Consider the following 72,089-nt stretch of genomic DNA (forward strand, 5'->3'; position numbering starts at 1 on the left):
GGGCTTCACCAGACTTCCATGGGAGTCCAGAAGCCCTGAAGAATTGTGGTACATCAGTAACAATAAGTAAGTTGGGAGAAAGGGCAGATCTTGAGGGAAAGATCTGTTCAATTTGGAATCTGTTGAGTTGGATCTAGTGGTACAACATCCAAGCAGAGATTTCTAGAAAGCAGTAAGAGATGTTATGCTGGAGTTCAGGGAGCAAAAGGGGAAGAGGATTGGATGTGTGGATCTGAGAGTCAGCTACGTAAAAATGATAGAATCCATGGGAGCTGAGATCACCATGGGAGAGAATGTAACAAGAGTGACTGTTTATATTAATTTCCTAGCTATACTTCATCCTTTACTTATTCAAGAATAGTTACCTGCAGAAGAGAAACTCCTGAATTGGTATATACCAAGAGCCCTCTTATTTCAGAGGACTCATGCTGACTTTGCATGCAGGGTCTCAAGATGACTTATGTATTTCAGGGACCTCTTACATATCCTAACTAATTCACTACAGCCAAGTATCCTAGTTGGACTAGATGGCCTCTGAGGTTCCTCCTTATTCTCCAATTCTGGCGAAGTCATGTAATGTCTAATATGCCCCAAGACTACCAATTATGGAGGAATTATCTGCACTGGGGGAAGCAGATTCCACATCAGGCATTCTCCACACTGATGAATGGATTAAAAAAAAAAAAGCAATCAATGTCACTGATAATAAGCTGATGCATGTACTCTTCTAGTAACCGTCTTTTATCGAAGATGTCCTGGTAAGTATATCTTATGCCCCCCCTTTTTGTGGGGCAATGAGGGTTAAGTGACTTGCCCAGGGTCACACAGCTAGTAAGTGTCAAGTGTCTGAGGCCGGATTCGAACTCAGGTCCTCCTGAATCCAGGGCTGGTGCCACTGTGCTACCTAGCTGCCCCTTATGCCCCCTTTAACAAATGAGTACATGGGGTTCTTGACAGAGATGGTGAATAATTTAAGTTTGTGATGAAACAGGCTTCACATTGGTCATTCCCCATTTGCCTAGATTCTGGCAATATAGAAAGTGCTGCCTTGCATATATGACCCTTTCCTCTACCATTAATAGCCATGTACTTGAAATGTTTTTGTGGGAGCTGGGGTGCATTGCATCAAGCCCCGGTCTTCTGCCTTTGTTACTAATGACTCATCTTTTTGAATTTCCATTTGGAGTTAGGATTGGCTAGGAAAGAAAGAGAAAGTGATGGGGGGGGAGTGTAGGGGGAGAGAGACAGAGAGACAGAGAAAGAGAGAATTTCTTAAGTAGTTTTGAATGAAAGTGGATGTTCATTGATGGGCTTGCAAAACATACTTAAAAAGACAGCTATTTTTCCCCCATCTAGCTTCTAACATTTATCATTTATTGGTTTGTCCTCCTATTAGAATACACAAGAGAACAGAGATTATGCCTTATCTAAACTTTTCCTCTTCTCTAGCATATAGTGACTGCTATTGATGATTGATAGGAAGTGGAGATTAGCCAAATTGCAATATGGCAATGGGCACCATTATCTGTTTGTATGTAACCAGGCAAACATTAATTTTGTTTGGTTTCACTTTAATGCACCAGAGCCATAGTCATGTCAAGATCTCTGATTTTAGATATTTAGAGTATGTATCAAAATCAACACAAGGCAACCTTTACTTTCCCCCATGTGGGGGAAGTGGGCTACAGGGTGTGTGGGTTAGGACTTCCCAATACCACTTTCCCACACATATGAGTTGTAACCCCAGTTCCAAACCCAATGCCACTACCTCCAGTCCCTACAAATAGCTGACTAGCCACAGTGCCCCACCACTTCCCCAAGGTCAGAGAGAAGTCAAGCTAGGTGTCTCCTCTTATTTCAAAACCTTGGGTGCCTCCCATGTGAGCTAAGGAAGAGATATCAGGGTAGGGATAAGGGCAGCAGGCAATACCAAATCTGAGAGAGGGGCCTCAGCTATTCACCACCCTGTCTGTCCTAACTGTGGTTCAGTCCAGAATCTCCCTCCATGCTATGCTGGAGCCAACTCATAACAGTTCTTAAGAATCAGAGCCAATTGTTCAATTTTCAGTTTGAGTATTTACACCTCAGAAATTGGCAAATGCTACAAATCAAGACTAATTTGTAGTTTTGATGGTTTTTTTTGGCGGGGCAATGAGAGTTAAGTGACTTGTCCAGGATCACACAGCTAGTAAGTGTCAAGTGTCTGAGGCCACATTTGAACTCAGGTCCTCTTGAATCCAGGGCCAGTGCTTTATCCAGTGCACCACCTAGCTGCCCCCTAGTTTTGATTTTTTAAAGAAGATTTAAGAAAGTGATGAAGAAAATGTAAATAATGCAGATTAAATTTTAAATTGAGGCCCTCATTTTGAAGACCTGGTTATTAAAATTTGACCAGCATACTCCTGGGTACACTAAGGCTGTAGAACTCCGTATCTGGGTTTGAGGGGAACTATTGCAATAAACTGTCATTTCCTTTCACCTGAGGGTCCTAGACCTTTTCCCCTACAATTGTGACATCCCCAAAGGATGGGAGGAGACAGATGCAAGGGGCTACTGTGAAGGGATGAAGATTGCATAAGATCCATGTTCTCCATCCCCTGAATCATGTGCTTTCTTATTCCACCTCCTCCATTCATGCACAGGGTGGTGGCAAGATCATGAAGACAGATGACTTAGTCCAGCTTGGGCCTCTTCACCATCCCTAGGTACCTAGGCGGGGTGGGGGGGGGGGAGGTGAGAAGCATATTGGACCTCCCTCATCTACCCACCTGCACCCACTATATTGGGGTCCTTGGACCAATTATGCATGGATTAACACTTAAAACTCAAAATTATTTAAAATGGGAAACTACCAGATGGTCCCTAGGGGATTAGCTATCCCACATTTCCACTCTCATTCTCACACCATTGTCACTCCCTACCTCCTACCGTGAGGTTCCATCTTGGTTTTTTGGCCTAAGTGCAAAAATAATAATTATGGTTTCTCTAACACACCATCTGGAGCTAAAACACACACACACACACACACACATATTTTGTATTTCAGACATCTCACAGGGAGTCTGGTAAATAAAACCAACCCCCAAAATTTCATAATGACTTTTTGTTGTTGTTCTTGTTTCAGTCATGTCTGATTCTTGGTGACCCCATTTGGAGTTTTCTTGACAAAGATGCTGAAGTGGGGTTTGCCATTTCCTTCTCCAGTTCATTTTACAGATGAGGAAACAAATTACTTGGAAGGGTTTTATAAATATTAACAGTTTTCTGAGTAGCCAGGACTGGTCACATATTTAACATGTTCTATAGCAGAGGTGTCAAATATGCTGCTTAGTGCTGCTTGAACGAGATTAAAATGTAATTGGGAAATATTTAACAAAATAAATTAAAATACAATATAACATAGATAATGTTAGCATGTGGTTTCCTAAGACAATATGCAGCCAGCAGGGATTCTTATTTACAATTTTGTGGGCCTGTGTCTATTTGACACCACTGCTCAAAAGCAATTTTTAAAAGATATTTAACTAATATTAGACTTCTGTTTAAAATATAAACCAATTAACCAGTGAATATTTTTTGGATAGCAATTTGGCAAAATATACATTTAAAAAATTTTTTTTTTTGGTGAGGCAATTGGGGTTAAGTGACTTGCCCAGAGTCACACAGCTAGTTAAGTGTTAAGTGTCTGAGGCCGCATTTGAACTCGGGTCCTCCTGACTCCAGGGCCGGTACTCTATCCACTACACCACCTAGCTGCCCCCAAAATATACATTTTATAGTATATTCCCTGAAGCCAAGTTGCTTACTGCTGCAAATATGGCCATTCAACACCAACTGTATCCCCATGCCTGATTCAGTTCTGGGCTTTAATCATTCATTTGCAGTGTTCAAGATATATGGGGCAGCTAGGTGATGCAGTGGATAGAGTATTAGCCTTGGAGTCAGGAGGACCTGAGTTCAAATTTGGCCTCAGACATTTAATACTTACTAGCTGTGTGACCCTGGGCAAGTCACTTAGCCTCATTGCCTCAAACATCTGGGGCCATTTCTGGCCATCCTGATGTATATCTTGCCACTGGATCCAGATGGGTCTGGAGCAAAATGAGATTAGTGACCTTGCAAAGCCCTCCCTCACTTAAAGCCAATTCACTGCAAGTCATGACATCACCTCCTGATGTCATGGTCCTCTTTGAGAAAAAAGAACAACCACCGAGATATATGCAGTCTGATGGACGAGATCCATGGTTTGTACATTTGGCTTCCCATTATAATAATAGGCATCCTTTGTCAACTTGGTTTTTCCTGTGTGGATAGTTATACTTATTTACAAGGTATCACAATGTTCTAGAGCTTGATGCAATCCGTATATTATATGCAAATGAGAGCATCTATAGGATCTGACTATAAGGAATCTGTAGATCTCTAGGCATCCTAGAGGTGAGAGGGGGCCACTGAAATGTATTAAAAGGGGATGACATGGTCAAATTTGTGCTTTAGGAAGATCACATGGATAGTTGAATGGAGGACAGACTAGAGTGGGAGGCTTGAGTCTGGGAGAAAAACCAGTAGGCTATTGCAGCAGTCCAGGCATGAGATGATGAGAGCCTGCATCAGAGTGGTGGTAGTGTCAGAGGAGTGAAGAGGACATATACAAGATATTATATAGATCTTATTGTACACTATTGTATGCAACTGATAAGACTTGCAATAGACTGCATATGGGAAGGGGTAGTGAGAGTGAGCAATAAAGGACAACACCTAGGTCTAAAGCCTGGATCACTAGGAGGATGGTGATGCCCTTGACAGGAATAGGAAAGTTAAGAAGGGAGGGATTAGGGGCAGCTAGGTGGCGCAGTGGATAGAGCACCGGCCCTGGAGTCAGGAGGACCTGAGTTCAAATCTGACCCCAGACACTTAACACTTACTAGCCGTGTGACCCTGGGCAAGTTACTTAACCCCAATTGCCTCACTATTTAAAAAAAAAAAGGAGGGATTAGTGGAGGGAGATAACAAGTTCAATTTTGGACATGTTGAGCTTAAGATATCTATAGCATATTTACTTCTAGATGCCTAACAAGCAGTTCTGGGAGTCAAGAGAGAAGTTGGGGCTGAACATGTAGATCAGAGAATCATTTGCATAGAGATAATAATGTAATCCATAGGAGCTGGAGATAACCAAGAGAATGAGGATGGAAATGGAGGCACATTTTAGATGGCCTTGTCAAAGCTAAATCATGAAAGGGAGAGATATACAATGTTGGCAGGGACGGATACATCAAGTGAGGGGTTTTTGTGGATGTGGAAGGTATAGGCATTTTATAAAGTAGGCACAGCAAGGAAGATGCCAGTAGACAGAGGGAGAGAGTGGAGGCTATGTGAGAGGATGATAGAAGGGGCAATCTACAAGAGAAGATTGGATGGAATGTCCACATCGAGGCAATCTTCCTTGGCAAGAAGGGTGACTTCATGTAAGATGGGGTGGCAAAAGCATCTGAATGATATGCAGGGAGAAAGGGAAGCTCTCTGAGAATGGGCTCATTTTCTTCAGTGAAGGTATGAGGCAAGGTTCTCAGGTGACAGTGAGGGAAGAGGGAGCCAAGGGAGGCCTGAGGGATGAAAAGATTGAGAAATGTCTGGAATACATCTCCTACAGGAAGCCAACCCCTCTTATTTCCTATTTACCCTGTATATTGCTTGCTTTTTATCTATTTCTTTGCATGTTGTCTCCCCCATTAGATTGTAAATTCCTTGAGGGAAAGAATTGTCTTCTGCCTCTTTCTGTATCCTCAGTGTTTGGTATAGTACCTGATACATAGTAGGTGCTTAATAAATGTTGATTGGATAGTGAATCAACTAGGGAGGTGTAAAAGGACTCCCTTGCAGCAGTGAAAGCTCAGTTGAGATTATAGAACATAAACCTATAGTGGCACAGCATGTGATTTCAGTCATGTCCAACTCTACATGACCCTATTTGGGATTTTTCTTGGCAAAGACACTGGAGTGGTTTGCTATTTTCTTCTCCAGCTCATTTTACAGATGAGGGACTGAGGCAAACAAGGTTAAGTGACTTGCTCAGGGTCACACAGCTATTAAGGCTTTGTCAGAACTTGTTAGCATAAATTCCAAATATGTCACTTATGGTATAACGTGTAATCACATAACATCTTTCTTGGTGACCATTTCCTCATCATCTACCATCTACAGCAATGTGGGTGCAAACCTTTTATATAAATATTTCGAGTTTTTCCCCATCCCTTGGATATAAGCGATTTAACAGTAGTACTAATCAGTTTATAGACTACAAACTGATTTAAAATATCTAGATATTCTTTAGTAGCTTAAGCAAATGAAAATCAAGATAGATATTGGTAAGAGTAAGTGCAAATGCTATATTTGTCAACTTGTCTACTCCATCACTTACCTAGAGTTCATCAATCTGACTTCCAGTTGTGGTTAGGTATAGCTACTAATCAGCTTAAAGGTTAAATATCAAAAATAGTAACTTCTGAGCTGAAAGGGACCAATCAGAGCTAGGGAGAAATAGGAAAGTCACCTTCTTAAAACAATATGGTGGAAATCCCTGATAGTAGCAAACAACTGGGAGGACTAGAGGTAAGAGAGGCATCATCTGAGATGGCAAAGACGCATTTCAATAGATGGCTTCCTATGTTAGGAACCTGTTACTTAGTAACGGGGCTATTTTAAATAGGGTATATATAACAGCAAGTGACTATGCTATCTGACTGGTTTCTTTCCCTCTATTCCATGCTTATTGTATAAGTATCACTCGGATTATGTTAATTTGTGTTAGGAGACATGGTGTATAAATATCTGTGGATTCTGAGGCTCAGGGTCTTTGGATCCTAGACCTGAGACCATCTTTATTGTGAGACAGGATCCCTCTTTCAATAAACCTATTTTCTTTGGCTTGGATACTTTGGTTTTTCTTCATCTAACTCTGCAACTTAGAAATTTTCACAACAATATGAATTTTTCTTCTAGAAAGAGCTTAAGATAATTCCTGCCCCCAAGAGACTTAAAATCAACCAAGCTGGGAAGACAAGGGATACACAGGTAAAGTTAAACAGTAATTAAACTATCTGCTTTGCTTTTTCAGGAAAGACTCATGATGTTTCAAAAGGAAATTCTGCCTTGTCTCCTTGTTTGGGGCAACAAAGAATCTGTATTACTTAGAAATTTAATTCCACAACTAGTAACAAATGTTTCAAGTTTGCAAACTATAGAAATGCTAACACAATAGTGCTGTATTCTAATCTTGGAAAACAGAACACCCTGAAGAGCAATCTGGCCCACAATTCTGGGAAACTTTTGTGGTTATTTTTCAATCATGAATTCTGCAGCTGACATGTTAAAAGGCTGAAAAGAAGACAACTTTTAAAGTAAAATAGCATGGCTGAACTAAAACTGATGACAATTTATTTACATCAAATGACAATGAACATTAACTGAAACTAGTACTAGTATTTCCATAAAACAGCCCTTTCTGTGGAATGTTTTATTTAACAGATCATTTTTAAAGTTTAGAACTCCCAAGCATTGGGATAATTCATAATGAAACAGTTTTTATAACAGGTTTTTTTTCCCCTTTTATCTACCGGTTTCATTTTTGGAAAACACTTTTCAAACTCAATTGAGTCAGTGAATTGTAATTAGAATTTTACTCAACATGTTTAGCTGTGCATAAGCAAATACATCTTACAATATAAAGGTAACAGGCTTTTACACTTAGCAGGCCTTTAGGTCATATACTAGCCCCAAACGATACAGAATTTCAAGGATTTAAAGTTCATTAGGTACACAATATTTAGATCTAAATTTTAGGCTTGTTTCATTTCTAACACTTACCAGGGATTTGTAACTACATGAAATAAAAATACAATGAAAAACTGTATAGAGATTGGCAATAAAGAGTTAAGAGCACTTCATAGGCAAGGGACCTGGGTTATAACTTGAAGGCCATATGTTACATTACTCACTGTAGCTTTGGAAGGTTAACCCACAAAACTAAACATAGTTTGGCACAAAGACATTGCCTGTTTAGGACTTGTTAAAAATATGCACAGCAGAAATGATTAAACACTGTGAATGTGGAGAGAGGAAAAAAGGGAAACAGAATAATTCAATTAAAACTGTTTGCTAGCAGTCCATAGGAGCTCCATCTTATCTCTATTTCATGAACAATTATATCACAGGATTCTTCTCCACTATGAGCCAAGACTTTTGCTTTTCCAAATAGGACATTTCCAAAATTACACATTAAGCAAAGTCCAATAGTACATTATAGAAGATATATATTTGAGAGGTTTAAGGAAAAAACAACTTTTAGGCAATTTTGAAAATAGTTTATTACAAAATATGATACAGTCTTTATAGATCATGTCCCAATCTCCCATAACTCACACACCTTGAAGATTGTAAAATATCTATGCAAATGCCCATACAAATCTAAACTGTACAGTCCTTTCAGTCCTTTCAATTTATAGAGCAGTTTGTCAGGCAGTATCATAGTGGAGCAGAAACAGGCAAGTCACTCTGTGGACATCTGGCATTCTTGCAGGTAGCATGATTCAAATGGTTTTCTCCAGTGGATCCAAACAATACAACAGTTATTGAGAATCCGTCATATTTTAGTGATCAAAACCATACTGGGGTGAGGAAGGATAATCCAGCTCAACATATAAGTTTTAGACTTGTTACTTCTTATTTCTGGGCTTTAACTCTTCTGCCGCATTACGCAGAAAAATGTAATTTTTCTTTTGGGGATTATAAAATTCGTGTCCCTAAAAGGGAGGAAATATCAATTTTTATATTAGAAAAAAAGCTAAGAACTCATTTCTTAAAACAAACAAGGAAGCATCCAGTTTAATTTAGTAAGAATTCAAAATAGCCTACATGAATAGTTCATTGTGGTTTTCTTTCCTAGATGGAGGTGTAATACATTTAATTAAGACAAAGGCCTGATCCACTCTCTTCAGTTAGAAAATCTTCAAAACACCTCAAATTCCATCTTAAATTTTCTTGGTGTTATGAAATAAGGTCAAACAGTAACTTGATTTATCCAGGTAATAATATAACATTTATGCTAGAATTTATAAACTACATTTTAAAAACTGTATATACTGAAAAACCTAATCCTTCTTAGACAAAGTTGGAACATGAATCCTTACCTTTGACCAGTCATAGCTAGAAGCATATGCAAATATGTTTCCGTTGTGATTGAAACAACAAGCTGAAATGGGCTGATCTAATTGTTCTGAAGTTTTTAGTTTTGTCCTTGCATCTTTGTCCCAAAAACTGAATCTACCATCAGATCCTACAGTTGCAAGGGTTCCATGAACAGGATGAAATGCTATCCCATTCACCTGCAAAGAATTTTGTATGTTATAAGAAATAGAAAGCACAATCATAGTGAACAGAGACATTTTAAATATATGTGGCACATACCCTTAGGCTTAAATGGGAAAGACAAGGGGAAATTTTAAAATCAATATTTAAAAGTACTATTAGAAGACCATTATGATTCTAGTGTTAGCCACCCTGGGAATGAAAGGCAAAAATGCAATCATACCTGCTATGAAGAAACTACATTCTGTTGGGGTACCCACCTAAGTTTTTTATTTTTTTGGTGAGGCAATTGGGGTTAAGTGACTTGCCTAGGGTCACACAGCTAGTAAGTGTTAAGTGTCTGAGGCCAGATTTGAACTCAGGTCCTACTGACTCCAGGGCTGGTGCTCTATCCACTGTGCCACCTAGCTGCCCCAGGGGTACCCACATAAGTAAGTAAAAACATGCACAAAACAAACACAAGGTAATTTTAGGGGTTGGGGGAGGCTCCAGCAGGTAAGAGGATCAGAAAAGGCCTCCTGAAGGAGCTGGTGCTTGATCTGAGCTTTAGAAGAAAACTGGGATGAAGTATAAGGAAGTGCGTTGCAGGCATAGGAGATGCTTGAGCAAAGCCATGGAAGAAGGAATGCTGTGCCTAAAAAATAGGTCAGCATGCACAGAAGGGTATGTGTGTGTGTGTGTGGGGTGGGTTAATGTGCAATAAATCTGGAAAATTCAGCTAGAGCCAGACTCTGAAGGACCTTTAAATGACTAACAGTGAAACTGTGTTGTATCCTGTAGGCAACAGGGAAATCGAGCAACATGGTCAAAATGTGCTTTAGGAATATCAGTGTGGCAAGTGTGGAGAAAATCACCTGGAGAAGGGAGAATCTGGAAATCAGAACAATTAGGAGGCTATTCTACTAGTCTAGCTAGATTGTGGCCAGACTTGGAATGGATGGTGACCATGGAAGGCAAGAGATATTGTGGAGGTAGAATCAGTAAGACTTCGTAACAGACTGGGTATGGTGGGAAAAGAAGATAAAAGAGTAGAGAATCTATCCAAAGTTGCAAACTTGGGTGAATGGAAAAATGGTGGTACTCTCGATCAAAAAACGTTTATTGAGTGTGCCTGGCCCTATGCTAGGTATCAGGAACACAAATTTTTAAAAAAATGAAATATCAATAAAAATAGGAAAATTAAGAAAGGTAAGGGTATGGTGGGCATAATGAATGGAGCTAAGATCTGGGAGGCATTTACATAGAAAGACTAATTAAAAGCAGGGGTTCTGATGAGGTTACCTAGAGAAGAACCTGCAAGGCAGAGAGGAGGGGGGATGATAGGGATGATGACCCAAAGGAGACTAAGAGTAGTCAAACAGGTAGAAGGAGAATCTTGAGAGAAGAGTATCACAAAAACCCAGAGAGGATAAATATTTAGAAAAAGACAGTGGCAAATACTGCAGGGATGTCAAGGACAAAAATTGAGAAAAGACCATCAGATTTGTCAATTAAGAGATCATTGGTGTCTTTGGAGAGAGAGAGAGAGAGCAGTCTTGGGGGAATGCTAGGTCAGAAGTCACATTGCAAAGGGTTAGGATGTAAGAGGAAAAATGGAGGCCACAGATACCTTTTTTTCCTTGGCTGTGAAAGAGAGCTTGAAGGAGATGATACTGTCACTTGAAGGTTCTTTAAGAATGGGAGAGACCTACTGGGGGAGCATGTTTGTAAGCAGCAGGGAAAGAGCAAATAAAGAGAAAATAGAGAGTGATGACTGCAGGGTCAGTCTGCCAGAAGAAACAGGAGATGAGATCAACCAAGTGTAAGGGTTGGCTTTGGCAAGAAGGACAGTCTCTTCCTCAGAAGTAAAGGAAAAGAAAATGGTGATGTCAAGGATTTTTTTCAGCTGTGGAGTAAGAAAGAAGAGGGAGCTCAAGGCAAATTACCTTTATTTTCTCTGTCAGGTATGAAATGAAGTTCTCTGCTAAGAGGGAGGTGGAATAGTATGAAAGGCTTAAGAAGAAAAAGTGAGTAATGGCTTCTGGGGAGTGGGATGTAGGAAAGATTACAAAGATCGTCTCATGGCAGTGAAAGCCCAATTGAAATTAGACAACATAAATTTATAGTGTTCCGAGACAACGAATCACTTGGAGCTACTATGAATGAATGACTAAGAGTTATAGGAGCAAATCTATATAAAAAGTTGAAAACTCTTTTAACTGTAGAAAATAGCAACTTCTTTCTGTTCTAAGCATAAAAGTCAATTGTGAACAATATCCAAGAAGCAGCTAGAAATGATTTAAACTTAAATTACTCAGACTGGCTTTTACTGACTAAAAACATATTTAAACATGCACGAACAGGAAGGAAAAGAATTACTATGTATGTAACACTATACTTTTATAATAAAAAGAAAGAAAACTGAAAAAAAAAGGCCATTTTAAATACAGAAGAAATCAAGCATTTGTACATGTTCTTCAATTACACAGTGTTTTTTAACTTGTCTTTAGGGAGATGTGTACAGAAACTATAGTTTTTAGTTGTACTTTAAAAAAATTATAGTCACTCAAATACTTACAGCATAGATATCTTGAGGAGCTGAAGTATTAGTTCCATTAGAACGATGACATTTAAAGGTGAAGTTATCTTTGGCACTGAAAGAGAATGTTATTGCAACTTAAAAAAAAACAACTTTAAAAAAACCTCAAAAAAAATTAAATGAAATTGATGCAAATTATACTTACGGATTTGGTGGATTTATATAATGAATAGCAACTCTTCCTTCAATACTTCCCAGAGCAAAACCAGTAGGCTTATTCTGTTTGTCTTTAAAAATGGCAACACAGCGATGCTAAAGACATAATGAATCAAATAAGGTCAATTATTTAATTCTACTTAGAATCATAACATGGAAACTAAGGAACCTGGAATACATATTTAAAATTTGTTTTTACTGATGCATTTTGTTTCTACATAATTACTTATCTCAACATACATCTCTACTCTCTCCCAGAGAGCCACTTTTTATAACAAAGAATTTTTTTTTTACAAAGAATTTTTAAAAGAAAAAAAAAGTTCAGCAAAACCACAGTATTTCATATCCATAGACCTTCACTTAAGCAAAGAAAGGGGGGAGATGCCATAGCATAGCTCTTTCTTGAGGGCAACCTTGGCCACTCTAATTTTAGTTTTGATTTTCTTCCCATTTATATCATTGTAATTATTCTGCTTACTTTGTTTCAGCTCAGTTTAAGTCTTCTCCATCCCCTCTGTACTTAGCTATTCTGAGAGCACAGTACTATCACACTATATTTATGTATAGCTTCTCTATCCATTCCCCCAACAGAAGGGCATCTACTTTATTTCCAATCCACTGCTACCACTACCAAAAACGTGCTGGGCATATTTTGGTGTATATGGGGTGTTTCTTTTTTATTGCTGGCTTCATTGGGATATTATTTTTCACAAAATCATGTTATTTATATTAAGATATGATGGGTTTATTATTGTTTTTTCATGAATCCATGTCTTTCGGTCACTTTATCTACTGGGTAATCTAACTCGTGTTATATATTTGTGTCTATTTCCTAAAAATTGTGGATATCAAACTTTTCTCATTAATATTTGATACAACTATTATCTTCTAATTATTCACACAAATTTAAAAAAATGTTCTTTTGTGTTTTATCACCTCTTTTACCTCTTATTTAGTTAAATATTCTTCCCCTTGCTATGGCTGTAAAAGGGATCTGATCTCACTTTAATTTTTTATGGACACATATATAGATCACTTAATCATTTTGGTTTTGTTTTTTTTGTTTTTGTTTTTTGCAGGGCAATGAGGGTTAAGTGACTTGCCCAGGGTCACACAGCTAGTAAGTGTCAAGTGTCTGAGGCCAGATTTGAACTCAGGTACTCCTGAATCCAGGGCCAGTGCTTTACCACTGCGCCATCTAACTGCCCCTCCACTTAATCATTTTGAATTTATTATAGCAAATGGTTCGAGTTCTTCATCTAAACCTGATTTCTGCCAAGTTATTTTCTAGCTTTCTCAGCAGTTCTTATCAAAAAGCCCTTACCCTGAGCAATTTAATCAAACATTGGGATGTTGTTTTTGATTGCTTCTGTTTCTTATCTAACCTGTTTCCATTATATCAAATAGTTTAGGTGACTTTGCATCTAATACAGTTCGGTAATGCTATGGCCCCTTCATTTATACTTTTTCTCACTAGTTCCACTGAGAGTCTAGATAAGATGCTTGGTCCATAACAACCTCATGTGATAGATAATACGAGTATCAGTATCTAGACAGATGAATTAAAAGAGGCTCAGAAAAATGAAATGACTGACTTACCAGTCACTTAAACAGTAAGTGGCAGAACCAGGACTCAAAGTGGGGTCTTACTCCAAGGAAACAATTGCATACTTCTACACTGGGTATATACTAAAGTAGTAACTCACCCCCTTTTAATGAGTATTTTAGGATTTAGAGCTAGAAAGGTTGTCTGAGATCATCCAATCCAACTCCCTCATTGTGGAGATGAAGAAACTGAATCCCAGACAGTTTTATGCTGACCTAAGCTAAATAGACTATTTTAATTTTTCTTTCATTTGCTATTGTAGCATCCTATCATATCATAAGCTGCTTAAGAGGAAACTGTGGTTAAAACTCTTTGGGAAACAAATATTTCTTCAATATTTTAAGGATCCACAATTTCACACACTTCAACCCTAAAGGAGACTGTCTACATGTGAGCATCTCCAAACTTAGACAAACTTGTACTCACACAAAAGACATATACTTCACCTCCAGAGACAGAATGGTAGAATTTGTGAGACTTTATGCTCTTGTAGCACAGTGTGGGAATTGTTTTTTTCCAAATATGAATTTAAAATTTTGGGGAAAAAAAAGAAAAATGTCCATACAAGGATCTAAATCATATTTAATCATCTCATTTTTTTCAATATTATCTTGTAATTCAAACAATAAAATTTTGGTTACCTAAAAAAATTATGTTTTCCCTTCTAACAGATTTATGTAACCACAATATGCTCAGACCTGAATGGAAAACATTAAATTACATTGTTAGGTAACTTAATAACAATTTAGATAAAACTTCTCTGACTTTCACCAGAGGTAAAACTCTCTTGTATATTATTTACAAGCATTGTACCTTTCATATAGGAGATTGTAAGTATTCATGGATTTGATGTATTGTTGCCTACCTGATGTTTAAGAGGAGATTCTATTCTCCTGAATTCAGAAGGCTGATTCTCTAACTGATAAACTATCAGTCCTCTCTCAGCAGTAGCTACAGCTGCCATGGGGTAGACCTAAGGAAAAGGTGAAAACACGCAGTCAATATTAGGATTTAAACACATTTTCTTGAAAGTCATTTACTTTAAAATGAAGGAATGTTTCCTATAGCCAACTGTTAGTAGTGATGCTATTCGGTTATAAAAGTACAAATATGGATACTATTATTATTTTATGTGAGAATTTAATCATTCTCACTTATTCTACATATTCAACTATAACCTGAAGGGTAAATATTTGGGAGTTCTTGTGCCTAAAAGTAATAGTCATTCACAGGGGCTTTACCTCACCATGATATAGCCTTCAAATTTATTATTAAATGTTATGGTTTGGATATTATTTAAGTAAAGAAATTAGAAATTTAGCATAAAATATCTTACCACATCAGCACAATAACATCTTTCAGGCAGTTGCAATGTCATCATAGGACTTGGTGACCGTGTGTCCCAAAACTAGAAAAAAATGAATCATGTGCCTTTGGTTAATCAGAACTAATGGCCAAATCATATAAATCTTGCCATATCTATTAAACTAGAGGGACAATGCCTTGCCAGTGTATTATACCTTTAAAGTTTTATCCCAGCTTCCTGTCATCACGCAACTATAGTTTGGTGCTTTGATCCAATGCACAGTTTTCACAGGGGCGTCATGCTTTTTATAAAAAAACAAACAAAAAAGAATTGATTAGAAGAAGAGATAAGGTCAGTGATAACTACTAAATATCTTTGAGATTCAGTAAAAACGTTTTCCATTGAACATTCAGCTTAATGCTAACATAAAGAACAATGAAGCTCACACATTCAGGCTTTAGCAACGCCCTCCCTTAAACTCCATTGATCCATGATAATTTTCATGAAAAAATAAAGGATTTAGAGCAGAGGACCAACTAGTCCTCATTCGACAGACAAGGAAGCCGAGGCCTAGAAAGATGGGTAGTAAATACCAGAACTAAGATCCAAATTCATTTCTTTCTCAAATTCAATGAGAACTGAATTTATACTACACTATTCTGTCACAATGATGATCTCAAGGTTTTGTCAATGGCTCTCCACATCTATCTATATTCTCCCCCTTAGTGATCTCATCCATTCTTTTGTTTTGTTTTGTTTTTTTGGTGAGGCAATTGGAGTTAAGTGACTTGCCCAGGGTCACACAGCTAGTAAGTATTAAGTGTCTGAGGCCGGATTTGAACTCGGGTCCTCCTGAATCCAGGGCCAGTGCTCTATCCACTGCGCCACCTAGCTGCCCCCGATTTCATCCATTTTGGTGATTTTAATCACAATCTCCTAAAACTATACACCTCCATCTGACTTTTCCCCAGAGCTATAATACCATAGTTTTGATTACCTGCTGGACATCTTCGCTTGGATGTTTAAACAAAACCCCAAACTTGTCATCAATTTTCCTTCCTACCTGCCATCAAATGCTATTTCTGTTGATGGTACCAGTGCTTTCCCAGTCACTCTGGTCCATAACCTCTGAGTAATTTTTGATTCTTGCCATTCTATCCAGGCTAGCCCTCAAAGTCATAATCTGGGGAGATGGCTCCTGTGGAAGAAAGGCCAGCCATCCTGACCAACTATGAACCAATCAGCACTCACAAGACAAGCATTCCAGCCCAGCTGCATGAAGCAGAAGGGTACCCTGAGGGTTACAGGAGAGGTAGCAAGTCAAATTACACAAACACTATCTCCCTTCAGACTCTGATGGAAACTGCTGAAGATTCTAAGTCCAACAGCTTTTGGAAGAGCAATACTCCCACCCTCTATTCAATGAATCCTTGAGTTAGCTATGCAAGGAATCTTCCTAATATTCTGCTACTATTACAATATTTTGCTACTCAAAAACCTTCACTGGGGGCAGCTAGGTGGTGCAGTGGATAGAGCACTGGCCCTGGAGTCAGGAGGACCTGAGTTCAAATCCAGCCTCAGGCACTTGACACTTACTAGCTGTGTGACCTTGGGCAAGTCACATTACCCCAAATGCCTCACTAAAAAAGCAAAAATAAAACAAACAAACAAACCTTCACTAGATCCAACTTAAAAAATGAAATATAAACTCAAGCTCCTGAATCAAGGCCTTCCAAATGAGGTTCCAATTGACTCTCTGGCATTGTTATACTACTCCCCTTCATGAGTTCTGTGCTTCAGCCAAACTAGAACTTCCACGTGCTCATTCAGGCTTCTTCTACCTTTGCTTATGTCATTATTACCATGAGAAAGCAGGAGAGCTGAGCTGCTGAAGCAGGAAGGTAGCACTTACTGCCAAGAACCCTAAGAAATGCATGTGTCTGCCTCAACTGTGTTTAACTCAACAAATATTAAGAGCTAATTAAGTGGAAGGGATTGTGCTAGGTGCTGGCCATACCACAGCAAAAAACTAAATAGTTCCTACTCCTATGATGTTTATAGTCTCCTTTTCTGAGACTTCCTGTAGGCAGCATACAAAAGCAGGAAGAGCCCAAGCTTCTGGACCGCTATTTCTAATAGTGTAGTTATGAATCTAATTGTGTTAACAAGCAGGGAAGCAAGAAAGCTAAGTAGCTTTAGGCAAAAATTAATTTCCCTTCATAATATAGTCTGAAAAAATGTGGTGACAAAAAGCAGTAATTTCAATAGCTGGGATTGTTTTCCCTGCCTCTAATCTCTTCCCACTCCAATCCATTTTCCACATAGCTGTCAAAAGTGATTTTGCTAAAGTGTAGGTCTGACCATACTATCCTTTTTAGTCAAAAAATTAAAGTAGCTCCCTATTACCTTTAGAATGAAATATCCAGTATGTAAATGTAACTATACTTATAACCAGTTTTATATTTAAAGCTCTTTACAATAAGGACTCTTTCTATCTTTCTAGTCTTCTTATACATTTTTCTTACTAACATACTCTACAGTTCAATGACACTAGGCTTTGCTCTTCTCTATACTAGGCTCCATCTCTCATCTCTGGGCCTTTGCAATGGCTGTCATCTATTCCTGAAATGGTTCCTTTCCTTGCCTCCACCTCAGAATCCTTAAGTCCCTTCAAGACTCAGCTCAAATGTCATCACCAAGAGGCCTTTCCTGGTCCCTTCAGCTGCTAGTACCTTTCTCTTATCCTTATATTTACTTTCTTTGTATTTTGTTTAAGCCCTTTTATGTACTCCCATTAGAATGTAAGGACCTCGAGGGTTAGGGTGGTTTTCACTTTTTCTTTGTATTATTGGGGCTAAGTACAGTTTGACAATGGGCTTAATAAATGTTTGTTGATTGTGAATATCAAATTCAGCATTTTTATAGCTATTACTTAATATATACGTTTGTGTGTGTGTGTGTATGGATATGTATATGGATGTGTACAGAGATATCAATATAGATATCTTACATCTATCTAAACACGCACAAGAAGACATTCATGACCTGAAAAGGAGGTGGACTGGTCACAGTGAGAGTAAGGGTCAACAGCTAGACAATTTGAGTCCTGCAATAGTTACCCATAAGAAATGAAAAGACCCACAGGAAGGCCTCTATTATACTGGTTATGTCCTCTACAGAGGACTTACAAAAGGATGAGAAAGGCCTTGGAATTCAATCCAATCCAACCCTCTGCATTTTACAAAGAAGGAAACTTGGGTCCAGAAAGGATAAGTGACCTGCACAAAGTCACACGGCTACTGTAAGCAGAGTCAAGATTTGAAGCTACATACTCCAAATCCACCCTTTCCTGTATTACTCTATCTCCCAAGGAATGGATGGATTTCCAGTCTGCACAGGCAGAAGAAACACTACCAATAAAACCACGGATACAACCAAGTGTTTCTAGAACTGCATCTGGATACTGGGAGCCAGTTAGTTTACCAATATTTTCAAGAAAAAAAAAAAGAAGGAAGAAGATCTAATAATAATTTCATATATTTACTAAGATAATAAAGATATGAGACAAAACACTTCTAGACTACAGATCTTTGATTACAGAGCAGTTTGAAAACAACAGCTTACATACAATTAAAATTTCCTTATACAACCAAGCCACCTATGGTACAATTCTGTTATGATATAGACATCATCACACAGAGGGGACTGGACCTAAAATACAGCAAGGAAGATTTTTGTAACTGTAATTGGTGCCTACTGTATTCTTAAATAATAGTATAAGCTAAACAGCATCCCAATGAAAATGAAAACTATAGAATGTTAGCAAAATGCTCCACTTGAGCATTTTAATTTAATTTAATTTTCATGTATGCATTCTCTCCCTCCCTCCTCCACCTCTAACGGCCTCCCCCAAAGCAAGAAAAATAAAACCTGTCACATACACATAATCAAGCAAAACAAATTCCTGCATTGACCATGTCTTGTCCCATTCCCTACCCCATTCCCAAAAACACCTCGACCTGTATTCTGAATCTATCACCTTGAAAAAGCTTTTACTGTAAAGAAATAAAACTACTTAAGGATGTTTCCCTACTTTTACTCTAAGCAATTTATATTACCTGTGCAATCTGTATAGCCTGGTTACTGTTGAGGTCCCACATTTTGGCTGTTTTATCACAAGATGCTGTAAATACTTTACTCCCATCCTAAAAAGGAAAAGGCAAGGAAGTGATTATTCTATAACAAAACCAAGTGAACAAAGTTAACAATTAACTTTTCTTCAAAAAAAAAAAATCTTCAAATAAATTAAGTATTCCACAATGAAGTGCTAAAAACTGCATGACTATGGAATCACAGAAACAAAAATTTAGAACTGGAAGGGCCCTTAGAGGTCAATTGATTAAACCCTCTCATTTTAAAGATGAGGAAACTGAACCCTACCTAGAATGAGACACTTTGTTCAAAGTCCCACAAATAGCAAGGTAGCAGAGACGGGATTCAAACATAAGTCTTCTGAATCCAAAATTAGCACTCTATTTTATCATGCTTCATTCAATTTAATTATCATTATCTATATTTTGACTTCTATAACTCTAGCTTTACATTTCCCAGCACATGTAGAAAAATCTCACTAAAAAGGAATAAAGTCCTATCTGAATTATAAAGTATGTATAAATGTCAGTTTTAGCATACCATTTTCAGTACTATAGATAAACTGTATTAAAACTTTTTAAAGTGTTCTCTGAACATTATTATTTCTGGTTGCTTAACTCTAACTGCAGACACCAATTTTGTTGTCAACAACAACCTGAGAATCAAGTGGCCAGTTCTACATAGACATTCCTTTAGGTCTATCCTTTTTTTGGGGGGTGGGGAGGTGGGGGGAGGAGGGAATGAGAGTTAAGTGACTTGCCCAGGGTCACATAGCTAGTAAGTGTCGAGTGTCTGAGGCTAGATTTGAACTCAGGTCTTTCCGAATCCAGGGCCAGTGCTTTATCCACTGCGCCACCTAGCTGCCCCGATGCTCACTACTTTTACTGCTTCAACTGCAACTGTGGTTTTCACTATCATAGCAGATCAACTAACTACTCCCAATCACTGTGCTCTTCATGCCAAGTATCATTAAAAAGGCCCAAAATGCCTAGAATCTTCCTAGATTTGGTCTATGCCACAAGAGCTATGTCATCCCAGAAACAACAGAGGCTTGATTCATACTCCTTCCTCTGTTTTCTTCCACTGTTTAGGAGAGCAAAAGCTCTTGTCAATCTAAAATGAGAGGGGGTCTGATTAGTAGGCCTCTGAGGTTTCTTCTAGCTCTACATTTATGATCTTATGATTTCAACTATCTCTTGGGGGACACTGTCCAAAGGGCTTAATAGGCACTCGATAACTTGGTCATTTATATAATGCTCATATTTAGCACGCCAGATCCAAAATACCACAAAATTTAAAACACTTAACCTGTCAGTGTCCCCTACAACTCTCTTAGACTGTAAAATTGCAGAATAATTGCTGATGTTATAAGATTTCCCTATATCAATGAAATTATATGCCAAGCCCCCTGAAAAACTTAAATGCTGCACAAGAGTCATTGTGCGATACTGTGTGCCCCTGCTAGATTATAAAGCTCCATAAGGGCAGAGATCATGTCTTAATTTTCTTTGTATCTCTCTCAACCCTTAAATAAAGAAATTTTCATATAGAATGTGTCCTCAAAAATGGAAAAAAGTGAATTATTTACATAGAAGGACATGAGTGTTTTCATTTCTATTACTTGTTCTTACTCCAACTTTACAACAATGGAGTAGAGTAGGTTATTTCCCATTTTACCTACAAAGAAACTGAGGCATGGAAACAGCAGACTTGTAAATGGTCATATTATTAATGCTGTATTTTGGACTATCATCCAGATTTTCTAAATCCTAGCCCACATGAATCATATTTATATGATTTTAAAGAATAAAAGTAGCATTTTCATTATTACATAAACCAAATATAGGGGCAGCTAGGTGGCACAGTGGATAGAGCACTGGCCCTGGAGTCAGGAGTACCTGACTTCAAATCCGGCCTCAGACACTTAACACACACTTACTAGCTGTGTGACCCTGGGCAAGTCACTTAACCCCAATTGCCTCACTAAAAACAAAAACAAATATATATATCAAGTAATCGTTTAATAAATTATGATCATTTCTTCTGAGCAACTGGATTCATCTTTAAAAAATTCAACTGACATTTTAATGTGTACTCTACTAAAATATACCCAGAAATTAAAAATAGGATTTCATAAAATAAATATCAAATAATGGCACTTTTAACTATTGCTATGTTAGGAGAAAAATGTGTTCTGAGCAGTGGAAATCTTAAAAGAAAAAAATTCACCCAGTTACCTTTAGGTAGAAAAGCTTGTACACTATTTAGTATTTTTTATATAGAGTATATCTTTCACTTTATGAGATATGTATTATGTAGGAAAAGCTCTTGTGCATCCTAGATCAAAGAAATATCAATAACATACTGTCAAACTTGAGAAAAAGTCAAGTGGCATAATAAAAGACTAAACTTATACTGAGAAATAGCCAGTTTCTTGGATGTGTAATAAAGAAGGAAGGAAAGCAGTCTCTTGACATTTACCCATTTCAAGTCTAATGGTTCTGGATAACAATATACTTCAACTGTTAAGAAAATAGTAGAAATTGGTAGAAACATACATCACTCCAACAGACATCAAGTACAGGCCCTGTGTGCATTTGCTGAGCTTTTGGAATAGTTTGTCCATTATCTTGAACTTCCCAACATCGAACCTGTATTAATAAAGATAATTAATACTGCTAGAGCAATTCACATTACATTCAACTATGTCTGATAACGAATAAGATAGTATTTTGCCCCCCCATGATAAAAAGGGCATCAATAACTATGAACTCCAAGCCTACTTTCTCATCTCTATAAAAATCATAATGGGAATAAGCTACACATTTAATCTTGGTCCCAAAAAAGAGATTACAAAATGTACCTCCCTCCCCTGTTTGGTGAGGTGAAACTATGGATATAGAACACTGCATATGCTGCTGGCTTAAGTTGTTATTAGTTTTACTCAACTGTTTTTTAAAATTTCTTTTTTATTCTGTTATATGGGATGGTTTTCTGAGTGGGGGAGAAAGAAGGGTTATGTTTGGAAAAGGTGATGTAAAAAATAAACCATTTTGATAATTTTTAAAAAATGACTATATATGTATTGATGGTATCATTTATAAAAATATAAAAGAGCAGGCTCCTTTTTCTAAATGATTCTCTAAAGTAAACCACATCTTCATAGTCACACAAGTGACTGCTTTGGTTTTTTATTGTCGATTATAAAAAAAGCATTTGATTATGTAAAGTAATTCCAAAGACTCTCTACTAGCAAGGTGTCTCTAATACATATAGTATTCTTTGGAGTAACTAGCGAGAGATATCTTGATTTAATGATCTTTTGATTATCAATAGCAAACAAGGCAGAACACAGTCATATGCATGCTTGCTCACCAAAAGGTCAGAGAGGATGTTCTATACAGAATCCAAATAGAAGGGGGATTTTCCATAGATGGTAAGGTCTTCCAGATGCTATTTGTAGATGACAGTGTAGGACTGCATCAAGTTCCAGAATACTACAGTCTCCTCAATGAGATCCATTATCACTCTAAAGAGACAGGCCTAACGATCCACACAGGGAAAAGCCAAAATGATAAAGAATGCCTACTGTCCAGACTATGATATTTAATTGCATGGGCAACTCAGTGAGTTAATCCATTAGTGCACAGGACTTGCAAATGGACAATTAGTTGGGCCTAGAATTGAGTAAGAGAGCAGGCTGGACTGTATTTGGGAAATTGCACAGTACAATTTGCAAGTTGATAGTCTTTCAGTGATGTCAATATAGCTGTAAGTCATCAAACATAAGAATCTCTGAAGAATCAAAATTAGGGTTTTTTTTTGGTTTTTTCTTTTTGTGGGGCAATGAGGGTTAAGTGACTTGCCCAGAGTCACACAGCTAGTAAGCAAAATTAGTTTTAAGTAAGCTAAAGGACCATGACAATTCACATGGTTAAAGGTAAGTAGGCACTGCACATTATCAATGATGACTGATAGAGGTAGTGGTGTGCAAAATCTAATTCAGGAAATATTTACCAAAAAAAGGAGACAGGTGCTCATATAGCAAGGATGAGGGCTGGTGCCCACAGAACGTTAAAAGTCTAAGTTAAGGTACTCTGGCAGTTTGCTAGACTTTTGGTGGGAGATTATGGGAGCACAAGGAAAAGAATCATATACAATCAGAAGGCATAAGTGGGATGCAATTTGCATCAAAGTACCTACATCAAAAAGATCATAGATCTACTGAAGCATCTGACAATGAACAGTACATAATACCTTGACTGAAAGAACTTAAAGATACAATTTTTAAAATATAGGAGGTTAAGAGGAGAAAGGCTTATACAATAATATGTATATGGTTTATAGAAAAGACTAATTCTTTAGTATTCTTCTGATCTTTAAGTGCACAAATGTTTTGTTTCCTTGGAACTATTATACTCTGAGATACTTTTAATTTTTGGAAAATGCAGCAGTACATCATTTATCCAAGGGCATAAGGGGAATCTTGTCCAGAGTGGAAAATTTTACCCTTCCTCTCAGAATTCTTTGTACTCTGATTAAGTACAACAAATGTGTTCGTCATGTTACTGGTGTATTTGAAGTTGAAAACATCTTAGAGCAGATGGTTGGAGACTATCCATTCAGAGGAGTACAAACAGGGTGTTTGGGTCTCTGTGTACAACATCTGACAACTTCAAATTCAAACAAGGGAACACACGCCACACACCTGATTTAGCATGTATTTATGAGGCTGCATAGGATTGCACTTTATCCTGTAAGAAGCAGAACTAAGACAGGTAAGTAACATTCTACTATGTGACAGGCTTATAGATGCAAAATTAGTCAAGGACTCAAGTACTGTCTTATTAACTATAGCATAAATATCACAGCTAATTTGCCAAATAATGCCCAAATCAACACTCAGTCAATTATAATGATCCACAAGAAAAAGAAGCCATCTATATAACTTTCATTCAGATAACACTTACATCATTGGCCCAGGATCCTGCAATAAGAAAGTTCCCTGGCAATGTAGGTGGGCTAAAAGAAAGACATCCAATGCTGTCATCAGGAGAAGACGTAACTTCAATATCCTGTAAAGAGAATTTGTGAATATTATGTTAAAGCTAACCTTAAAGCATCAAATGAAATAAGATACCTTTCCTGGTCTTCTAGCTTCTAGTGTGTCTTTCCCTTCCAAAATTCTCTTGTATTTACTTTTTTGCAAAAACTTCTGTGTACATGTCTTCCAATCCAATAGGATATAAGCTCCCTGAGGTTAAGAACTGTTCATTTTTGTCTTTGTAACCCAAGCACCTTGTACGATGCCTTGTACACAGAAGGTGCTTTGTAAATGTTTATTAATTTTGTCAGTTTAATTGAGTTTCCCCCTCTGTGTCCCTAAATTAATTACTGGGGTCCTCTGGCTGAAACGCTGCACAAGTGCTAATTTCATTTCTGCTATGAGATATGACAATCTTCCCTTGCTTACATATTTTTTTTTTTGGGCGGGGCAATGGGGGTTAAGTGACTTGCCCAGGGTCACACAGCTAGTAAGTGTCAAGTGTCTGAGGCCGGATTTGAACTCAGGTACTCCTGAATCCAGGGCCGGTGCTTTATCCACTGCACCACCTAGCTGCCCCCCCTCCCTTGCTTACATATTAACAAGTAGATCATCCATGATGGTGAAATTATTGTGTAGTCTCTGTTATAACTCAAATTACCTTCATAGGATTGTGATTATCTGTTGCTGTGCTACCAAACATGCTTGTCCCACCAGTTCCAAAACCCGAGGTTGTTCCAAACAAGCTCATTTTGGTCCTAAAAAAAATAATAGAAAGCATTCATGACATACTTTTTCTTAGTAGTAAATATCTTTGGAAGGCAAATGCAAGTAGTGAAATTATGTAGCACTTTATATCTAATGCATTTTATTATGATCTATTCTGTATTATTGTCATTTGCATCTGTGTTGTAACCACATACTAGAGAGGGGCAGGAACCTTGTCTTATTTATCTTCTTATCTGGAGCACTGTGCTTTGGGCATGGATGCACTTACATTAAACAAAGAAGAGAATAGTAGTCTCCCTCAGATGAATAGCAGGATTCTCTTTCTGGAAGTACCCTAAAGAATTGTTCAATTTAACAAATCTATTTGGGTGTTTTTTTTGTTGTTTTGTTTTGTTTTTAGTGAGGCAATTGGGGTTAAGTGACTTGCCCAGGGTCACACAGCTAGTAAGTGTTAAGTGTCTGAGGTCGGATTTGAACTCAGGTACTCCTGAATCCAGGGCCGGTGCTCTATCCACTGCGCCATCTAGCTGCCCCTAATCTATTTGGTTTTAAAGTTTTTTTTAATTTATAATTTAAAATAACAACTTTCAACAAAAACAAAGATATAAAACAAGGAGCAAAATCTTATTCAAACTCCTTAGCCTTTAACAAAGCAAGCAAAAGAATTAACACATAATAAGCAAACATCTTTTGTTTGTATCCCCTTTAAGGAAGGTCCAAAAATTCTACCACATTTAGTGATGTTTGCTTTCTTTTATAGAGACCAGAAAAAAATGGAAAGAAAAATATAAACATATAGTTGTAATCAGTATGGATATAGTTCTGGTAGTGATGGTTTTACTCTGAGAATCACCTCATATCCATATTTCCATACTTTCTTGTATATTTCATTTTTTTAAAAATGCTATGATATTTGATTATATTTAAATACCCTAATTTATTCAGTCATTCTCAAATTGCTGGAAACACATGTTGTTTCTTTTTTTTTATTATTAAAGAGCAGCTATCAATATTTTATAGAAATAGACTCTTCTTCTTTTTATGATGATTTTAAGAAAGCCTCCTTAAAATAGACTTACTAGATAAAGAGGTATGATTATATGATTCCTAATAAATAATGCCATGTGGTTCTCCAAAATGCCTGCACCCAAATAAATATTAATTGTTTATTATTAATGGCTGGAAAGGCCAAGTCAACATAATAAAAATTACAATACAACCTAAAATTCATTTTACTTATTCAGTGCCATACTTTATAGTGCATTACTTTATATTGCTTGGGGGGGGGGAAGGGGAGAAATCATCTGGAGGTCAAGAATCTCAAGGGAAATAATGAAAAAGGTTGGCAAGGAAGAGGCCCTGCCAGATTTCAAATACCAGATTTCAAACTTAGTATAAAACAGTAATCATCTAGACAACATGCCAAGAAATAGGTTGATTAGTGAAACAGATTAAGTATACAACATAAATTCATTGATTACAGCAGAGTAAGAACTCATTGCTTGACAAGGACTGTTAAGAAAACTGGAAAACAGTTTGGCAGAAACTAGGTAGAGACCAACACCTATCTCACACTGTTTTCCAAAATAAACTTTAAATGGATACATGATTTAGTCCTAAAAGGTGACACCATAAATTGGAGGAACAAGAAATTACCTTTCAGATCTATGGATAAGGGAAGAGTTCATTACCAAACAAGGAAATTATCATAAGAGATAAAATGCACATTTTTGATTGGATAACCCTGAGACATTTTGTATAAAGCCAATACAAGCTAAAATTAAAGTATAACAGATAGCTGGAAAAAAAATCTTTGCAGCAAATTTGTCTGATAAGGATCTTATTTTCAAGATAAGGAACTGATCCAAAATTATAACGATAAGAACCATGCCCTAGATGATAAATGGTCAAAAGATAAGAACAGGCAGTTTCCTAAGGAGGAAATCCAATCTATGAACGCCACATGGAAAAATCTCTAATAATCAGAAAATCTGAGGTTCTACCTCACATCCATAAGACTGAACAAAGGTGAACAAAAAAATGACAAAATGGTGGAGGACATTCAGGAAAACAGGCAATGCATTGCTGGTGGAGCTGCGAATTGGTCCCGCTATCATGGAAAGTAATTTGGAGCCATGCTTAAAAAGCATTAAACTATGCATACTTTCTCAGCAGCCATACCCCTCCATATAGGAGTATAATCCAAAGACATCAAACAAAGGGGGGAAAGACCCACATGTACACAAATTTTATAGTATCTCCTTTCCTGGAAGCAAAGAATTGGAAACTAAAAAGGTGTCCATCAAAAGGAGAACAGTATATGAATATAATGTAGCACGATAGTTTTATAAGAAATAATGAAGGGGCGGGGCAGCTAGGTGGCGCAGTGGATAAAGCTTTATCCTGAATCCGGTCCTGGATTCAGAAGGATCTGAGTTCAAATGTGGCCTCAGACACTTGACACTTACTGGCTGTGTGACCCTGGGCAAGTCACTTAATCCTCATTGTCCAACAAAAAACCAAAACCAAGAAATAATGAAGGGGCAGCTAGGTGGCACAGTAGATAGAGCACCGGCCCTGTAGTCAGGAGGACCTGAGTTCAAATCCAGCCTCAGACATTTGACACTTACTAACTGTGTGGCCCTGGTTAACTCACACCAAAAAAAATTTTTAAAAAGAAAGAAAAAGAAATAATGAGGGGGCAGCTAGGTGGCACAGTGGATAAAGCACTGGCCCTGGATTCAGGAGGACCTGAGTTCAAATTTGGCCTCAGATACTTGACACTAGCTGTGTGATCCTGGGCAAGTCACTTAACTCTCATTGCCCTGCCCCCACCCCCCCAAGAAAGAAATAATGAAGGAGACAGTTTTAGAGAAAACTAGAAACACTATGATCTAAAGCAGAGTGAAGTGGGCAGAACAAGGAAAACAATTTATACAATAACACTGTGAAGACAAACAGCTTTAAGAAATCTGATCAACACAACCAAAGGTTTTTTTTGGTTTGTTTTGTTTGTTTTTTTCAGGGCAATGAGGGTTAAGTGACTTGCCCAGGGTCACACAACTACTGTGTCAAGTGTCTGAGGTCATATTTGAACCCGGGTCCTCCTGAATCCAGGGCCAGTGCTTTATCCACTGCTCCACCTAGCTGCCCCACAATCAAAACTGTGGATTGAGACCCCCATATGGGGTCGCATAACTGAATGTAGAGGTGGTAAAAAATTGGCCAAAGTAAAAGGTTATGTACAACTATTTTATATACCTATAGACCCAGAGTTGCATATACATTTCTTGGGTGGAAAGGGGTTGTGAGTGGAAAAAGTTTAATAAGCTCTGAACACAATGTCTAACCATTAATTCCAAAGAACCCATGATGAACCATGCTACCCACCTTCTCATAGAGGGGCAATGGATCCTGAGTATAGATTGTGGCATATATTTTTTTGGACATGGTCAATACAGGAATTTGTTTAGCTTAATTATGCATATTTGTTAAAAAGGGTTTTGTTTTCTTTTTCCAACAGTGTGGGGGATTGGGTGGGTGAATGAGATAGATTTTTTGCTAACTGAAAAAAATTAATTTAATTTTAAGAAATGGCCTGCACCAATCTACAACTAATGCATGTATTTACTGTCTTCCAGTAGTGAACGAAATAAGGCTAACCACTAATCCAAGTAACATTTCAGACTTTATAGCTAAACTTTAAAAAATAACTTTCTTTTGTTTGTCTACCAAGAATTCTGGATTAGCAATGGATTTTTTTTTTGGTCGTGGTTATGGTAGGGTGGGGAAATTTACATTATTTGATACTGAATTTTCCCTTTCTGTAGTTCTGAGAGAAATTTTTTGAGTATAAATGGTTATTCTCTTATAATACTTATCTGATGTTCTCAATTTTCTCCCCCAATTTACTACACTGGGTACTCTCTATTGCAGTCTCTATAGGCAAAGCTGCTGCTTTTTTTTTTTTTTTTTGCAGGGCAATGAGGGTTAAGTGACTTGCCCAGGGTCACACAGCTAGTAAGTGTCAAGAGTCTGAGGCCAGATTTGAACTCAAGTCCTCTTGAATCCAGGGCCGGTGCTTTATCCACTTTGCCACCTAGCTGCCCCTAGCAAAGCTTCTTAAACTGTGGGTTGCAACCCCATATGGGGTCTCGTAACTGACTGTGGCGGGGGTGGGTGGGGGGAACAATTTGGCAGTAAATATAAAATTTGTATACCTATTTTATATACCTATATATTTTGGGGTCAAATAAAAATTTCTCAGGTGAAAAGGGGTCACGAGCGGGAAAAGTTAAAGAACCCCTGCTCTATAAGACCAACAACTGAATAGCATGCTAATTACTGTTATCAAAAAAAGAATGTCTTCAAAAAAGGATGGATTATATGTAAGGGATTAAAGAAGGGTTGCATTTCTTGGCTTCCTATCTCCCTAAAGGATAAACAAATTAGAAACATCCATAGGCAAAATATTTGATGGTTAACAATAAGAAACCTTTTGCCTTCAAAGGGTAAAAGATATGCCCTGAATATTCTTCATGGTCTCTAATTCTTAAAAGCAATAAAAATGAGGAGAAAATTCCAGTTATCAGAGCTGAATTCTACATATAGGACAATGGGACAAGGATTTAGAAATTCTAGGTCATAGTTCTACACCATTCACCAGAGGTAGCATGCCTCAGTTTGCTCATCTGTAAAAGAAGGGAGCTGCAACATTCCTACTACTAGGACTATATTTTAAAGATGTCAAAAGGCAATTATTTGTTCAAAAATATTCATAGGCTAGGGAGAGCTTCACTCTCACATTAGTAACTGCCTATCTGACATTTTAAATCATATGTCTCAAACATATCAAATCCAACTTGTCCAAAATAGAACTCACTGTATTTTCCTGCAAATCCACCTGTCTCTCAAACTTTCTTATTGCTATTGAAGGGAATCACCATTCTTCCAGACTTCAGGTTCCTAGCCTTGGCATTATCCTTCATTTCTCCTTTCCTGTCCCCCCACATAGCCAATCAGTTGTCAAATCTTGCTGCTTCTACCTCCACAATATTTCTAGAATCCAATCCCTTGTCTCTACTCGCACAATCACCAACCTAGTTAAAGCTCTCATCACTTCTCCCCTAGATTACCACAACAGCTTCCTAACTGGTATCCCTGTCCCTGTCTCAAGCCTCCCTTCAGTATTCCATCCTCCACATAACTACCAAAGTGATTTTCCTTAAGCACAGATCTGACCACGTCACTCCAATGCTCAATGAACTCCAGTGTCTCCCTATTGACTCTAGGATCAAATATCAAACTATTCCATTTAGCTTTAGAGAACCCTTTCACAAGCTGGTCCCAACCTATCCCTACAGCCTCTTTATACATTACACTCTCTCCCACTCTTGGATCCAACCAAATTGGCCTGCTCTCTTCTTCAGAGGTAACAGTCCTGTCTCCATGCCTTTTCACTTGCCATCTCCCATCCCTCAAATGTATGGCATTCTTAACTCTGCCTCAGACAATATCCCTCTTCCTTCAAGATGCAGTTCAAGAACCACCTTCTACATGAAGCAAACGTTTCCTAACCTCCCAAAATGCTAGTGCCCTCCCCCTCAAGCTACCATGTATTTGTATTTGATCTATTTTGTTCTGTTGTGTTAGTGGCCTTCTGAGGCCAGTTCATTATCTAGGAAGCCACAATGCCTGCAATAGTAAAAACCACCCCCCACACACACACACACACACGCACGCACACACTCACTCACACTATAAACAACAATATGTTCAACAATTGGGAAATAGTTGAATAAATTGTGGTGTATCTATAGCAATGCTATTAATAAAATAGTATTGTCATGTAAAAATGACAAACAGAAATACAAAGAAATATTTAAACTAAGTAACTCAAAGTAAAGATACTAGAATTAGAGCAACATACACATGAACTACAACTTCATGAAAATAACAAAGCCTTACAGATGAAAAACTTAAAGGAGACACAGAATATAAATTATTACTACTTTGCTAAAGTTCATTTTTTCTTTTCTCTCTTTAAAAAAAAATGTCAATAGTTTGGACTTTATGGTTTAATTTGAGGTTCATTTCCACAGTCTTTTTATATATGCTGAATGTTAAGATTACAATATTTTTTTAAAAAAATAACAAGAGTAGGTTGGATGGAATAATCCTTTGGACTTTAAGATACTATAAAAATCTATTCTTTCCCCACCTGGGTCCAAAAATAACATTTGTAGACTGTATCACACAATTTAAAACATTTTTTAAAATAATAAGTAGTTGTTTCATATGTGTATGTTTTATCTCTCCTAAGAGGCTGAAAGCTCTTTCAGGGAAGGGAATCATATTATACCAATCTCTGTTTTCCTCTCAAAGCACCTAGCACAGGGTTGGGCTCACAAGAGGAACTAATCAAGGCTTCCCAACTTTCCCAGAGGCAGTACTGTATAATGAAAAGTACAATGGATTCAGTCAGAAGATGGTCCTATAACTGTCAGTAAACCACCTTATCTCTTTCAGTCTCAGATTTTACTTCTCTATGATTTACTTATTTCATAGAGTTGTTATAAAATAGTACTTTACAAAGTGCTACAAAATGTGAACTATAGTTATAGGAATGTCAAAGCTGTAGGGACCTAAGGATTATCTAGTCCAAATTTTAAATGGCAGGAAATAGATATTCTGAAAAGAGAAAGGACTTGTCCAAAGTCTTAGAGTGAACAACAGAGTGAAGACCTGGGATTCTTGATTCACATCAGCACATTTTCCATTCCATAGAATTTTATTATTTTCTCTTATTTTGATACCCTGACACAGCCATGATGCTAATATTAGGTTTAAGTATTAGGTTGAGTAGTACAGATGGGCAAGCTCCCAGAGTTTGGCTCTAATCTACAAGTTCAGCCTTTTCTCTTACAACTCCCCTTTATATAACCAATAATCCTTGTTAACTGGACTATTTTGTCCCTTCTTCTTGTCCTGCCCTCTGTCTTCATGTTTGTTTACAACATCCCCAAAAGCTAGATCACTTTTAATTTTCCTCCACCCTCCTACCCTCACCCAACTCTAGCTATTAAAGTCTTCTTTTCAAAGCCCAACTCAAGTGCCACCTTATCTAAGAAACTATCCTGGAAACCCACAACACCCATATGAAGTGAAACAATCATTCTCTTCAAACTTCTCATAGCAGTTGCCTGAACCTCTCCTTGGTACTTACTTCCTCTTTAATACAAGTAATGTTTATTTAGGACCCATTATGTCCAAGACATTGTCCTAGGTGCAGGAGATACAAGAATGAAGAGGAAAAAAAACCAATAAAACAGCCCTTGCTCATACTCTGATAGGGAACAGGGGACAAGAACACCAATATAAATGCTGTAAAGAATAATCACTAATAATAATAGCTAACATTTATATAGCACCTACTATGTGCCAAGCACTATGCTAAGTGCTTTACAATTATTATCTCATTTGATCCTCATAGCAATCCTGAGAGCTGGTACTGTTATCACCCCATTTTACAGATGGGGAAACTGAGGCAGAGGCTAAGTGTCTGAAGAAGTAATGAGGCACAAATGAGAGGCAGACAACTCTCTAGGAAAATCTGGGAGAGAGATTACTTTCAGCTGGGGTGGAAGGAAAGGAGAGGAGATCTGACAAGGCTTCATGAAGAAGATGGCACAGAAGCTGCTTTAAGAAAAATTTCAAAGGCAGAGACGAGGAAAACATGAGGAATGGCTTGCACAAACATGGGAGAGGTTAAGAGAATCAGTAACACCAGTAATGCAAATTGGCTAAGGATCAAATAAGATGACATGCTGAGTGCCTTGCAAATTTTAAAGGGATATACAAATACTAGTGGTTATTAAGATAGGGCAGCTAAGTGGTACAGTAGATAGAGTGCCAGGCCTGGAGTCAGGAACTCATCTTCCTGAGTTCAAATATGACCTCAGACACTTAGTTAAGTGACCCTGCATAAGTCACTTAACCCTGTTTGCCACAATTCCTCATCTGTAAAATAAGCTAGAGAAGGAAACAGCAAACCACTTAAGTATCTTTGTCAAGAAAAACTCAAAAGGGGACACAAAGTCAGACACAACTGAAATGACTGAACAACAATTACTAAGACAGAGAGGGAAGTAATGGGAAAGAAGGCTCACAACATAGGTAGGTAGGATCCTAAAGGTGGGAGGCTTTAAATACTAGGATGAGTTTTTATTTTATCTGAGTGGCAAATGGGTGCCACTGATAGCTTTTAAGAGGGGTGGGGGGATGTATATGATATGGAACAGGTGCATAATGTGATAGGTGGAGTGCTGGACTTGAAGTCAAGAAGACATAGGCTCGGGGCAGCTAGGTGGTGCAGTGGATAGAGCACCGGCCCTGGATTCAGGAGGACCTGAGTTCAAATCCAGCTGTGTGACCCTAGGCAAGTCACTTAACCCCAATCGCCTCACCAAAAAACAAAACAAAACAAAAAAACCCCCAAACAAACAAACAAACAAAAGAAGACATAGGTTCAGATTTAGACCCTTACACTTTGATGGGCAAATTACCTCTTTGAACATGTTTTTCCTTTGTAAAAAAAAAAAGGGGGGGGGGGTGTTAGATACTCCTTCACAGGATAGCTGTGAGGATCATGTGAGAGATAAAGAACAACTTTGGAAGCCTTAACATGCTAGGCAAATGTCAGCTATTATTATGCTCAGACCTATGTATTAGAAAGCTTGCCTTAGCAGAAATGTGAAGGAGGGACTTGGAAGGGCAAAGGCTGGAGGGAGGCAGGAACAGTTAGGAGGCTCCTATACTAACTAGTGAGAAGCAATGAAGATCCGAACTCTGATGGGAGTCCTGGAATGCAGAGGAAGATGATAGTAGCACCAGCTGCTTCTGTCCAAGTATTTCCCTTCTATTTGAATGGAACCTCATGTGGATGAGGACCTGTGCAGTACAAAGAACACTTCCTGGTTATGGTATCACACCTGGTTTCTGACCCATGTTCTGAACATTAACTCCATAACCCTGGCAGAGCCATTTGAGGCTCTCTGAACCTCACTCTTGTGTGTAAAAAAGATGCTGCCTGCCCTTTTCAAACCTTAAAGTGCTTGGGAAACATGAGTGGTAGCTGTTATTTTTTATCTTGGTACATTCTCCAGCATCTATCTTAGGATCTTGTAGAGAACAAACCCTTCCTTAAAACTGGCAGCTCCGGTACAGTATATGGAGCCAAGAATTTGGGGTCAGGAGAACCCAAATTTTAATTGCAACTCTGCTTCTTATTTTGTGGGTCCTTTAAGAAAAGTGACTGCACTTCTACAGCTTCAGTTTCCTAATCTGTAAAATGTGAGATTGGGGGAAACCGATGACACCCCCCCCCCAATCACTTCTATTAATTATGGATTTATCATTTCCCCCACAATCTCTTACACTCACCTGGAAGGCTGTTTGGGGATGAACAGAAACAAACCCTTCTCTCAAGGTTAGTTACATGGGGGCACAGGGAAAAGAGCACCAGACTTAAGCTTCAAATATGGCCTCTGACACTTACTAGCTCTGTGACCCTGGATAAGTCATCTAACCTGTTTGCCTCAGTTTCCTCATCTGTAATATGGAGAGAATAGCACCCACTTTCCAAGGTCGTTGTGAGGATCAAATGAGATGATAATAACTTTAAGGTGCTTAGCAAAGTGCCTAGCACATAGTAGGCTCTATATGTGTTATAGTCGTTGTTGATGTTATTTATTACCCCTTCTGACAAGCTCTGGGAAAGAGCACCGCACTTAGGGTCAGGGCAGGCGGTTCGAGTATATTGTCGGACCTTTCTCAGCACTGACTGAAGGCCAGTCTTTTCACTTCTCTGGGGCCCCGATTTTCTTCTTTGCAAAACGGGGACAGCTTACCCTTGCAGGGATGCAGAGAGGAAAGCACCTTGCAAAGCACTCCGGCGGCGGGAACTAGTCAGTCCAGAGGAGGGGCCCCGGTACTGCTGGGAACTGAGGACGGGGTCGGGCCACAGCGTGCAGCACGGGAACGGGGCTCAGCCAAGGTAGGGAGCGGGGGAGAAGGGGCCCGGCGCAGCAAGGGGTTGCAGCCCAGCACAGCTGGGGGGTGGGAGAGCAGGGCGCGACTGGAAGGGGGCGGCGTTCCTAGGCCGCGAGACCCTGGGCCACGGGCCATTTCACTAACGCCGGGAGCCAAGCTGCGGGAAGTCCCCTCCGAGGACGCCGCGTGGGGCCTACCTGAGAGCTGGGGCCGCACCCGAGCAGCAGGAAGAACAAGGAGAATTTCGCCCCGCGCTTGACGAGAAGGAAGCGAGAGGCAGGAAGCCGAGGCGAGTAGTAAGTCCTAGGATTTTCCACCGGCTGGGAGGCCTCCGAAAATACGAGATTCCCCCAGAACCGTTGACCACGCATGCGCGTCGGAAGCCGAGTGCCTCATTCCCGGAAAAAGGGGGAAAGCGAGAAAGAAAAAGGATAGGCTGGCTTTGCACATGCGCAGAAACTCTGCTGAGGCTAAAAGGAAACTGGTCCCTGGGATTGATGGTTGTCAAAAGCAGAGGGGTGGTGAGGGGCGGAACATAAAGAGGAACATCTCAAATAAAGACGATTTATAGAATTCAACATTCCCTTTCATATGAATTTTAGCCAAGTGTCTTGCTGCAGCGCGGCGTGGTGGATAAGGAGCTGGCTACAGAGTCAGGAGTGAAAGTCTGTCACCGAACATCAGTGCTCCGGAGAATGCTCTCCGAAATGGGGTTCTTAACCGTTGTTTGTATCACGGACCCCCAGTGCTGTGCTGAGAAATGTTTATCAACCGACCCTCCCGAAGGAAAAAAAAGTGACACACTTTTTTTGTGTGTGATTTTTTTTGGGGGGGGAAGGGCAATGAAGGTTAAGTGACTTGCCCAGGGTCACACAGATAATAAGTGTCAAGTGTCTGAGGTCACATTTGAACTCAGGTCCTCCTAAATCCAGGGCTGGTGCTTTATCCACTGCACCACCTAGTTGCCCCCAGTGACACACTTTTAAAATTTCATCTGCATTACCAGTATTTTGTCCATCACTTTTTTTTTTTTTTGTGAGGCGACTGGGGTTAAGTGACTTGCCTAGGGTCACACAGCTAGTAAGTGTTAAGTGTCTGAGGTCGGACTTGAGCTCAGGTCCTCCTGAATTGGTGCTCTATTCACTACACCACCTAGCTTCCCCTTCTCCATCACTTTTTAAAGTCTAGACAATCAACACAAAGTAAATAAAGCCCTAATTTGTAGAGTTTGCTGATTTTTGAGGTGTGGATTTTCACGCTGAAAATAGAACAATCGAATTGGGAGCCATTTTGAGCTGACTTGCAAACCTCTGCACAGAATCTGGGGAGTCCAGGGAAGTCTATGGACCTTGTCCTAAAATAATGTTTTCAAATACACACAATTACATAAATAGGATTAAGGAAGAAACCAATTCTATTGAAATACAGCTATCAAAATATTTTTGAGACCAAGTTCATGGAACCTTAAGCTAAGAGCCCATTCTCTAAAGACAAGGTGCCTATTTTCATTGGTAGAAGGAGTTTCTCAAATGTGACTTAGCTAAACAGAAAAAAATCATAGGTGACTGAGATTTAAAAAAAAAAGTTCAGATGAATTCTTAAGCACTTCACTGCTCGGGAAATTCCATTCTGAAAGGTGAAAGCACTATTTGTGTGTGTGTGTGTATGTGTGTGTGTGTGTGTGTGAACCAACCCTTGTAGCAGTTTGATGAAAGTTATGAACCTCCTTTCAGAAAATGTTTTTAAATAATTAAAGAAAATGATAAATTTATTTTAGAGGTTAGTGAAAGTAAATATGTAACTTTCTCCCCCCAACCCCCTCATTCAAGTTCATGAATCTTTGAAATCTGTCCAGGAGCCAGTGGATCTAGAGGTTTCTCCTTACCTTTAGGATAAAATACAAACCAATCCCTCATTATTTGGAATTTAAAGACCTTCACAAGTCTGGCTCCAGCCTGCTTTTCCAGGTTTATTCCACATTGTTGTCTAATCATGCTACATTCCTTCCAAATTATCCAGAACTTCCATCTCCATCTCTTTCTTAACAAAAGCAGGTTTCTCCTACCTGACACATGTAGTCTGTCCTCAAAAAACCCCTTGGCTTCTTTCAAATATCTTCTCAAGTGGTGGTTCTTAGAGGAAATTTATTTACACTTGCTAGTGTTCTCCAATAAATTATTTTGTATTTAATTTTCTAGGTAGGTATTTTTTTCTCCAAATAAACTCCTGTTTTTGTCTTTATATCCCAGCATCTTGCACACAGACTTAATAAATGCTTCTTAAAATGAAATTGCATTAACTTTTTTTTGCCAAGATTTTGTTCATAGATTTTTTTTTTCATGCAGGGCAATGAGGGTTAAGTGACTTGTCCAGGGTCACACAGCTAGTAAGTGTCAAGTGTCTGAGGTCAAATTTGAATTCAGGTCCTCCTGAATCCAGGGCCAGTGCTTTATCCACTGTGCTACCTAGCTGCCCCCAGCCCATAGATTTTTACTGATTAATATCTTCCAGGAAGCTTCCCCTGTTTAGAGGCCTTACCACCTTAGCAATCCTGCATTATGTCTCTAACACTGGGATGCCCTCATAATTCTGTCTATATAGAATCATAGTGGGTTATGGCTGGGATCATTCAGCTGCCTACTTGAAGCACTGACAGGATTGGTAAGAGAAAAAGCTATTCTTCCTTTGTTTTTTTTTTTTTTACAGGACAATGGGGGTTAAGTGATTTGCCCAGGGTCACACAGCTAGTAAGTGTCAAGTATCTGAGGTCACATTTGAACTCAGGTCCTCCTGAATCCAGGGCCAGTGCTTTATCCACTGCTCCACCTAGCTGCCCCCAGAAAAGGCTATTCTTACCCATAACCATTTAATACCAAACTCCTAGTACATAATAACCCATGTTTATATAGTGATTATATTTTACAAAGTGCTTTTTCTCACAGCAACTCTGTGATGTAGGAAAGGAAACCATTCCAATCCTCATTTTATAGTCAAGGGAACTCAGGATTAAGTAACTTGATATTCACATACATCACTTTACCTTGGACCCATGAGATAAGTAACTCAACATAAGTGTTTCCTTAGTGTTGAATAATGTAGCACATAATTTGTATAACAAGATCCATCTTGTAGCCTACCCAAGGAAATTTAATTATTAGATGTATCAGAAACAAAAATGTTTTTAAAATATGGCTTCATCTGATAGTGGTCTGAAAGCATAGTTTTGGGCAAACTGACCTTCTTGTTATCCAGAAGTTTTTTGACTGATAGTTACTTATTTTCCGTAACACTTAGATGGATTTTTGCCCAAGAGTAAAAAGGAAGATGGAAAGCCACCAAGTCATGGTAATTGCCCTATATCTATTGATTTTCCTGATGATTTAATATAATGGTATATAAAAGGAGAAGACAAATTTATCTTTACTTAAGTTATTTAATGTCTCTATGGACCATTTTTATTTATATGACTACTTGGAATTTAACCATTTGGGGGCAGCTGGATGGTGCAGTGGATAGAGCACCAGCCCTGGAGTCAGGAGTACCTCAGTTCAAATCTGGCCTCAGACACTTAACACTTACTCGCTGTGTGACCCTGGGCAAGTCAAGTCACTTAACCCCAATTGCCTCACTAAAAAAAAAAAAGAATTTAACCATTTTGTGAAAAGCTGTTTACATTTCGTTTCTGTATTTATATATTGCAATTATCTTGGTATTAGTTTATTGTTTTTGTTTTTAAAAACTCAGTTATAAGAATGCTCAAAAATTTGATTGTATTTCAATATAATTAGTTTCCTTTGTAATTCTATTTATTTTATTTTATTTAAATTAATAAAGTATTTTTTTTCTGTTACATGTAAAGATAGTTCTCAACTTTTGTTTATACAAGCTTTACAATTTCAGATTTTTCTCCCTCCCTCCCTTCCCTCCCCCCTCCCCTAGAATTTTATGCATTTTAAAACATTCTGAAAAAGCATTCAAAGACTTCACCAGACTGCCAAAGAGGTCCATGACACAAGATCAAATTTGACTTTCTTTTCTAAAGGCTCTGTAATTTCACTGATTTGAGCGTTGCCTTCAACAATACAGACTGAAACCCATCCAAACCTGCCCAAACTATGCAACTCCTTGTTTTTCCAAGAGTTTAACACACAGGGTCCATCCAATATACTAAAGGCCTTCTCTACTTTCTCCTAACATCATAAGCATTCCAGAGGAGAATTCTGGCTGTCCACCTCTTCCATTCCTCATTCTTATCAGACCACCTCTTTGTATTCTCTTCTTGTCATACAATTTCTTGATGACATCTTTACTTCTGTTCTTTGGAGTTCTTGGTTATGTGTTGCAGCCTGCTCACATCTACCATATGCCTTCCATTCCCCTCTGTGATACTCATTTTTAGTGCTGCAGGGGTAGTAGTTCCACAATCTGATGCCAATATTCTCGTTGATTTCCTGAGGACAGCAAATGTTAAATTGAATTGGAAGAGTGTAAGAGGAGTATTCAGTGACCCTCATCCCATTAATTACAGAGGCCCAGATTTCTCCATTTAACCATGCAAAGCTATGGGCTAGGCATGAATAAGGCCTAGATATTTTTAATCCATCAATCAATTTAACACATCAGCTAAGGTCTGAACAATCATTCAAGGGAGAAATGAAATGCTTTAGAGCCACTGGATGAAAGCAAATGAACTTAACAGGAAATGTATTGTAGTGATGAAGGAATGTCAGTCACTCCCTGTAGGGTTTACACAAAAACAGCAAGCCAGTTTGGAATCCAGAAATTCCAGTACCAGGTCAGACTAGTGGTAAAGCATTTCCAGCCAAATCCTTGAAAGGGAATTATTTGGGGAGAAGGAAAGAGTTTCTATCTCCTTTTCTCCACCTTTACCAGAGGATGACTACATAAACTTTGATAAGTTAGACTTCTCATGAGTATCAGACTCCATGAAACAAAAAAAAAATAGTTTTTTAAAAGTCAAAAGACTGAAAAGAAGAAAATGTAACATCTCATATCAAATCTGGAAAACAGATCAAGGAGTGATCATTTAAAAATCATTGATTTACCAAGACACACACTATATAAACTCAATTATAAAATGCTATATACACAAATAAAGACAGCTCTAAATAACTGGAAAAATATTAATTGCTCATGGTAGGCCAAGTCAATATAATAAAAATGACAATCCAGCTAGGTACAATGAATCCTGTGTTCACATTATTCAAATTCACATTATTCAAAGTTATAATTGCATATGTAAAATAAAGTAAATTGTTCCAGCCCCATGGAAATATGAAGTGAAAAAATTTAAATAAGTTTTTAATCTATTTATTAATACAAACAGCAATGGATAAGAAAACTGTAGCACAATATATAGAGCACTAGGCCTCGGATCAGGAAGGTTCATCTTCTGGAGTTCATATCTAGCCTCAGACACTTAACCCTGTTTTTCTCAGTTCCTTATCTATAAAATGAGCTGGAGAAGGAAATGACAAACCACTCCATCACCTTTGCCAAGAAAACCACAAAATGGGGTTAAGAAAAATTGGACATGACTGAAAAACAATTTCTGATTCAAGTTTTTTGAAAAGTGATTGAGTAGTTAGAAAAAGCAAAATTTTTTAAATTAAAAAATTACTGAAAATTGTATCTAAAGATAAACCTACATTGATGACATGATAAAAATGTCATTATTGTCATACAAAATACTTTACTAGTGTAGATTGAATAGTCATTTTTAAAAAATTTTTTTACATATACTGGTAGGTTTAGAAAGCTTTATTCATATCTCAGCAAATTTGCTTGCTCACATTCTCACACAATGAACCAAGTGCAGTTGGATGACCTGGGGCATTATCTAAAATCAGTGATGTTTTAAACACAATATTATTGTCCTAACAATATTTTTAAATAGCTGTGTAAATAACCTGAAAAACCTGTCTTTAAAATCAGCTTTTGTCACCTACGCTTTCTAACCTCATTCATTCATTCATTCATTTTGGCAGGGAAATGAGAGTTAAGTGACTTTCCCAGGGTCACACAGCTAGTAAGTGTCAAGTGTCTGAGGTCAAATTTGAACTCAGGTCCTCCTGAATCCAGGACTGGTGCTTTATCCACTGCACCACTTAGCTTCCCCAACCTATGCTTTCTTATGACTAGAATTAAATGATGGTTGTAGCTCCTTAAACTGTGAGGATTTCAAGGATAATAAATAATCATTGGTTGTATTACCTCCCAATACACAAGTGTAGATGATTCTTAGACACTTTAAAGGCAGGTGGAGATTTTTTGTTCTTAGAAATTTAGGATGTGGAAGCTATCCTTTTACAGAATAAACCTATTTCATCCACATTAAAAATGTGTTGGTCAGTGCATTGACCTTCTTCAATTATTTTCTAGAAAACATCAGGCTATTTAGTTGCCATCTCCTCATCTGTACTAACCATTCCTCTGGCAATTTTAATATTATGTAATTGAACCCAGTTTTTAAAGAGATTAAGATATTCAATGCTTGGAGAAAAGGTTCCTCACTCTCCATTTAATTTCCATTTTCTTTCATTGCTTTTGTCTAAATGGATGCTCTACTAAGAGTAATATGCTTTTGATGTAATCTTCAATCCATACAACTAAAAGATGCTCTATTTCTATCATGGCAACACTTTTGTTCCTTGTATCTGCTGGCCAACCACAAAAAGAGCATCAAAGTTTGCATGTTTAAAATTTTACCTGTAGGTTTTATAATATCTTTGTACCATAGATTCAGGTATTTCAGAATATTTTTCTATTTTGGAGGTACTATGACCATGTTTATGCTGTTCAAGTATATCAAATTTGTTCTAATGTAATAACAAGCCTCTTCATTTTTGTGTTGGCAGTGTTTCCACTTGAAGTATTCTTCCTTTTGTCCATTTTATTAAGGGCTATTAAAAATTGACACCAATGTTGGCAATATGATATGCAGCAATACATCATACCCACATAAGATGATAAGAATGCAGTCTGCTGATGTTAAAACCCTCAAGTGACTCACATGTGTCGCAGTAATTGAATTTTGTCTCAGATTAAATTTGACTTGGTATCACTTAATTCACATTAAATTGACATTTTCACATTCACATTAATTGTAACATAGATGTGCTATGAAATTAATTTCCTTATTCAGTGCCATTCTAATCAAACTATCAAAGAAGTATATTATAGAACTAGAAAAAATACTAAAATTCACCAGAAGCAACAAAAATGTCAAGAATATCAAAGGAATTGATTTTAAAAAGTGGGAAGAAAGAGGCCTAGCAGTACAAATTTCAAACTATATTTCTTTTTTCTTTTTTTCAGTTTCCCAAGTTTTATTGCAATACTGTGAGTGAACACAGGGAGAGAACCAGAATAGTGGAAAGGTATCTCTCAAATAGGAAAAGAAAAGACAATTATGGATAAATTGATTACAAGTCTCATTATAATAATCTCCACCTTAGGGAGGTACAGGGGAGGGCCTATCCTCATTATAATAATCTCCACCTTAGGGCTTATCTTAATTTGGAGTTCCTGGGGTCCTAAACCAACCCCTGAGGCAGGTACCTTTTTCTATGGAGGTGTGTTTTGGGGGTTTACATGTTAAGATGAATCTAGGGACAAATTTGGCCTTTTCTGTGCATGTCTCTTTCTGATTCCCATGGCTAGTTTCAAAATATCTTCATTTTTCATTTATTTCTAGTTTGAGTTTCTATAGTCTTATCATTTGATCATTGTTATTGTTACGGTCTTTTTGACCTGCCTCTTTACATTCTTGTTATGGGTACTGATTTATGTGGGTAAGAGAACCTAGGCCCTGACTTGTTTCCCAAATCTTAAATTATCCCTTTTAGAGCTCATATTTGAATTAGAGCTTAGGTCTTAGGTTTTTCTGTTAAGCCCTTCAAACTATATTTCAAAGTAGTAATCATCAAAACAACCTGGTACTGGATGAGAGGTAGACAGATTGATCAGTGGAACAGGTTAGGTATGCAATATACAAAAGCAAAAGAACACAGTGGTATGATCCCAACAATTGGGGCAAGAACTCACTATTCAACAAGAACTATTGGGGAAAATGGGAAGAAATGGAAAGGAAAAATGGAACTGGGTTGAGACCACCATCTTACATCATGCTGAGATAAGCTCCAAATGGGTATAGCACTTATATATAAAGGGTTGCATCATAAACAAATGAGAGGAACAAGAAAGAAATTACCTATTAGATCTAGGCATAGGAGAAGAGTTCATGACCAAATAAGAGATAGAGAGGATCACAGAAGATAAAACAGACAATTTTTATTCATGAAGTTTAAATGTTTTTGAATAAATAAAGCTACAGCAGTTAAAATTAGAAAGGAAGTAGGTGAGTGGGAGGAAAATCTTTGTAGCAAGTTTGTTTTATAAAAATTTCATTTCTGTGACATATAAGATTCAAGTTTATAAGAATAAGAGCCATTCTTCAATTGATAAATGGTCTAGAAGATGGCAGAGGAAAGGCTGTAACTCTCGGAGCTCTCAACAGATCTGTCCATATACCTCCCAAAATGCCATAAGACAACTCCTGGAGCAGCAGAACCCACAAAAGAACAGAGTGAAATCGTTTTCCAGTCAAAGATGGCTTAGATAAATGGTCAAAGGATATAAACAGGTTTCAGAGAAAGAAATCCAAACTATAAACAATCATATGAAAAAATGTCCAAAATCACCAATAATATGGACCACTACCTGTTTTGTATGGCCTGCAAGCTAAGAATGGTTTTTGCGGTTTTTATTTTTGTTTTTTTTTTTTTTTGGTGAGGCAATTGTGGTTAAGTGACTTGCCCAGGATCACACAGCTAGTAAGTGTTAAGTGTCTGAGGCTGGATTTGAACACAGGTCCTCCTGCCTCCAGGGCTGGTGCTCTATCCATTGCACCACCTAATTGCCCCTGCATTATTATTATTATTATTATTATTATTATTATTTTTTAGTGAGGCAATTGGGGTTAAGTGACTTGCCCGGGGTCACACAGCTAGTAAGTGTCAAGTGTCTGAGGCTGGATTTGAACTCAGGTCCTCCTGACTCCAGGGCTGGTGCTCTATCCACTGCACCATCTAGCTGCCCCTCCCCTGCATTTTTAAAAAATGTAAAATGCATGGTGAATAGTTTGCTAACCCCTAATCTAGGCTCCTCTGGAATTGTGATTGGTCATTATATTGATCAGTGTTTGTCAGAGTTCCTAAGTTTTTCAAAGTTGTTTGTCTTTACAACATTGTTATTGTTGCACAAATTGTTCTCCTGGTCCATTGGTATCAGTTCATATAAGTCTTCCCAAGTTTCTCTGATACCTCCCTTCATGATTTCTTCTAGTGTAATACTATTCCATCACATTCATATACCATAACTTGTTCAACCATTATTCAATAGATAGGTTCTCCCTCAACTTCCAACCTTTTGTTAAGATGAATGTGATTTTTAAAAAATTACAAACTTAAATCCATATAGATAAAAGATGCTCTGTTTCTACCCCTGTATCACATCTATGCCTTGTAATCATTTGCAACCACAAAACGCTGATACAACTTTGTCTTTTTCTTTTATTTTATCTGTGTTTAAAAAACTATCCTGTACCATAGATTCAGGCATTCAGGAATCTTATTCTATACTAAAGTTATTAATGGCCATTTTCTAGATCTAATTTCTTTCTTTTTTGCAGGGCAATGAGGGTTAAATGACTTGCCCAACGTCACACAGCTAGTATCTGAGTATCTGAGGCCAGATTTGAACTCAGGTCCTCCTGAATCCAGGGCTGGTGCTTTATCCACTGCACCACCTGGCTGCCCCCTGACTATACAGTTTTGTTATAGAGGTTTGTCTTTTTTGATTTCTCCAATGGGGGAGGGGAGAGAGGAGAGTGTATGCAAATTTGAAAATAAAATAAAATTTTGACAAATTTAAAAAAATAATAAAAACAATAGACTATCTTAAAGTTATGACCAATAAAAGAGCCTAGACATTATATTTCATGGAATAATATTTTAAAACTGCCTAGAACTCTTAGAACCAACAGGCAAAGTAAATACAGAAAGAAGCTATTAGTCATCTCCTGAAAAAAAAAAAACTCAAAATAAAAACTCCCGGGTATATCATAGTAAAAATCCAGAGCTTCCGATTCAGAGTCAGTCAGTCAACTAGCATTTATTAAGAACCTAGGTGCCAAAAACTGGGGACACAAAGAAGGGCAAAAGATGGGAAAGACAACATGCAATCAAATATGAACAAACAAGATACATACAGGATAAATTAGAGATAATTGAAAAAGAAAAAGTGCTAGTATTAAAAGAGATCAGGAAAGGCTTCTTGTATAATTAGGTAGAACTTTAGCTGAGACTTGAAGGAAACTGGAGAATCTAAGAGTTGGAGAGAGTTTTAAGCTTGGGGAGACAGTCAGTGAAAGACTAATTTTACCACCAAGTATAGTTTGAAGTGGAGTGGGGAAAGATTTGAGGCAGGGAAACCACCTAACAGAACAACAGACCAATCAACAATTGAAACTATTATAATAGTTCAGGAGTAAGGTGTTGAGGACCCACACCAGAGTGGAATAACAGGTAAATTAATGCATTGTTAGTAGGTTAGTGAATTCATCCAGTCATTCCAGAAGGTAATTTGGAACTACGCTTAAAGAGTCACTAAATTGTGTATCCCTTTGACTCAGTAATACTAAAACTAGAAATATGCTTCAATCTGTACTCTACTCCATATCTGGAGATAGATAGCACATTTCATCATCCTTTGGAAATGTGGTTGGTCATTTTGTCAATCAGAGTTATTAAGTCTTTCAAAATTGATTATCTTTACAGTATTGTTATTTTTGTATAAATTATTCTCCCGGTTCTGTTCACTCCCTTTGTATCAGTTCACACAAGTTTTTCTTACTCCATATAAATAGTTTCTGCCAGACTGCTTTCCAGTTTTTCCAACAGTTTTGTCCAAGAGTGAGTTCTTATCCCCAAAGGTGAGATTTTTTTTAACCAATCTCCTTTAATCCTAGTCCCTTCTTTCTGTTAATTATTTCCAATGTATCCTGTGTATAGCTTGTTTTACAGTTTGCCTATTGTCTCCCCTATTGGACTATGAGTTCTTTGAAAGCAGGAACTGTCCTTCATCTTTCTTTTATTCCTAGCACTTAGTGTGGTGCCCGGCACATAGAAGGTGCTTAATAAACATAAATTAACTTAACTGACTATAAAGATAAACAAAATTGAAAGGTTTAACAATTTCAGAGGACTTATGATGAAACATGCTTCTTACCTCCTAATTGAGAGGTGATAGAATCAGGGTACTGATTGAGACATACACACACAGATACAGATGTAGATACAGATATATATACAGACACAGACACAGACACAGACACAGATACAGACAGACAGGCAAAGACATATAGACACATACACATACAACACATGATCAATGCAGGAATTTGTTTTGGTGAAACATATATTTCTTACAAATGATTTGTGTGTGTGGGGTTTCTTTTCCAGTGGGGGAGGTGAGAGTGAGAAAATAGATTTTTGTTCATTGAAAAATAATAATATTAAATTAAAAAAGAAAGTTCCCAGAAAAATATATTCTAGGGGAAATGGATCATTGGAATATGAAGTTGTAGCTTTTTTTTTTAAATAAAGTATTTTATTTTTTTTCCATTACATGTAAAGATAGTTCTCAACCTTTGTTTATACAAGTTTTACAATTTCAGATTTTTCTCCCTCCCTCCCCTCCCCTAGACAGCAGGTAATCTGATATAGGTTTTATATATATATACATATACATATACATACACATAATAACATTAATCCTATTTCTGCATTAGTCATGTTATAAGAGAAAAAAAATCAGAGCAATGATGGAAAACCTCAAAATAGAAAAAAAATCCAACAGCATCAAAAACAAAAGAAATAGTATGGTTCATTTAGCATCTATACTCCGCAGTTCTTTTTTTTTTTTTTTCCTGGATTTGGAGATCCTCTTCCATCACGAGTTCCCTGGAACTCTTCTGTGCCATTGCATTGGTGAGAAGAATATAGTCCATCACAGTAGATCAACACTCAATGTTGATGTTACTGTGTACAATGTTCTTCTAGTTCTGCTCATCTCACTCATCATCAGCCCATGCAAGACCCTCCAGGTTTCTCTGAACTCTTCCTGCTCATCGTTTCTTATAGCACAATAGTATTCCATTGTATTCATATACCACAACTTGTCCAGCCATTCCCCAATTGATGGGCACCCCCTCAACTTCCAATTCTTTGCCACCACGTAAAGAGCAGCTATAAATATTTTTGTACATGTGGGTCCCTTTCCCCCTTCCATGATTTCTTTGCTGGGTCAAAGGATATGCACAGCTTTATCGCCCTTTGAGCATAATTCCAAATTGCTCTCCAGAATGGTTGGATCAGTTCACAGCTCCACCAACAATGCATTAGTCTTCCAATTTTCCCATAGCTTCTCCAACATTTATTATTTTCCTTTTTTGTCATTTTAGCCAATCTGATAGGTGTCAGGTGGTACCTCAGAGTTGTTTTAATTTGCATCTCTCTAATCATGAAAGATTTAGAGCATTTTTTCACATGGGAATAGATAGCTTTGGTTTCTTCATCAGAAAACTGCCTGTTCATATCCTTTGACCATTTCTCAATTGGGGAATGACTTGGGTTCTTATAAATTTGATTTAGTTCCCTATATATTTTATTTATTTATTTATTTTTTGCAGGCAATGGGGGTTAAGTGACTTGCCCAGGGTCACACAGCTAGTAAGTGTCAAGTGTCTGAGGCCGGATTTGAACTCAGGTCCTCCTGAATCCAGGACCGGTGCTTTATCCACTGCGCCACCTAGCCACCCCTCCCTATATATTTTAGAGATGAGGCCTTTATCAGAAGTACTGGCCTCAAAAATTGTTTCCCAACTTTCTGCCTCCCTTCTAATTTTGGATGCATTGCTTCTGCTTGTACAAAAATTTTTTAATTTAATGTAATCAAAATCATCCATTTTGCATTTTATAATATACTCTATCTCTTGTTTGGTCAAAAACTGTTTTCCTTTCCAAAGATCTGATAGGTAGACTATTCCTTTCTCTCCTAATTTACCTATGGTATCACCTCTTATGTCTAAATCATGTATCCATTTTGACCTTATTTTAGTATAAAGTGTAAGATGTTGTTCTATGCCTAATTTCTGCCATACTATCTTCCAGTTTTCCCAGCAGTTTTTGTCAAATACTGAGTTCCTATCCCAGAAGCTGGAGTCTTTGGGTTTATCAAACACTACATTACTAGTGTCATTTACTACTGCATTTCCTGAGCCTAGCCCATTCCATTGATCTACCACTCTATTTTTTAGCCAGTACCAGATAGTTTTGATGACTGCTGCTTTATAGTAGAGCTCCAGGTTTGGTATCATTAACCCACCTTCCTGTGAATTTTTTTTTCATTATTTCCCTGGATATTCTTGATTTTTTGTTTTTCCAGATGAATTTTGTTATTATTCTTTCTAGCTCTATAAAATAATTTTTAGGTAGTCTGATTGGTATGGCACTGAATAAGTAAATTAATTTAGGCAGTATTGTCATTTTTACTATATTAGCTCTGCCTATCCATGAGCAATTGATATCTTTCCAATTATTTAGATCTGATTTGATTTGTGTGAAGAGTGTTTGGTAGTTGTGTTCATAGAGTTCCTGGGTTTGTCTTGGCAAGTAGACTCCCAAGTATTTTATATTATCTACTGTTACTTTAAATGGAGTTTCTCTTTCTATCCTTGCTGCTGGACTTTGTTGGTCATGTATAGAAATGCTGATGATTTATGTGGATTTATTTTATATCCTACTACTTTGCTAAAGTTGTTAATTGTTTCAAGTAATTTTTGAGTTGATTCTCGAGGATTCCTTAAGTATACCATCATATCATCTACAAAGAGTGATAGTTTTGTTTCCTCCTTGCCTATTCTAATTCCTTTAATTCCTTTCTCTTCTCTGATTGCTAAAGCTAACATTTCTAGGACAATATTAAATAATAGGGGTGATAATGGACATCCCTGTTTCACCCCTGATCTTATTGGGAAGGCCTCTAATTTATCTCCATTGCATATAATACTTGCTGATGGCTTTAAGTAGATACTGTTTATTATTTTAAGGAAAGCTCCACCTATTCCTAAACTCTCCAGTGTTTTTATTAGGAATGGGTGTTGTATTTTGTCAAAAGCTTTCTCTGCATCTATTGAGATAATCATATGATTTTGGTTGGTTTTCTTATTGATGTGGTTGATTATGTTAATAGTTTTCCTAATGTTGAACCAGCCCTGCATTCCTGGTATAAATCCCACCTGGTCATAGTGTATTATCCTGGTGATCACTTGCTGTAATCTCCTTGCTAATATCTTATTTAAGATTTTAGCATCAATATTCATTAGGGAAATTGGTCTATAATTTTCTTTCTCTGTTTTTGCTTTGCCTGGTTTTGGTATCACCACCATATTTGTGTCATAAAATGAATTTGGTAGAACTCCTTCTTCACCTATTTTTCCAAATAATTTGTATAATATTGGAATTAATTGTTCTTTAAATGTTTGGTAAAATTCACCCGTAAACCCATCTGGCCCTGGGGATTTTTTCTTAGGGAGTTCATTAATGGCTTGTTCAATTTCTTTTTCTAATATGGGTTTATTTAAGGATTTTATTTCTTCTTCAGTTAACCTGGGCAGTTTGTATTTTTGTAGATATTCATCCATTTCATTTAGATTGTCAAATTTATTGGCATACAGTTGGGCAAAATAATTCCTAATTATTGATTTAATTTCCACTTCATTGGTGGTAACATCCCCTTTTTTGTTTTTGATACTGGTATTTTGGTTTTCTTCTTTCTTTTTTTTAATCAAATTAACCAATATTTTATCTATTTTATTGGTTTTTTCATAAAACCAGCCCTTAGTTTTATTGATTAATTCTATAGTTTTTTTGCATTCAATCTTATTAATTTCTCCTTTGATTTTCAGGATCTCTCATTTAGTATCTAATTGGGGATTTCTAATTTGTTCTTTTTCTAGCTTTTTAAGTTGCATGCCCAGTTCATTAATCTCCTCTTTCTCTTTTTTATTCATGTAAGCATTTAGAGCTATACATTTTCCCCTAAGCACTGCTTTGGCTGCATCCCATAGATTTTGGTATGTTGTCTCATTATTGTCATTTTCTTGGATATAGTTATTGATTGTTTCTATGATTTCTTGTTTGGCCCATTCATTCTTTAGAATTAAATTATTTAGTTTCCAATTGATTTTCATTCTACTTTTCCCTGGCTCTTTCTTACATGTAATTTTTATTGCATCATGATCTGAGAAGGATGCATTTACTATTTCTGCCTTTCTACATTTGACTATGATGTTTTTGTGCCCTAATACATGGTCAATTTTTGAAAATGTGCCATGTACTGCTGAAAAAAAGGTATATTCCTTTCTATCCCCATTCAATTTTCTCCAGACATCTATCATGTCTAACTTTTCTAGTAATCTATTCACCTCTTTCACTTCTTTCTTATTTATTTTTTGGCTAGATTTATCTAATTCTGAGAGGGGGAGATTCAGATCCCCCACTAGCATAGTATTACTGTCTAATTCCTCTTGTAACTCATTTAACTTCTCCTCTAAGAACTTGGATGCTATACCACTTGGCGCATCCATATTTAATATTGATATTACTTCATTATCTATAGTACCTTTTAGCAAGATATAATTTCCTTCCTTATCTCTTTTAATGAGATCTATTTTTGCTTGTGCTTTGTCTGAGATAAGGATTGCTACCCCTGCTTTTTTTTACTTTAGCTGAAGCATAATATATTCTGCTCCAGCCTTTTACCTTTACTCTGTGTGTATCTCTCTGCTTCAAATGTGTTTCTTGTAAACAGCATATTGTAGGATTCTGGTTTTTAATCCACTCTGCAATTCACTTCTGTTTTATAACAGAGTTCATCCCATTCACATTCACAGTTATTATTACTGACTGTCTATTCCCCTCCATTCTGTTTACCCCCTTTGTACTTTCCCCCCTTTCTTTCACCCTATTCCTCCTCACCGATGTTTTACTTCTTACCCCTGCCTCCCCCAATCTGCCCTCCCTTTTTATCACCCCCCTCTCTTTTCTTTACCCTTTTCTCCCTTGCTTTTGTCCTCCCTTCTATCAGTCCCCCCTTTCCCTTCCCCTTTTGATTCCCTAAAGAATGAGTTAAGTTTCTTTATCCCAATGAACATATATGTTATTCCCTCTTTGAATCAAATCTAATGAGAATAGGGTTGAAACAATGTTCACCCCTCCTTTCTTTCCCTCTATTGTAATAGTTTTTTTTCACCTCTTCATATGATATAATTCATCCCCTTCCACCTCCCCTTTCCTCTCCTCCCCATAGACTCCCTTTTTATCCCCTTAAAATTTTTTTTTGTATCATCACATCAAAGACAATTTATATTTATACCCTCTGTGTAAAGTCCTTCTCTCTGCCCAAATACATTTACAATTCTTAAGAGTTTTGAGTATTATCTTCCCAAGTAGGGATATAAACAGTTTAACCTAATAGGGTAACCTTTTTTTTTTTCTCCCCCTCTGTTTACATTTTTAAACTTCTCTTGAGTCTTGTATGTTGAGATCAAATTTTCTATTCAGTTCTGGTCTTTTCACCAGGAAAGATTGAAAGTCCCCAATGTCATTAAATGTCCATCTTTTCCCCTGAAAGAAAATGCACATTTTTGCTGGGTAATAGATTCTCGGCTGCAATCCAAGCTCCTTTGCCTTCCGGAATATCATATTCCAAGCCTTGTGGTCCTTTAATGTTGAAGCTGCCAGGTCCTGAGCAATCCTGACTGTGGCTCCATGATATTTAAATTGCTTTTTTCTGGCTGCTTGGAGTATTTTCTCCTTCACCTGATAATTCTGGAATTTGGCTACAATATTCCTTGGAGTTTTCCTTTTGGGGTCTCTTTCGGGAGGTGATCGGTGGATTCTTTCAATGATGATTTTATCCTCTGATTCTATGATATCAGGGCAGTTCTCCTTAATAATTTCCTGGAATACGGTGTCTAGATTCTTTTTCTGGTCATGGATTTCAGGCAGTCCAATGATTCTCAAATTGTCTCTCCTCGATCTGTTTTCCAGATCAGTTGTCTTTCCAATGAGGTATTTCACATTTTCTTCTATTTTTTCATTCTTTTGATTTTGCTTGACTGATTCCTGGTGTCTCATGGATTCCTTATCTTCCAACTGTCCAATTTTAATTTTTAAAGCATTGTTTTCTTCAGTAAGATTATGCACCTTTTTTTCCATTTGGCCAAGTGAATTTTTTAAGGCACTGTTTTCTTCAATGAAATTATGCACCTTTTTTTCCATTTGGCCAGATGAATTTTTTAAGGCATTGTTTTCTTCAATGAGATTATGCTCTTGGCCAAATGAATTTTTTAAGGCATTGTTTTCTTCAGTGAAATTATGCACTTTTTTTTCCCATTTGGCCAGTCAATCTTTGTGCTTCCTTTTCCAAGCTGCTGATTCTTTTTTCATAGTTTTCTTGTTTTGCTTTCATTTCTCTCCTCATTTTTTCTTCTACCTCTCTCAATTGATTTTTAAAATCCTTTTTGAGCTCTTCTAGGAAGGCTTTTTGTTCCTGAGACCAATTCACCTTCCCTTGTGAGGCTTCACATGTAGGCAATTTGAGGGTATTGTCCTCATCTGAGTTTGCGTTAGCTTCTTCCCTATTGATACAGAAGCTCTCAATGGAGAGGGCTCTTTTTTGCTTCTTACTCATTATTGCAGCTTATTTATTTATTTTTTAAGTTGAGGTCTGCTCTCAGGGCACCAGAGTCCATGTTTTGGGCTTCTTGTGCAGGGGTATAGGTGCTGTGTGACCAGCTTTTTACTCTGAGGCCTTTATGGTTTGTGGAGATCCCCCGCCCTGCACTTCCTGTCTGGGTGCCCTCGGCCAGCCAGGCGCCCGCTCCTGGCGTCCGTTCCTACCTGACCCGTTCGTCGCCCTCCCGGCCGGTGCAGGTAGGTTTTTCCACTGTCCTTTTTGGCCACCAGGTTTTTGAACCAGGTTCCAGGGGCCTCAGTTGTTCGGCTATGGCCCGCAGCTCCTGCTGACTTGCCCTGACCCCCTCGGCGCTGGGTTGCTGCCCTGCGCTGGGCCTCCCTTTTGCCCGAGTCAGACCGACCTTTTCCTGAAGTCTTCTAAATTATCTCTGGTTAGAGGACTGTCTCTCTGTCCCTTTGCAGGTTCTGTAGTTTCAGAATCAGTCCAGAGGCTTGATTTAATGTTCTTTTTGAGGGAACAGAAGGAGAGCTCAGGCAGTTTGCTGCTTCCTCTCCGCCATCTTGGCTCAGCCGAAGTTTTATCTTTTGAAAAATATATTCAATCTTTAATTTTTCAAGGGCACTCAACCTAAAATTTCTGAAGAATTGTAGAGAATTGTAGAATTTTAGACTTGAAAGGGTGTTCAGGGGCCAATTAGTCCAATAAATACAAAAAAAGGATCAGCACTAAAAGGTAACAGATAACAGCCTTTGCTTGAATAGCCACAAACAGTGGGGCCACCACTTCCCCACATAGTCCAGTCAATGCCTGAATAGTTCTTTTAGGAAAGTGTTCCTTATATTAAGAAATTAATTTTCCTTACATTCTTTTTTTTTTTTTTTGGTGAGGCAATTGGGGTTAAGTGACTTGCCCAGGGTCACACAGCTAGTAACTGTTAAGTATCTAAGCCCGGATTTGAACTCAGGTACTCCTGACTCCAGGGCCAGTGCTCTATCCACTGTGCCACCTAGCTGCCCCCCTTACATTCTTTATATTTACTTCTTTGCAACTTCTATCCCTTGTTCCTGGTCCTTGTCTCTGGGACCAAGCAGAACAAGTCTAAACTCTTTCCCACATGATGACTCTTCAAGTACTTGAACACAATTATCCTTTTCTCTCACAAGTCTCTTTTACAGTCTAAACATTCCTAGTTTCCTTTACAGCCTTCATAATGGTATGGACTAATGATCCTTCAAAATTCTGGTTGCCCCCATCTATACACACTCCAGTTTATCAATGCCATTCCAATATTGTAGCACCACAACTGAACAAAATGCTCCAGATGTGATCCTTGTCAACCTAATATCATTTGAAGCTTTAGAACTCCTGGTAGTATTCTAATAAGACTGTGCCACTCTTCTGTATTCATCCTCTGCTACTTACCCTTGCTTGTATCCTTTTTTTTTTTTTTTTTTACAGGACCCATGAAATGCTGATAGGAAAATTCTCTCTACCTGGGCAGGTCAGCATCTACTCTGCAACTTATACTCTTAGAGAATTGCCTGGGACACTGAGAGGGTAAGTGACTTACCCAGGGTCACATAGCTAGTGTCAGAGACAGGATTTGAACCCAGGTCTTCCTGACTCTAAGGCTGTTTCTGTATCCATTCTATCATTCTGCCTCTTTTGTACATATCTTTTTAAAACCTAAATTGATCAATTAGTTGTCTATGCATCAATATAAAATTCTTTAGACAAATTCTGTTTTTTAATCCTCATTGGAATTGCTTCCTTTTCCATCTTCAGAATTTCATCATATATATGTGTGTGTGTACATATATAAATATTTATATATGTACATATGTATGAAATCAGCAAAAATCCACCTTCTCTTCCTCCTCCCTTGACCCTTATCCCCATAGAGAAAGAAAAAAAACCCAAACTCTTTTTACAAACATATATAATCAAGCAAAGCAAATTTTCATATTGGCCATGTTAAACAAACAAATAAATAAATTTAAATGTGTGTGTGTGTCTCCTCATTTTTGACTTTTCTTTGTATCAAGAGGTAGGTTGCTTGTTTCATTAATAGTTCTCTGGAATTGTGATCGGTCATTGCACTGATCAGAGTTCCTAATTTTTTCAAAGTTATGTGTCTTTACCACGTTGTTGTATAATTTATTTTCCTGCTTCTATTTACTTTACTTTATATCACTTCATATAAATCTTCCCAGGTTTCTCTGGAACCATTCCCTTCATTTTTTCTTTCAGTACAATGGTATTCAATCACATTTATATATAATAACTTGTTCAACTATTCCTCAATTTATGGGCACCCCTTCAGATTCCCATACTTTACAACCTCAAAAAAAGCTATAAGTATTTTTGTACATCCCAAGGGTTTGGCTTGCTTTGGACTAATCCTTCCCTTAATTCCCCTTCCTCCCTCCTTCTTTTCCCTTCCAACATATCTTTGGAATGAAATGTATTTTTTTTTTAACCCAATTCTTTCCCTCTTTGACCAGTTTGATGAGTGAGGTTTAAGTGTCAGCCAATCCCTCCATCCTGCTCCTGAGATCTGAGCTACACTTCTGATACTTTTGAATTTGCTCTTCTTGCAGTACACACAACCCAGGGCATGAGATTGCTGCAGCTGGAGGGAACCCAAACAGATCTTTTCTGTTTGCCTTGGATTGGTGACTCAAAACTGGGTAGTGGGTAACACAGCTGTCAATTAACATATGTCTCAGATGTGGTGTCTGGTATATATCTGGGATGCCTTCTTGCCCCTATGCACAGCCTCTCCCTTGTTAAGGGCTAAAATTCTAGCTAAACTGTCTAAAATATCTAATGAGTGGTCGCCAATAAATTATAAGCTTTAGCAAGAGTTAGACTTTTAAGCATTTATTAAGGAGAATAAGAATTTGGTAAAGAGAGAGAGAAAGGCCTAGATTCCTATCTATTAAAGGAAGAGCACATTTCTAGCTCCCTTCTCCGCCAGAGTCCAGAGGAAAGAAGAGCGAGCCTGAGCGCCAGTCTCTTCCTTCCTCCTCCCACTCGTCCGCGTCACTTCCTGAAGCCTGGTCTTGCCCTCAAAGACCTTTGCTTCATGGGCAGAACTCTTCTACAGTAAGTATCCAGCAGGTGGCGTCATTCCAATCGTTACAGTCCCCCCTGTTGTTCCTCAAGAAACAAAATGTTTCCTTGACGGAACAGTAAAAACAATATAATAACTATTGCTAACTAATAATATGTGAACAACAATATAGAAAAGGAAGAGAGGAAAGTTTTGTCCAGAGGGGCGATTTTTTTTTTTTTGTCCTCATGAACCGACGCTTTGACATTGGTCTTGCAAAGGGAGGGCCTCTGCAGAGAATACATGTTACAGATGGTGTATATTATAACAGAAAGAGAAAAAAAAACAACAAAAACAAATCAAAACTGTTCATTTAAAGTCTCTGAAAGTCTTTTCTCAGATGTCCTCTAGGTGTAGTCGTGGAATGGAAGTCTTTTCAGGGGTTGAGGTATGGATGCTGGTAATCAGCCAGGAAATTTCCTACAAAATTGAGCTTAACACAACTTTAAAATAGCTTTTTCAATAATCAAATCAAACAATGAAAGTTCTCAAAAACATGTCTAAGGGAATTCAGAATCTTAGTTGTTACACATGAAACATATAATAAAACAAAAATTGAACCATTCTTTAAAATTATAATATTACTATAGTCCCCCCCTTATGGAGGGTAATTGAGAAGATAATTGCTGCGATATTAATTATTAAAAATAATTTTTTTATCTTTGTTTCATCACTTTTTGCATCATCTGCCTAATTATCCTCATGCCATTATGAGAAATTAAAAAATCTAATATAATTGGTAACAGGTGTCAAGGCCAAATTCAACACTGTATTTATCATGACACCTGAGATAATTATGGGGGTTACCATAAAAGAACAGAGAAATGATGGGATATGAGCATTCCCACACTTGAGCAATATGTACTGCTCATACAGTATGCCAGGCTTAAAATAGGTGGATGGAATATATGTCCAAGCCACCGAACATATTGGAAGAAACTGAGTCAGACTTAATCAGATGCATGGGATTGAGATGTCCATGGCATCAGGCATATAGGAGGGAGCATAGAAGCCAGGTGTAGAAGTGAGATGGGTGGGATGAATACTTCCAGCCATCTGTACAATATTGTGGGGAAAAATAAAATAAATATTAAACCAAGAGAATCCAACCTCAACATTTGTCAAAAGCCGTTCCCTCGGCCATACCTTAACTTCGTGCATGTCTCCCCTCATGTAACAGTTCAATGTCTGCTCTTTGCATGTATTCCTCTTGTGATTGGATGGCATCTTGGCCAACTGGCATCTGATAACTCAGAATAAAGGTAATTAATGTCTTAAATGATAAGTTCCCATAATCCAAGTCTCATATGGATTTAAAAATTGAGGATAATAAATGATTGCAAAAAATGTGAATACATCTTGACTCAGAATATAATATATAATTATGCAACAATTTCAAATAATACCTTTTTTTTACTTAGCATACAATTACTTTTTTGAAAAATCTGAACATATTTAAATACAAGTTAAAGCACAACACAATCTCAAAGACAACTTTTACAAATGTTCCCCTCTTTTTTTTTTTTTTTGGAATATGCTTATCAAAAATAATACTTCTAGAATCAATTTACACTTGCCTTGGCAACCAATTTGCCAAGGAAATGCTTTAAAGAGTTTGATCAAATAATCAGTTGAGAAAAAATAGCAAAAACAAATAACTCAGAATATGGGAGCACAATACTCCTAGAATTAACATTGTATTATGAAATCAAAACCATGTTTCAAAATTAGATAGATGAATGAATAGAAGAAAATACACGTGGAATAATAAAAGACAATGAAATTCAAACTAGGGAAATCTAAATGAATATGAACTTAATATTAATAAGAGTATTATAAAATATAAACTTGATCACATGACTATAAAAAGCTTTTACAAATATTCTCCTTGTTTTAAAAACTAAGTATAAAACACAATCTCAAAAGCATGAAAATCTCTATGAAAATAAACCCATACCATTAATTTCAAAATGTATATATAATAGCATAGAAATCCTATGTAACCTCTGAACTGATACTATTACTCTGAGTGAATTCAGAACACTTTTGATTCCGGTATCTAAAATCCCCAATACTCATATCAATACCTTGCTGCTTACTTCTACATTTCTGTAAAATATATACCCTTCCATGGCAAAAGAAGCAGAGTCTTGAACTATGTTTATTGTCATTCTTATTCAGCTTAAGTTTTTCTTCTTTAACCCCTCTATATTGTCTGTCGGGCTTTTCACCATACAAATGCTTTATAAGATTACTAATTAAAGACAAAAGCAGGTTAGCAAAATTATGAACAAAACGAGCATATCTGGAATTTAAAGAGTTTTCTAAGATTGTCTCAAAAGCACAGCCAGGCTGGGAAAGGGCTGAGCCTGAAGCTGCAAATGTAGTTAGAGAAAGTTGAGCATGTGCATCAGATCTCTGGACTTCCCAGGCAGGGGAAGCTATGGGCTTGGCCATAGGAGTAGAGGGTGGGGTCTGGAGAGGAGGGGAGGGACCAGAGCAATTTGAATCAGACTTGATTTTGAACTCAGGCCTGGATTCCTCTTCCCCCACTTTGCCTCCAGGTGCTAGGGGATTAAAAGCTTCTAGAGGGTGGGTCATTGCCTCCAGGCATGCAAAATTAAAGCAACAATTACTGTTAGAACTGGGAAAAGCTGTGGGAATCTCTTCAGGTTTTTCTGAAAAAGCATGCTTGGGAGAGGGAGAGATATTTCCTTGTGTGAGTAAGTTGCTGGCTCTTTTAACAAAAATAAAAAGAAAAATAGAAAATCCACAAAAACAAAGCATTAACATGATCTTATCTCCCATTTGTCTGGTTAAACAGACTAAAATCAAAAATAGGGTAATTAGGGAGTTTAAAAGGTCCATTCGAAAAAATTTAAAGGGAAAACACAGTCAGTGCGCCAGTACTTAGCAGTTTAAAGGGTAGGAGAAATTTCTTACCCAACCGGAAGATCAGAAGTGAGGTTCAGCTTTCCTCTTCGTGGTCAGCCATCTGTTAAGGGCTAAAATTCTAGCTAAACTGTCTAAAATATCTAATGAGTGGTCGCCAATAAATTATAAGCTTTAGCAAGAGTTAGACTTTTAAGCATTTATTAAGGAGAATAAGAATTTGGTAAAGAGAGAGAGAAAGGCCTAGATTCCTATCTATTAAAGGAAGAGCACATTTCTAGCTCCCTTCTCCGCCAGAGTCCAGAGGAAAGAAGAGCGAGCCTGAGCGCCAGTCTCTTCCTTCCTCCTCCCACTCGTCCGCGTCACTTCCTGAAGCCTGGTCTTGCCCTCAAAGACCTTTGCTTCATGGGCAGAACTCTTCTACAGTAAGTATCCAGCAGGTGGCGTCATTCCAATCGTTACACCCTAGACACTTTAGTGTCTTTGGTACCAGGCCCCATCCCCAGTGTCTATAGAACACTCTGTCTCCCTATGCTGACCTGGGCTGGAAATACCTCTCACTGTAACTTTTTTTTTTTTTTTTGGTTTTCTCCATCAGGACTTAGTCTAGTGTGATTTCTAGATCTGTTTGAAGGAGTTTTGTTGGCAAGCTCACTGTACTGCTTTTATTAGTCTATCTCTGCCTTTCAGAATTTCATTTTCGAGAGTTTTCCATCCCTCTAGGGCTGACTTCCCCTATAGAATTTTAATTCAGGGGACTCTGCTTTTCCTCTGAACCCTTTGTAATCTGTTCTTCCAAAATTGAGGATGCATGTCAAAATATGTCTGGTTTTCCTTTTCTTATCACAAACTCCAAGAGGTAGTGATCACTTCCTTCCTAAGGTTCATATAATTTCTATCCCAGCAGGAATGGGTACACTTGTAATTTGTATTGATTTCCTAGTCTATTCATTGTATTAAATTAGACTAAAGAGTAATTTAGATCACTCAAATATTGGTGATGAGTCAATAAACTCTTTCTTTCTTTTTTTTTTTTGTGGGGCAATGAGGGTTAAGTGACTTGCCCAGGGTCACACAGATAGTAAGTGTCAAGTGTCTGAAGCTGGATTTGAACTCCGGTCCTCCTGACTCCAGGGCCAGTGCTTTATCCACTGCACCACCTAGTTGCCCCCCTTTTTTTTTCTTTCTTTTTTTCCAATAAACTCTTCAATGTTTCATAAATAATATTTTTTTCAATAAAATACAGATTACATGAGAAAACAAGTGCCCCAACACTTTATCATGATGCTCTTTCTGAACTTCAGTGGTTTCTAAAGAGGATATGTCCCTTAAATGAGAGTGAAGTAAGTTTTAACTAAGAAAATATTTTCTAGACTTTACAGTTACTTTGCAAAACCTGATTTCCACTTAGAAAAATTTATTCTTTTTTGTGAAAAGGTCAACATGAAGACAGTTAAATGGAGAGCAAATAAAATCTTTTCTTTATCTTTTGACTATGTACATAAAATGATTATTTGTCCAAATAATTCAAACAACAGTCAAAATAATAAAATTATAGATGAAATTCTCTTTATATTCTCTTTATAACTTATCATAATCTCTTTATAACATTATCACAAATGGAAATAAATATTTATGAAGCTGAATAAGATAAATAACTCTAAAGAAAATTATCTGTTATTGAATAATTTTAAGCTTATTTCAGTTTGTCTTTTATCAAAAAAAAGATCCTTCTCAAAATAGCTTCTGTAGATGAGTCATTTTATTAAGATTTGCTAAGATAGTCTTATATCCATCCTCCAAATTGTAATTTATTAGGTAAGTATACTCGGGAAAGATAATCTGATGAAATAAATGTCAAAGCTTGAATTTCTGCCTTCATTTTCAATTCTGCCATTATTTCCATCTGTAGATAAACACAAAGTATAGTCATACTAAACACCTTTACTCTAGCAATGATATATCAGTAATGTGTTCCCTCCAATTTTGGCCTTATCTATTCCTAAACCATATATATTAGCCTCCAGAGGAAATCAGGTTATTTATTATTATCAACCCTAGGAGTTAAAACACCTCTGTTAAAAAAAGCTCATCTTTGATTCTTTTTATAATTTATATTAGGGTTCCTAAAATTGATTTGCCATGAAATTCCTAAATTTTATTTTTAAAGACTATATAATCAAGATAAAGGAAAAAAATTGTCTTCATTCCTATCAGCATTTATGAAAGGATTCATTTTAAAATGCCATCAATATACATTATCAAATATCTTTGAAAGTCCCCTAAAAGAAACCAATTGTGATATCTAGTTGTTATTTACAAAAACTTCTCAGAAAATATTTTCTAAATATTGTATGTTAAATATAATTTTTTTCTTCCTATTGAAGTTAGTAAAATACATTTAAATATAATATTTTAACTTAAAATCAAATAGATTTTGTACTTCTTTTTTCCAAAATGGTTGGCATGTAACATAAGGTCTCTTCAGGATGCTATCAAGTTTCATATGATCCCGTATAGTCAGTGGAATTAATGTATCTCTAGGTATATTTAATCTGGAAAAAAAAGCACAGGTTAAAAATAATGTAAGCAAATTATTTTTGTGACTTTTCTTTATAGTTGAACTGGATTTCTTTTATAGTATCATGTTTTGTTTCTATATTATTATTTTTATGATACTGTATCTCTATCAGATAACTAGCCTCGTCAAATTCAGAAAAGCTTATCATCAAGTTGGCTTTACGATAACAAATTTTGCATCCATAAGAGTTGCAATTTCTTTAAAGGAATGAAGTATGATACCCAGAAATAATAGATGAGAGAATTAGAAAACTGCCCCTAGCAATGTATAGTTTTTGTTTTGTTTTTGTTTTTGCAGGGCAATGAGGGTTAAGTGACTTGCCCAGGGTCACACAGCTAGTAAGTGTCAAGTGTCTGAGGCCAGATTTGAACTCAGGTCCTCCTGAATCCAGGGCTTGTGCTTTATCCACTGTACCACCTAGCTGCCCCAGCAATGTATAGTTTTTAATTAAAAGAATTTAAATAGGTATAGTCTTGGCCAAATCAACATTTCAAAAATTGAACATAGAGTTAGGCAATTACTTTGGTATGAAGAAGGGTGGAAATCAGCATAGCATCTCCCTTAGAATACCTATTCATATTCTACAAAGGAGGATATTGGTTTTATTGAAAGAAATAAGGGAGAAGAAAGAGAAAAGGGTAGAGAAAAAGGGAAGGAAATTAAAACATAATAGAAGTGTTCTTTCTGAAGAGTTTGTGGGCTCAGAAATGAAGGGAGAGAATTAAAGATGCTAAACTATGGCAAGTATTCCCCTGGGGAGAGCACTCTGTTTAGAGGGAAATATGGAAAAGCACTCTTTGATAGCCGATTAATATACCAAATATATCCAATAGAGCAGTGGCATTTCAAGTAGAAATTGAGGGCTACTTAACAATCCATAAGAATCTTTGTGGGCTGCATATTGACTTAGGAAGCTACATGTTTATTATTTCTTTGTTGTTGTTGTTGTTAACACATTAACACATTAAAATCAGATAGAAACTACATTTTAATCTGCAGGTTCTGGCTGTACTCAGGAATGCTGTGAGCTCTATGTGGCCTGTGAGCCAGATATATGATACCTCTTTAAAAGAGCACACATCAAATGCCCATTGACCCTGCCATATACAATAAATAAAGCAAAACCTCAATCTACCAGAATACATTACTGTAATCCTTAATTTATCATTTATTTGTATTTTTCCATATTCTACTGTCATAAGAAAATAAAATCACAAGAAAACAAGCTTTAATCAGGGATTTAGTAGAAACAAAAGCAATTTCTACATTATGACAAAGGGTCAATACTCATTTAGACCAATATCCTAGGAGATTCTGCATGTATAGAATTATGTATATAATGATGATTGATTATCTGATGACCATTCAATTAAGTTTAATTTATGGCATGTAGTAAGTGTATTAATGCATTTTAGAAAGCTTTTCAGTTTACAGGGTTGAAACAAAAGTTCTGACTCAAATTAACTAAAGCATTCTGTCAATCAGAATACCCTATTACCTAAGCACTCAATTTAAGTACATCTGAAGCAATGAACAGTTTAATTCAAAATTATATAAAATAATTCATAATCAAAGTGAACAATGAAAATGGAAAATTTTTAATAATTCTCTCTTAGTGATTTGTTTGATTTATTGTTACATACTGTAGTGTTTATAAAAACATTATTTTTAAAAGGTCATTTCTGCTAAAATTGCTAACCTTTTGATGTCAGAGGGAAGAAGACCAAGCCATCTAATAGTTGGAACTGTGAGATTATGAGCTTCAAAAGACATGGACTAAAATAAAGGATAAACATATATTAAAATAGGACAAAGTTGCAGAGACTATTAGCACACTGCCATTTTCATTTCTTTCCTTTTATTTTTCCTTTTTTTTTTTTTTGAGGCAATCAGGGTTAAGTGACTTGCCCAGCTAGTAAGTGTCTGAGTGTGGATTTGAACTCAGGTTCTCCTGACTCCATGGCCTATGTTCTTTCCACTGCACCATCTAGGTACCCCTTGTTTTCATTTCTAACATCCATATTACTGTGATATTTAGAGGACTTGGTAGTACTGTTCTATGACTCTTGCCTTCTATATGTTCCCTCTCATGCAGCCTCCTGCCCTCAAGTCTATAATAGAATTAGAAATAGCAGTAACGTTTTAAATTAAGAATCCATTTAAGAAGAATAGTATTTAATATTTCTGGGTCTATTAGCATTTTTGTAGAAACCAGTATGACAATATAACTGGCCTTTTTCACTTCATCTTCCATCATTGCCTTCTTTGATTCTCCTCATTCTATTACTTTTTCATATCAGTATATTTTAAAAGAATTTGGGTATATAAAGAAACATATTATAAATGTAAAATTATATATGATAATTTTCTTAATCTCAGTGGTTCTAATAATAAAACTCTGATCACAGACAGTTTGGTGAAAGTAGCAATTTCTTCTTGTGGATGTTGAGAAAAGATATGGGATTCCAAACAGCTCCATGGTGACCACAGAATATTACTCCTACCAAATTGCTACATCCCTGACCCCAAGATCGTATTGATAATGAATAATGCCTCTTGTCTAATATTAAGGCTATGTATTTAACAGTTGTACTGGTTACCGTGGTGTCTGGTATAAGAATAAATTAAACATAGAATCAGTCATAGAATCTATAGCTAGGCTCTCTGGTTCATTTCCTAGTTCTTGCTTAACTCAGAGATTCTATATCAATGAAGAAATTACCTAATGTGACTAGTGTATTATTTTAATAAATAGTATAGCAAGAGAAATATCTAGCTGTACTTACCATAGAGCCATACTTATAGATGCACATTATTTCTATGCCTGTTAAACAAAATTAACTTTAAAAATAAGTGTTGTCAGATTTTATTTAGTATATAAATGTTTAACATTTATTTTCATGGATATTACACATAAGACAATATAGCAATCTGAGTCTCAGAATATAATAGGAAAAAAGTGCTATTGCTTGTCACAAATGATCATTATCTCATTAACCTCATTTAATAAATGACTTTACTCTTTAAGAATTAAAACCAATAAGTTTCTTTTTCAAAGAACTAATTTGAAGAGAAAAAAACCTCCCCAAGACAGAAGAGAAAAAGTTTCTATTGTGATTATAGTGAAATTATTATTGTGCTTTCATACAGTCAGTCAATTACCATGTGGATCAGCATCTACAAGAGTGAAAATAGGGAGGTGAAATGTATCCCACAGTTTCTTGACTAGAAGTCTTGTGTTCAGATCTGGTACTCCTTTCCCCTAAGAATAAATTTAAATATCTTTAAGTAAAAGTAGCCCATTCAAAATAATTCCCAAACTATCAGTGATTTAAAGAAGGCCACTGGTATTTCAATTACATTTGATGATTCATGGTATTTTTATTAAAGACAGTAAGTACTTTGAATTGACTTATCAAGCAAATGTGCTGCTGAACCAAAATACTAAGTGATCTTTAAGGTTCTTTATAGCTCTAAGCATTTAAGCTATTCTACATATTGTTGATGTATTTATCACATATTAAAAACATGGCATAAGGTAGCCTATGAAAATGATACAATATTCTACAACAGGGGTTCTTTAACCTTTTTTGTGCCATGGACACTTTGTCATTCTGGTCAACCCTATTGATCCCCTTTTCAGAATAATGTTTTTAAATGCATAAGATAAAATATATAGGATATAAAGAAAACCAATTATTGAAATTTAGGTATAAAAATTTTTAAGTTCACAGACCCAAAGTTATATGTATAGCACAGCATATTATTTGAGGCAACAGAAGCCCTAAGAATCACATAGAAGAAAGTGATAATTATCTTTTCATTTTTTCTCTGGTCATACTTTATCTAACCACCCAATAACTGTATTTCTCAATATATAGTCTGCAGAACTCTGTCATCTTCTTGCTATAGTTTCTTCCTTGGGGAGAGCTTTAATTTATATAGCTTCAACTATCACCACTAACCCGATTCTTAAATCTGAATGTCCTGTCTTTTCATCTAAATTTTAGTCATTTATCTTTGGCACCTTAATATTTGCACTTAGATTTTTTTAGTCACCTGAAATTAATATTCTCAAAATTCAACTCATGTCTTTCAATTAAAAATAATACTCCTTCCTACTTCCTTGTCTTTCAGTGGTACCACTATTCTTTCTCCCAATGATGTAGGCTAAAAACTTTGGCATCAGTTTTGCTTTTTTTCTCACCTGGCATATACCATTCAGTCACCAAGTTCTGCTAATTTTTCCTTTGAAATAGTTCTTGTTATTAGTCCCTTCTTTTCTACACCCATTGTTACCATATTACTTTAAGACTTCATCTGGATTTATTACACACCTGGATTACTTCAACATCCCCCTTATTGACCTCCCTGAGTCCAACTTCTCCCTCTTCCTATCCATCCTACCACCATACCTGTCTTTTTTTTTTTTTTTAGTGAGGCAATTGGGATTAAGTGAATTGCCCAGGGTCACACAGCTAGTAAGTGTTAAGTGTCTGAGGCCGGATTTGAACCCAGGTACTCCTGACTCCAGGGCCGGTGCTCTATCCACTGCGCCACCTAGCTGCCCCATACCTGTTTTCTTTAACCACTACATCTTTTGTAAAGTATTCTTTTTTTTTTTTTTTTTTTTGGTGAGGCAATTGGGGTTAAGTGACTTGCCTAGAGTCACACAGCTAGTAAGTGTTAAGTGTCTGAGGCCAGATCCGAACTCAGGTCCTCCTGACTGCAGGGCTGGTGCTCTATCCACTGCGCCATCTAGCTGCCCCCGTAAAGTATTCTTGATCCTCTTCCCCCCACACTCCCACACTTCCATGTTAATGTTAATAGAGCATGTTAATGCTCTCATTTTCTTCCTTAATTTTCATGTATATGAAAACACACATATATGAATATATTATAATATATACACATATAGGTATAAATGTATACACATATAAATTCATGTGTGTTCTATATTTGTGAACATGTATCCTATCAGAAGGATATCATTTCCTTGAAGGAGGGAACTATTTTATTTTTTGTCTTTTTATACATAGCACCTAGAGTATACGAAGGATATTTAACAATGTTTCTTGAATTGAATCATGTCACTTGTCTGATGAAAACATCAATACAAAAGTAATGGATGTTAATTTCCTGTTATATGAAATCTATATACGTAAAATGAAGGGGTTGAATTAGATCATTTTTAAAGTTTCTTCCAGTTCTAAATCTTTGATTCTATGAAATAATATAGGATAAACTGCCTGGCTTTCAAGGCCTTTCATAATTTTGCCCCACTCAATTTATTCATCTTTATTTTTTACTATTCTCCAGCATGAACCATCCATTCAAATCATGTCATTTTCTTTGCTGTCCCCTGAATATTCATTCTGTATTCTATTCCTTTATTTATGTGATTTCCTTATCTGAAATGCCTTTCTCCTCTATCCAAATTCTTTTACCTCTCCTTCAATGCTAAAATCAAAATCTGTTGTTGTTGTTCCTTCGTTTTAAGAGGACCATGATATTGGGGTGATGTCATGACTTGCACTGAATTGGATTTATGTGAGGAAGGGCTGTGCAAAATCACCAGCCTAACTCTCTCCTCCAGAGCCACTTGGGTCCAGAAGCAAGATATAGATCAGGATGATTGGAGATGGCCCCAGATGTTTGAGGCAAGTGGGGTTAAGTGACTTGCGCAGGGTCACACAGCTAGTAAATGTCTGAGGTGAGATTTGAACTCAGGTCTTCCAACTTCAGGGCCAGTGCTCTGTCTAATGTGCCATCTAGCTGCCCCAAACTGAGGCAAACAGGATTAAGTGACTTTCTCAGGGTCACAAAGCTATTAAGTGTCTGAGACTGGAAAATCAAAATCTACCTCCTTCATGAAGCCTTTCTTTGATCTCTGAATTCTTCCAGCACCTATACAATTTATACCTCAAAATTTAGTACTTTTGTAGTATTCATTGATTATTTCATGCATATGAATCTGTCTCCCCATTTAGATTGTAAGCTACAAAAGGGCAGGTGTCGTTGAGTTGTTTTAGTTCTGTCCAGTTCTTTTTCTTGGCAAGGATACTAGAGTGTTTGCCATTTCCTTCTCTAGCTCATTTTACTCCAGTTCATTTATGAGGCATTGAAGCAAACAGGGTTAAGTGACTTGCCCAGGGTCATACAGCTACTTAGTGTCTGAGGCCAGATTTGAACTCAGGAAGATGAGTCTTCCTAATTCCAAACCCAGTTCTCTATCCACTATGCCACCTTTGTTTCACTGTCACAGTACCTAGCCTAATACTAGGCCATGGCTGTGTCCCAGTAAAATATGTTAATTGATTAATATTAAAATATTAAGGGGGGCAGCTAGGTGGCGCAGTGGATAGAGCACCGGCCCTGGAGTCAGGAGTACCTGAGTTCAAATCCGGCCTCAGACACTTAACACTTACTAGCTGTGTGACCCTGGGCAAGTCACTTAACCCCAATTGCCTCACTAAAAAAAAAAAAAAAAAATTAAGGGGCATAAAATTGTGTGTAGCAGTGAGTGAAAGACAGTATTTATGATTTCAGTATTGACATAAGCACAAAAAATACATCTTGGTAGTGGCATATCTAAAACATGTGTCTGTAGTAGAACTTTGTCATAAATGTCCAAAGTTGAAAATGGTGCAATATCATGACTGGCAACTTGAACATTATACCTAGAACACATGTTCCTTTAATAGGGTAAAGTGACCTTCCACTATGGGTACTTACTATAGTAAATAGTGGTAGTTTTAAGTTAAAAATGAGAGGCAGTGTGGCGTATAAACAGAGGATCAGCTTCAAAGTCAGGACAACTTGAATTTAAATCTTTCCTCTGATCTATCCGGGCTGTATCATCTTGAGCAAGTGAATTAACATCTTAGTACTCCAGATAACTCAGATAAACTAGAAGTTGCAAAAGTGGTGTCACTTTGCATTAGTAGTGGGAGTTTCCTCACCAGGAGTTGCCTACTTCAATGATATCATAGGTACAGACTGAAAAGGAAAAGGAGAAAGTATTTTGACTGAAAGTTTTGTTAAAATATAAATTCCTAGGGGCAGCTAGGTGGCGCAGTGGATAGAGCACGGGCCCTGGATTCAGGAGGACCTGAGTTCAAATGTGACCTCAGACACTTAACACTTACTAGCTGTGTGACCCTAGGCAAGTCACTTAACCCCAATTGCCTCACTTAAAAAAAAATATATATATATATATATATATAAATTCCTTTCTTAGACATGTCTGTTAACTAATACAATGACTTATTCAACACATTAAATTTAACAAAAATTTATTAATCACCTACCATGGGCAAGGAGCTTTACTAGATTCTACAGATAAGCTTTGAAATGATACTGTGCCTATGTTCAAGGAGCTCACAATCAACTTGGGTGATATCATATATATAGAAAAGAATAATAAAGATAGAATAGTAAACATATCCTATAAATAAGATGAAACTATGGAAACTATAGAGATCTCTTAAAGACATCAAAATCTATCTTTGCAAAGCATTATAACATCTTAAAATTTATAAAAGTTATCAATATACCGTAATAATTATGCATGGAGATAGTTTGTTGCAGAAGTTATCATCCAGGAGTCGCTGAAATGTTGCATCTTTTTCTATAATTAGTAGGAATTTAGCATCTGTAGCCAAGTCTTCTATGTTAAGGCAGAATTATATGCAAGATGAAAGCAAGAATATTTCACTTTAATAATCAATTGAACAATTAATGCTACCAGTAAACATTCAGAAGCCACCATAGTTTTCCTAATTTAATTTTAGATTAAAAATGCATGTGAAAATGAACTTTTAAAACATGGACTATTTCTGCTTAACTTAACTTTCTACTTAAAGGATACTTCTAATCCCTTGGACATTAGATGGCACAGCAACTGCCTAAACATAAAAAAAGAAAAGTCATTTGAAATAAAAAGTAAACATAGCCATATTTAGTAATTAAAAACAAAATTACATGGTAATCATTACTCCTCTTCCCAAACATTAGTCATAGAAGTTTTATGGTTCACTAGGAAATCAAACCTCTTATTCAGGATATTTCCTATCCCAGCTTATAATTTCCTTCTATCTTGACTGGTGTAGATGGAAAAGTAGAAACCAATGGTACAAAGGTGAACAGATTCTTTATTTCTTATGAAGAAAATCTATTTAACTTCATTGTCTAGTGACCTGAACATTCCTTGCTGTTATATGACTTCTACATTTTAAAGGCCTAGAATATAGTTACAGTGTTAAATATAAACTTTGTATTTCTATATTTTACCAAGTGTCATACAATCTTATAACATTTTGTGCTAAAAAGGTAAATATTCTATTTTAAATGAAGAATACACATTTTAAAATGTGATGTATGTACATTTGGGTGAAAATTATATGACCATTGCCACTGTAATTTGGAATGTCACTAAAATAAATTATAAAGACAATATATTAGCAGCTAGCCTAATCTTCATCTTCCAGTTTTATGTTTGAAATCTTAAACTCCAAAAGAACACAAACCATTTAATGTTTTTAAAAAGCTAAAAAATTTAAATGCTGTCCAAAGTGTGACAAAAACATACTAAGGCATTACTGATAAATACCGTTGAACCACAGGTACAATTCACTTTGGTACCGTCTTCTTCAATAAAGCTTAAATTACCAGCAATGAGACCTTTTGAAGTAGATAGCTAGAAAAACAAAATTTAAACATATTTTATTCATTTTTTAAAACCAATATAGTTTTGTCATTCCCTGATTTTATCTACAATGCTATGTATATTTAATATAAGGTTGCAAATTTTTTAAACTGTCTTTTTACTGTGAAATTAACAATAACCAACAATTTAAATATACAATAAATAAGAAGTACATAAGAAACTGTGAATGCTTGTTATATATAGTAAATATACAGATTAAATATGTATATGTTGCAATTTAATAAGTACAGAAGAAGAAAATACAATGTATATACATTGCAATTTAAGAAGTATAGAAAAATAATGTGGATTTGGACATTATTAAGGATATTTTAAAATGTCCATGGGGGAGTAGTTCATACTTCAATAGGAGAATAATATGGTATTATTATAACATGCCCAAGAGTATATTTTAAAAGTATTCCTCTAAACTAAAACATAGCTGAATAATGAACATAAATTACATTTTTAATCCCTTTGTACTTAGGTATGAAAAAGAATCTATCAAAGGAAAATGTGAATTGAGGAAATTTTCATTCTAATTAAGGTATTGCTTATATAAACAGGATGAAGCATTTTGGTCAAACAGAAAAAATATTTTAAAAGATACTCACAATATGCAAATTTCTCCTTGATACTTTTAACATACAGGAAATATCATTGATTATATTGTCCACAACACTCTGGTTACCAAATAGTTGTATATCAGTATAATATATATCTCTATGAAAAGAAAATACCTTTAATTAACCTTATTTTTCTTCAGAGGAGAAGATACTTTAAAGAAGTGAACATATGGAAAAAAATATTTTTTTTACTACCAATGATCCTATTTCCTTAAATAAATATATCATTGTGCCATCAGAAATATTTAAAAACTCTACAAACAAAAGGGAATAAGGTTGTATCTTTACTAAAGGCTATCCATAGGGCAAAAACCATGGTGGCTCTATTTTTAATTCAATTAAATCCTCATGTTATTTTTTAAAGAATAGTTTTATAATTATAACATAGTTACCTCTTGGTTGCATAAGTGTTGCTCTGGACTAATTTGTAGATCATAGATAATATTTTAAGAATTAGAGCTGGAAAGTAAAATCAATCTACATATTATTTATTCTATCCATTACCAATTCATTGGACATTGTTAATAGCATAAACTGTAATGCCCTACTTTCAAAAATAAAGCAATACAAATAAGGAAAATATAATAACCTAAAAGAAGACAATCATCTCATAAATTAATTTCAATTATATGACATCATAGTTATTTCCCAAAGCATTTTAAAATACATTCCCAGAGAAGAATTGAACAGAGAATAAGAGTTGTTCCAAGAATCAGATTAACACTGCAAAATTGTTTTTCTACTGGATCGTGTATTCTGAGAACATTTGTTCTAGAATTATTTTCATGGTTATTGGCAACACAATATTGTAATAAATTTACTTCCAGGAAAGTGTGGTGTGTTAAGAACGAAGAATTAAAGAATACCATATAATATAATAAAAATTAAAGAATATAATATAATCTATTTTATTTATTCATTAATCCTAATAATCCAAGAAAGTATTTGTTATTTTACCAAATCTTTGGGCTGATTGTGCTGAATTACTTTTTATTTTTTTGGTGGTACAATGAGGCATCATCTGTAGACCCACAGAATCTTCAAATCTGGTAGTTTGTTTTTTAAAAAAAGGAAAACAAAATGAGGAAAAATTAACTTAAGAATACCAAATAATATATTTAATTGTACTGCTCCATAAAACATTTAAGTTACAAAATTAGCAATAAAATGTTCTAATGTTAAATTTATACTTCATAATTCCATGTGTATTCCAGGTATAGTCTTTGTGGAATAGGACCTTTATTAGTCTATTTTTTAAATTTACATAAAAATTACTTCCATGGGAAACATACTGTACTGTGAAACATTTATTCACTTTGCATTTTAATTTCATGGTC

At 36.6% G+C, this 72,089-nt stretch overlaps 2 protein-coding genes across 3 annotated transcripts in view; both read right to left on the reverse strand.

Moving 5' to 3' along the window:
* Positions 1 to 7,422: 7,422 nt before the first annotated feature.
* RAE1 (ribonucleic acid export 1) lies at positions 7,423 to 35,371 on the reverse strand. The gene is made up of 12 exons (XM_043989158.1): positions 35,185 to 35,371; positions 24,870 to 24,966; positions 24,135 to 24,239; positions 21,723 to 21,815; positions 19,131 to 19,217; positions 15,227 to 15,313; positions 15,043 to 15,114; positions 14,572 to 14,679; positions 12,090 to 12,196; positions 11,924 to 11,999; positions 9,189 to 9,383; positions 7,423 to 8,801 (listed from the first exon to the last, which is right to left on the reverse strand). Exons 2-12 carry the CDS (start codon positions 24,957 to 24,959, stop codon positions 8,715 to 8,717), a joined length of 1,107 nt encoding a protein of 368 aa, XP_043845093.1. The 5' UTR covers positions 24,960 to 24,966; positions 35,185 to 35,371; the 3' UTR covers positions 7,423 to 8,714.
* A 25,253-nt stretch (positions 35,372 to 60,624) lies between these two features.
* SPO11 (SPO11 initiator of meiotic double stranded breaks) overlaps positions 60,625 to 72,089 on the reverse strand; it is a 15,122-nt gene continuing 3,657 nt past the window's right edge. For both annotated transcript variants that reach the window (XM_043988821.1, XM_043988820.1), the window contains 11 exons: positions 71,710 to 71,798; positions 71,145 to 71,211; positions 70,741 to 70,849; positions 70,031 to 70,117; positions 69,290 to 69,326; positions 68,976 to 69,085; positions 64,582 to 64,681; positions 64,206 to 64,243; positions 63,119 to 63,195; positions 61,282 to 61,393; positions 60,625 to 60,744 (listed from right to left, as the gene is read on the reverse strand). In XM_043988821.1, the coding sequence (XP_043844756.1) occupies positions 60,625 to 60,744; positions 61,282 to 61,393; positions 63,119 to 63,195; positions 64,206 to 64,243; positions 64,582 to 64,681; positions 68,976 to 69,085; positions 69,290 to 69,326; positions 70,031 to 70,117; positions 70,741 to 70,849; positions 71,145 to 71,211; positions 71,710 to 71,798 (946 nt within the window). The remainder of the gene's footprint in view (positions 60,745 to 61,281; positions 61,394 to 63,118; positions 63,196 to 64,205; positions 64,244 to 64,581; positions 64,682 to 68,975; positions 69,086 to 69,289; positions 69,327 to 70,030; positions 70,118 to 70,740; positions 70,850 to 71,144; positions 71,212 to 71,709; positions 71,799 to 72,089) is intronic.

This window comes from Dromiciops gliroides, chromosome 2 (assembly GCF_019393635.1).
Source record: "Dromiciops gliroides isolate mDroGli1 chromosome 2, mDroGli1.pri, whole genome shotgun sequence".
Classification (NCBI taxonomy): domain Eukaryota; kingdom Metazoa; phylum Chordata; class Mammalia; order Microbiotheria; family Microbiotheriidae; genus Dromiciops; species Dromiciops gliroides.

Excerpts from the sequence above, each read along its gene's own strand:
- RAE1 (XM_043989158.1), bottom strand. The coding sequence starts at position 24,959 with ATGAGCTTGTTTGGAACAACCTCGGGTTTTGGAACTGGTGGGACAAGC. Across the intron at positions 15,314-19,130 it reads AGGCTATACAGATTGCACAG|CATGACGCCCCTGTGAAAAC; the intron begins GTAATATAAATT and ends TTTTATAAAAAG. Across the intron at positions 14,680-15,042 it reads GATGTTATTGTGCTGATGTG|GTCTACCCCATGGCAGCTGT; the intron begins GTAAGATATTTT and ends CCTTTTCCTTAG.